The sequence below is a fragment of the Haliotis rufescens genome, unplaced genomic scaffold, assembly GCF_023055435.1.
Source record: "Haliotis rufescens isolate VD_foot unplaced genomic scaffold, xgHalRufe1.0.p SCAF_13, whole genome shotgun sequence".
Lineage (NCBI taxonomy): Eukaryota > Metazoa > Mollusca > Gastropoda > Lepetellida > Haliotidae > Haliotis > Haliotis rufescens.
The window spans coordinates 40,943,646-41,015,734 of NW_025963813.1; the positions used below are offsets into that span (position 1 = coordinate 40,943,646).

The following is a 72,089-nucleotide window of genomic DNA, read 5'->3' on the forward strand; positions in this document are numbered from 1 at the left end:
TATGCCCCTGTAATAGTGTAGTGCCCCTTTAATAGTGTAATTTCCCTCTAATAGTGTAATGATCCTGTAATAGTGTAATTTCCCTCTAATAGTGTAATGCTCCTGTAATAGTATATATAACATATACATCAGTAATGTAAAGCGTGATATTAAAATACATGAAATCAACACAATTCAAACTCGTGTCCCAAGGCACTTCCCAGCCATTAGTAGATTAAAGCATTATGGTTACATTCTCCTTTTAAACAAGAGAACGATATTAATTGTTAATTCGTTCTATGATTTATTCAAGTATATATAGTTCTTATGACAACATTATATTATTGACTTTACATTTCATTGTGCTGTAGCCATAATTGCGGAGGAACTTTTCATTCATGGCCTGGTAATAACTCAACATTTTATTATATGCCTTTGCGTAAAGTACACTTTGAAAAGTAAATATATGAAAGGCCTAAGAGCAGTGTCACATGTCTTGTGTCATTTAAGAGTTGTATCTGTTCTGGGTGTTGTCTCAGCACTATTCCAGCCTATGGCAGTCGCATCTTAATAATCGAGTCTGGAACAGATAATCCAGTGATATTATGATCAATACTCCAATCCGTGGATGGCAAACAATCAACCATGTCAACAAGCTGACCACCAATCCATTACGTTGCCTCTTACAATTAGAAAGCGTTTGCCCTAAAATTCTGATTCTCCACAATATAAATATTTACATCTTCGATGATTCGTATAGGATCAAACAATGTACTTGAATATCGTGTTACCCGTGTTTATTCATCTATGATATTTCTTAAATCCTTACTCCTTACTTGCATTTAAATCTCCAACACTTGTACTGTTGTTTGTTATATCAAGGGAACTGTCAATACTTATATATATATATATATATATATACTTAATATCAATTCTATCAATTTTGAATTCTATCAATTTCATAAATTGAATATCTTCCCTGTACCTGTCGACTGTAGGACGTCACGTGTTTTCTCTCTTTCTTTTTGTCTGTTTGAATGCACAGATATAACACGCATCACATACCGCATGGGATGGGCTCAGCCAGTCTTGTCAGGTGACAACAGCAAATAGGCTGCAACTGGCGCAATGCACTGCATTTAGAGCTTCAACTGGTGTGTTTGGTCACGGCTGGTAAGTAAGGCTCTTCTTTCTGTTATACTGTTACAAGTTTGTAAAAGATGTGTGCGTGTGTGTGTGTGTGTGTGTGTGTGTGTGTGTGTGCGCGTGTGTGTGTGTGCGCGTGTGTGTGTGTGTGTTGGGGGGGGGGGGGGTTTCGAAGATTCATTGTCATTATGCTCTATGATGTAATATGATATAGTCACGTCCTGGAAAATATTCCGGTTGCAAGTTATACCTGAGATTTTCTTCGACATAAACTTTTTCCTTGAATATATTTTCAAGACCTACGTTCGACCCCCACCCTCATTTAGTAGGCGCACATTCGTTTTGTTGGTATGGATATGTAGCATTATATATAATTCTCATTGTGTTATTTTCATGAGAAATGTCTTTATGAATTATTTAGTGTGACGTTAGTTCTACGATAGGTACACGAAGTCAATGAAGTTTGAAAATAAATGTCGGTGATGATATAAACCTGAAAATAATAATAATAAACCTTGATTCGAAATCGGACATGATACACGCCTATGACCTCAAACTTTTTACCGGGAACTTGTTCCATAAAAGGAATAACTCATGAATATTAATGACCCAACGACCTAGTTTTGCGAGATTCGTAGAAGTGAGCTCTGCTGTAGTTCCTTCACATTTGCACATTGTATAAAAAATTAATACTCACAATACTCATTTTGAATACACAAAATGGTAGTTCGTAATACGGGTCTATTTACGTAGAACATAATCTCTGCAACAAGTCCGATTTGTTTCGAATGTTGGCCAAGCTCGAACTTTAGATTAGACAAGCGGAGTTAGCTTCATTCTCGAATCATCAATAATGCGGCTTCCCCTACATTTATGCCATCTTCATCCAAATCTTGCGCTCTTCCATGGATAAGAGCCATGTAATATGAATATGTGCAGCATGTTGTATTCATAGACTTCCATACTTTCTTTTTCTGTCAAATGTGTGTCGTTGACTGCGTAATTATCCACGATCAGTCTTCTCATTTTGATTCTCATGTTCAGGAAACTGATTTACATCACGTGACAGATTGCAAACACGTGTTTTTTTATGTTACCTTTTCCTTTCAAATTCATTCAATTTCATTTACTATTTCTTCTGAAAAGTAACATTAAATGTAAATGTTTATCCTACCTTAACTTCATTTATGTAGCCTTAATTTAATTATAAATATTATTGGGTTCCACCATTTATATATATTTTAGCTGTCCATATTTATCGCTGTTGGAATTATAACATATATTCATTGATAATTCTGTCCGAGTGGATAACTCTGTGTTGAATATCATGCCAGGTGGTGGAATGTTTCATCAGGATTCCATTCCCCCAGAACACTTTCCCAGCTGAAGGTTTCATCGCTTACATACTCGTGTTCAGTTTCCAGTTTTATAAAAAACAGCCGATCAGTAAGGCTAGGTCCCTATTATCATGTTTGTGTTCACGAATCCATTCCTATTTTCGTATTAGAAGTTTACACTGCTTTAGATCGGGCTGAGATTATATTTCCGTGTGCATAACCACCGGTCCTTGACAAGCCTTTCGACCTGGTTACACACCTGTGTGAACAATACAGGCATTCAAAGCAAAACAGGTTTCAAATATCACAACAAAGATTATGTTGTTAGGTGGTAGAATTCCGGGAAAAAGGAGTTACTGTACACAGAAGCCTGTCATATAGGTAGACTGTTGCTGGACAAACAACCTAACATGCTTCTGGCATAATCTGAATCGTACAACGGACTCTGATTCCTGCAGACATTTCTGTAGTTGAAGTTGACACTCCATGATAAGACTTAAATACTGTTAAAGCGGCGTTAAATCCAATTCACTTACTCACTATCAATGCATATAATTTCAAAGATATACTAAACGCCACGTCATTATACTTATCTCCACTATGTATGTTTTCAACAACCATATGAATCCCCGCCATGCGTCAAGTTGCGTATATATAACCGAACCTTGATATCTCGAACCCCGTTACCTTGAAAATATCGATATCTCGAACCTATTGTCCGGTCCCGATCGCCCCACGATAGAAAATCCATGTAGATTTAATAAATATGATTTACCTCCTGTTACTTTGTACTGGCGCGGTATTAACATAAGTCAGGTGACTTATTTACCAATCCAGGTTCATTTATTGAATAATACTATGTTTAAATCACATATGTTAGATGGTAACACCACGCAATAGTTCAGTTTAAAGCAGCGTTAGTCCCAACCCTCTTTATAACTGTAAAGTGTGCACCGGTGTGGTAGTTTAAGACAACCCGGTTTCAAAAAGGAAGGTATCTTATTCATGTGTACCAGCTATGTTTCATCAAAGAACTCTGCGCAACCGACTGTTTGAGCACGGCCTCTCTCTCGCTCGGTCACACACTGCATGTAACTATGTAGGCCAGCATGCACCAGGTGTCACTTCCTTGTCGCTTCACAATACGCAAGATATTTAAACACACAGCGTAATACACCAGTGGTCGTTTATATTGAGGTTTCGGGGTATTCGGGGTATTGATGTCTGTGTTCTCTGTAAATGAGAAGTGTCGGTGTAGCCTTGTGGTTAACAAATTCGCTCGTAACACCGACGAACATGGTTTGATTCACCACATGGTCGTGAACCGCATCTTCAACACATGAAGACCCGGGTTAGAATATATTTGTTTGTTTATTTGTTGTTTAACGCAGCAATATTCCCGCTATATGATGGCGGTCTGTAAACAATCGAGTCTGGACCATACAATTCAGGGATCGACATCATGAGCATCGATCCACGCAATTGGGATACTCTGACATGTATCAACCAAGTCAGCGAGCCTGACCACCCGATCCCGTTAGTCGCCTTTTACCACAAGCATAGTCGCCTTTTACGGCAAGCATGGATTCCTTAAGACCTATTCTAACCCGGATCTTCACGGGTCGGTCTATGTATGAGCGACGACATATGTGAATCTCTTGTCAACTGAAAGTTAACTCATTATCATCTCGTTCAGTTGCTGCTTTCGGTAGACCCTTGCACCCTTTATTGGTCAGGGTAACTGTACCTTTGCCTGAAAAAGTTTTATCTCAGAGTCACTTCCTTTTTAATACTACATCATGAAAATGTAACCAAAGCATAGTAACTCTCAATGGCAGAAAAAAGAAACCTTTTCTTCGAAGAAGCCAAATTCAAAACAAACGTCAAAATATTTTGTTAAGTTACTTTCTTCAGATAATTGATTGTTCTTATAAGTTCATGCTTTTGGAAGGTTTTGTATCATTTAATTGATGAATGATATTTTGTGGACGATTTTTGTCAGTTTCAGTAGTGAAATTGTTCTGTGTTTAGCAACTGCTCTTCTGATTCGTCGTCTCGTTTACAGCTCAAGAGTACTGGAAGAACATTCTTACAATTATGACTTCATTTCTCGGTGACTCTGCTTGATCTACTGTGTCACAGCCACGGGTGTCACTGGTCGTGAGTTACTTGCCGGCCTGTCTTTCTTCTTAAACATCAGGCGTCTTTTTAACTCTGAGCTCCCATTGTGTTAATTTTATTTCTTTTCACCATTTTCTCAAATCAGAACCCGGGACATAAAATGACATTCTCCTCTTTTCTTTTGCAAGATAGGACTCCAATTATCTTTCTTTCTTCCTTTCTGTTTTGTCTTTCCCCTTCTCTACATTGGTTTTACCCATTTCTGAAACGTACAATTTTTGTCCATGTAAATATTGATCTTTGTAACGTAGGATACCCCATAAAGGTAATGTACATAACCACAACAATAGTGATAACTGATTAGGGGGCAGTCGGGTAGCCTAGTGGTTAAAGCTTTCGCTAGTTACGCCGAAGACCCAGGTTAGATTCCCGACATTGGTACAATGTGTGAAGCCAATTTCTGGTGTCTCCCGCCGTGATATTGCTGGAACATTGCTAAAAGCGGCGTAAAACCGAACACGGTCCCTCTCTCACTGATAACTGATTAGCAATTGCAGGGAATGCTTTCATAATGTGCGTTCTACAGACAAAGTATGTCTAACTTTCAACTTATGAATAATACAAATAATAAAATCAATGTACAAATTTTATTAAAGAGTGAGATTTACTTTTAAAAGGTTCCTTTAGAAAGTTATGTTATATTTGCGAGAGAGAACACTAAAGTTTCTTAAACCACCCTTGATCGGAGTAAGACATCATTTTCAGCAAACCAATCGGGATTGGGTGATCAGGCTCGTTTACGTGGTTGATTGTATGTCATAGTTCGATGATCATATTGCCAGACTCAATTATTTAAAGACCCCCGTCATATAGATGCAATATTGCCGAGTGTGGCGTTAAATAACAAAAAGACGTTCCTTAAAGCAGAATTTCATTGATAAAAATGGTGTATTATTAAAAGTATTTGAAGAAGCGCCTGCCAGTAGGCTGGTAGATTTTATTTTGTGCCCGTTGTTACAAACTTGTATGGGTTTTTGTGTCCGGCAGTAAATTTGTGTGTCAATGTATTTATCACAATAAGCTGCTGTTTTTTAATTGGTTCTGAAGAGTTAAGTCAGGGCCCACAGCTTCTGAAATCTTTTTCTTATTTTAAACACTGATAATTTATCAATTAATCGTTACAAGTGACTGTTTACAAGTGACGAAGAATTGACACATTCTACATTCAGGAAAACGTAAAAATCAAGGTCTTCATTTGTGAAAATGTCCGTTACTAATGGTAACCATGTATAAACTCTAATCAAGAAAAGCAAGAGTCATGCTCACCCATTCTTGTCAAATGCAATTATTCAGACGTTTTCTCGACTTTTGGGGAAGTATCATAAAACTAATTAAGAAAGGAGAGAAATAGTCTCAATATCTTTTTTTTGGTGTAATATGTAACTTATGCATGCAACTTCAAATGAAGTCATATACACAGGTGACGTACATCACAGTCTTATCAATTCTTCATTCTCAAATCACCTACTACGGCGGAAGAGCATATATTTATAACAATTACAACACAACTAATAACATGAGCACAATGGCGGTTACGGTCTACATTTAGTTCCAACAGTCATATATTTGCAAATTATTTGGACAGGGTTTTTTTGTAAAAGAGAAACATTTAAGAAAAAGATGTGATATATTTAGATATTTAATTCAGAAATGTTTACATTTGAGTTTATATTGGAATTCGTCAGCAATCACTGAGGATAACGTTGAGAAAAATAATTTCTCTACTTGATGGTTTTCTACGGAATATATATCATATAACTGTTTGTTAAAGATGGAAAATGGAAGGTCCTTGTTAGGTAATACTGTAAAACGGAAAACATCAAGGCACGACAAACGACATATGGACTGTTAACAAATAGTACATACATTTTATATGAATGAATATACGTTCTCTACTTGATGGTTTTCTACGGAATATATATCATATAACTGTTTGTTAAAGATGGAAAATGAAAGGTCCTTGTTACGTAATACTGTAATATGGAAAAACGATGACATGCAAACATCAGGCACGACAAACGATATATGCACCGTGTCAGTTTTTCAGGAAGACAAATCAAATAATAGAATGTATCCAGTGTAACGTTATTTGTGGCAGAACTGTTAGAGTGCGTGCACATCTAGGTGGGAATTTTAAAAAACGACAGCAAGGTACATCAAATCTAGCAATATAATACATCTGTGTTTAAACTACCGGCAAAAAGAAAGCTTTCACTTTAGAAGTAATTGAATAAAAAGCAAAAAGCTGGTACAGGTTTGAACCCCCGCAGAAAACATTCGCCCAAATGCAACATGACCACAACCACAACGCAGATTTTCGAACGCAGCTTTCCAAATCATGCATTGTTGAAAACGTACAAAACCTGATTTTGAGACATTGGTCCAAATGCACGTGCATGATTATGGCATAAATACCGACGTTGGACAGAGCAGGCATTCAGTAAGCAAAAAAACGCCAAGAATATGCCCAGACTTACACAGAGCGATCGGTATGGCCAATATTGGGGCTACTCAACGTCGGATAGCCAGAACCTTTAACTGCTCCAAGACCACCATCAGCAAGTTGATATTCCGCTACCAACAGACAGGACAGACTCAAGACCGGCCATGATCGGGAAGACCAAGAGTGACAACACCAGCCGACGACCGCTACATCCGGCAGATTCACCTCCGAAACATTATGTGTAACGGCGACGTCAACGGCGGCAACAGCACTAGGGCATGCCATCAGTAGACGAACAGTCCTTCGACGACTTCATACGGCTGGTATACGAGCCTACCGACCCTTCCGTGGAATGGCCTTGACCCGTCTACACCGTCAACGCAGACTGCAATGGTCACGAACTGTACGTCGGTGGCAGCGACGTGACTTTGGCGAGAGTGCTCTTTACAGATGATAGTCGGTTCTGTCTGTTCAGGTTCAACGGCAGAGTTTGAGTTTTTCGACGAAGGGGAGAGCGACTGGCGCCAAACTGCATTAGAGAAGTTCACCCGTTTGGAGGTGGAGGCGTCATGGTATGGGGTGGTATTTGTGGCCAGATTACAACACTGCTGGTTATCATCCGAGGAAACCTGAATGCTGAGCGATACAGGGATTAAGTGTTGAGACCTGTTGTGGTGCCCTTTATTCAACATCAGCCAAGAGGATTAATTTTGCAACAAGACAACGCAAGGCCTCACACCGCCCGAATTGTTCAAAACTACCTGAACAACGTTAACGTCAACGTATTGCCTTGGCCACCTTGTTCTCCAGACATGAACCCCATTGAACATCTCTGGGATCATCTTGATCGTCAGCTGAGACAACATGTACCGCCTCCAGCGAACCGACAGGAACTTGAACAGACTCTATTGAACTTATGGAACAGATTTCCTGTTGACGTTATCCGCCGACTGACGACGTAAATGAGGAGGCGTGTGTTGGCGTGCATGGATGCCCAGGGTGGTCACACTCGCTATTGATGACGTGTTACCTGACTACTGTGTCATTAATGGACTCTTCATGCACTTTTTAAATGAACTCTGATTTGTGTAATTTTTAATTTGGACCCCTTGACTCTTTCTTTGTGTATTGCGGAGAATGCAATATCAGCATTACAATGCATTTTCATTCAAATTCATGGAAAAGGATTTCTGTATATAAATTAATCATCATAAATCTCACATATGCCTTTGTTTTAGGTGTTTGGTCAAGTGAAGTCGGTGAAAACTTTCTTTTGCCCGGTAGTTTAGTAAAGAATAAACGTCATATGAGTATGTAATTGATGTGATCCCACATTTAATGCACACTACACCCTGAAATTACCAAGGTCTGCGTACAGCATACAGCAAAAATGCAACGATTCATTGAGAATCATTCGTGACCAAATCGTCACATTTCGGGAATGTAGAATCAAGTCCCTCTCGACAGCTTCGATATTGGCGTACTAAAACGTACACGAACTTCTTCAAACTTGCTTGAAACAATTATAAAAGGAGTTTGTATCATATGACTGAATCTATCCTTTCTAGACAGCGTTGACAAATAGTATATATATTTTATATGAATTAATTACAATACAATTGCCATATCCGCCATGTCTAGAGATGTATAGAAATAATTCTAAATATACTGAGTCAAATTAAAAACTTCACATTTTTAAAAGTAATCCCATATATGATATACAACGGACAAATGTATCAGAAAGGTAATTTGTAATCATTAATGTCCAAAGAAGGATTTTAATTAACGGTGGTAACCATAATTTGTTCCAAGCACCTACGGTATTTGGTAATAACATCAACAAATTAAATCATAAGTCCCAAGCACAAGAATCTGATGGCACACAAGTTCAGTAGCGTGTATGGCCACCATGTGCGTTGACAACTGCCACACAACGCCTCCGCATGGACCTTGTGATGCTTGTGAACACATGATTGGGAAGACGACGCCATTGTTGCTGCAAAATGGTGCCAAGATCTTGCAAATTCTGTGGTTGATTATGGAGAGTGCGCAGACTTCTGCCAAGAGCATCCCAGACGTGTTCGATGGGATTGAGGTCGGTAGACCTTGACGGCCAGTCCATGACGTTGACTCCCGCATCCCGAAATTCCTTGTCAAATTTGCTGTGTGGGGTCCGGCATTGTCGTGTTGGAAGATCAAACCGGGTCCATGTGCTGCCATAAAAGGCAGAAGTTCTGGTGCCAGTACCTAGTCGCGGTAAGCTGCAGCGTTGAGGTTGCCACGGATGACAAGAAGCCAGGAAAGTGCATTATCACAGAAAGCACCCAACACCATGACACTTCCGCCTCGAAATCTGTCAACTTCCTGTACACAACACTGGACGTAACGTTCATGACGGCGCCTCCACACCCTCGCCCTACCATCAGCAAATCGAAGATTAAATCGGGATTCATCACTGAAGACGACTTGATTCCAATTCCTCTGAGTCCATACTAAGTGTTGCTGTGCCCACAATTGACGTTGACGTCTGTGTAATTGAGTCAGAATCGGCCCGCAGTATGGCCGTCGTGCGTGAAGGTGAGCAGTTCTCAGACGGTTTCGAACAGTTTGCGCACTCAGTCTACCCCTAAACAGTTCATTTCTGGTTGATGTAGCCGTCAAAAATCGGTTACGGAGGTGACGTAAGACAATCTGACGATCCTCTGCATGTGTCGTCACACGTGGTCGACATGGCCGAGGGCGACCAGCGGTGGTACCCGTTTGCTGTAGACGCGTCTGTAAATCATAAACAGTCCGTCGACTACAACCAATCGTCCTTGCGACTTCAGCTACGGACGTTCCCGCCTGCAACATGCCGATGGCACGTTCACGTTGCACATTTGAAAGGCGTGGCATGATAAATGGCTGTACAAAAATTGTTTTCTTGTGTTTTTCTTTTTTTGTTAATGACTGCTATTCAAAAAAGATGTTAAGAGACATTTTCGGGCTGTTAGACCGAAAACGTCTTGCCACAGACTGCTGACTTGCCTGGCCAAGTCTCGATTATGTACGAGCAGCCGTCATTTAGATGGAATTATGCTCAGTGTGGTGTTAAATAACAAACAAGCTTTAATGTACCCAGCATGTTCAAATTAATGTGTTAAGAAAAAAGGAACAATTACAGTCTTATTAACTAATGTAAAGACACGTAGCTGAGTACAAAGTAGCATCTTCCCATAAAAGTCCAATTTAAACCTTGCCCAACTAGGCTGGAATTGTGGAGTTATATTTTGCCTGGACTAACAACTCCATGCACAGTTCAGTCAAAATCGCTTCATAAACAACATGGCTAGCTGGTATACATTAACTTTATACCCCAAAGCAATGTCTGAGAAAAAGAAATATTTATAGATTGTATTTCTTAATACAAGTTTTCATTTGATACAGGTGTCTGACACGCAATATTATAGGCTTGTGCCGTTTCGACGTATGGCTGCTTTCGAGGAGGGGACGAGCCTTGATGTAGGTAAGGGAAACATGCGAGTGGTGACAAATGATTGAGAATAAGTAATAAGACTAATGTGAATACAGTCTTCCAGGTGTTAGATATTTAATGAAACAGAAATGTGGGATCCTCAGTTGACTGGTCTCTAAGTGTATCTTTGGAAGAATGATGCTCTCCATATGCTATGTAAAACACCTTTTGAACTTTACTACATACAAAGCAACAGTCAAATCGGATTAGCATTGTCACATTAACCACATAAATGAAGTAGTCATTACCTAAACAGGTCTTCCTCAATGCAGTGGACAAAGATGTTGGCTCTCATTACGGCACGGGTTTATTTCCATGGATTCATATAACTGAAAACGGCTCGTCTCTTTGTAACTGTAACAAACTCTTGGTACGTGTCATTTGTCTTCTCCGAGAGAGATACACATCAATTCTAAATGTTTTCCTATCATAAGTGTATGCCACCATGTCACGCACTCAAGCAAGTTTCCGTGTGCGATATTACAGTTTCTTATATTTGCTATGCCCCCGAAAGAAGAAACCGTTTGGATAACAAAAATAATCTGAATTTACTTGGCATCAACTGAAATAAGATGTGGAAAGATGTATGTTTTCTTCCCGTTGTGTCATCGATTAACGCCATATAGTATTACAGGACAAACAGACAGCATGCTTGGGGTCTTAGGCGTCGCAATTCGCTTTGAAGAGTTGCGCCTCTTAGGCGTTCAAGGATCCTAAGATCATGGGCAAGTGTTTTGTCAGCACCATACCGTACCCATGGTAAACTCACTCTCTCTCACACACTCTCTCTAACACACACTCTCTTTCTCTCACTCTCTCACACACTCTCTCTCACACTCTCTCGCATTCTCTCTCACACTATCTCTCTCACTCTCTCTCTCACTCCCTTTCTCTCACTCTCTCTCACCCTCTCTCAAAGACTCTCTCTCACTCTCTCTAATACTCTCTCTCTCACTCTCTCTATGACACATTCTCTCTCACAATCTCTCGCACTCTCTCTCACGCACGCTCTCTCTCTCTCTCACACTCTCTCACATTCTCTCTCACTTTCTCTCTAACACTCTCTCTCACTCTCTCTCCCACACACACGCACTCTCACTCTCTCTCTCTCTCTCACACACACACACACGCACACACTCTCTCTAACTCACTCTCTCTCCAAGGTGTGTGACACCCTGATATCAGCACACTGCTATGTACAAGTGTTAGATGAACAGCGACACAGGGTATGTTCGTGTGTGCAATGGCCTGTGAAAGAATCTATTTTAATGTGGTTTTAGTCAATGGGAAACACTTTGCGAGAAGTATTTGTATTCAGAGAGTTGGACATGTTTAGGCATTTTGAGCCGCATGAAAGGAACAGGTTTGTGGTACATTACATCTTCAGGAGAAGTGGCTATTCCCGAGGAAAGCATGACTCATTCGTCACGTCGATCCACAGTGATACGCAGGGAATTTAGTGAGTTTTATACCTCCTGTCACCTACACTGAATTGCCATTGTAAAGTTCACAAAATGGCCGCCGTATGAATTGCTATGAATATCAAAGAGAAAACACACGCAACTTACAGGGAGACAAAGTTTGCAACTGAGTAAATCAGACAGATAAACATGAATAATTGGTGTAACACTTTACAGTGTAATGCCACTGTTATCGTCAGTGTTATCTGAGACGCCCTGTTTATGTATCGGAACTATGATACCAACTGACCGGGGAAACTAGCCATGTTCCAATATAAGTGCGAAGTACATATTTTGGTAACAATAAATCTGCAGACTCTTTAAACTATTCAGGTGATATGTTTTCAGTTCAAAGTGATTTATTACATTTAGGGTGTTGAATGCTAACAAGAAATTCGCCTTTTGTGTAAGTGAGCTGAAATGGGTTTGAAGTTTTTACATTTTGTCCGATCAAATAGACTAGCAGACAGGAATCTCTGTGTAACGCCTCTGGGTGGATACATCGGATTTAGATTACTTTCACACCTGAAATGAAAACATCATGTAAAGGATATTATATAAAGTAAAAATGGAAAGTTAGAAGTTTAATTGATGATACTTTGCCATTAAATGTACAAAATATATTAATGCATTTCATTTCTACAAACAAATTTTGATTTTGATAACAATTTTGCTTTTAGGAATAAGCATGAAAATTATGCAATGTGAAACGTTTACCTATCTTTCCAAAGAGACACCGATTCGTTCGTTCATCGGGAAAAGCCAAGTAAACTAATGAGTCAGTTGCCATTCATCTCCTTCAACATTCATCTCCTCGGCAATGTTGTATTCGTAGGTCAACCCCGTCAAGTAGCGCGATCGTGTTCAAAGCATGACAGTATTGAAGTCAGTTGAAATGTTTGCTGGTACGATCCAAACATTCCATCGTGTTGTATAATTCCAAATCACTGTCACTGCCCCATGTACTGATGTGAGAAGTCGACTCTCTATATACATGTGTACATTGTATAATTCCCAATCACTGCCCCCTGTACTGATGTGACAAGTCGTCGACCCTCTACAGGAGTGCATTGTATAATTGCAAGTCACTGCCCCCTCTACTGATGTGACAAGTCGACTCTCTATATACATGTGTACATTGTATTATTCCCAATAACCGGCCCCTGTACTGATGTCACAAGTCGACTCTCTATTTACATGTGTACATTGTATAATTCCCAATCACTGCCACATGTACTGATGTGACAAGTCGACTCTCTACCTACATGTGTACATTGTATAATTCCCAGTCACCGCCCACTGTACTGATGTGACAAGTCGACTCTCTATATACATGTGTACATTGTATAATTCCCAATCACTGCCCCCTGTACTGATGTGACAAGTCGACTCTCTATATACATGTGTACATTGCATAAATCCAATCACCGCCCCCTGTACTGATGTGACAAGTCGACCCTCTACAGGAGTGCATTGTATAATTCCAAGTCACTGCCCCCTGTACTGATGTGACAAGTCGACTCTCTATATACATGTGTACATTGTATAATTCCCAATCACTGCCCCCTGTACTGATGTGACAAGTCGACTCTCTATATACATGTGTACATTGCATTAATCCAATCACCGCCCCCTCTACTGATGTGACAAGTCGACCCTCTACAGGAGTGCATTGTATAATTCCAAGTCACTGCCCCCTGTACTGATGTGTCAAGTCGACTCTCTACAGGAGTGCATTGTATAATTCCCAGTCACTGCCCCCTGTACTGATGTGACAAGTCGACTCTCTATATACATGTGTACATTGTATAATTCCCAATCACTGCCCCCTGTACTGATGTGACAAGTCGACTCTCTATATACATGTGTACATTGTATAATTCCCAATCACTGCCCCCTGTACTGATGTGACAAGTCGACTCTCTATATACATGTGTACATTGTATAATTCCCAGTCACTGCCCCCTGTACTGATGTGACAAGTCGTCGACCCTCTACAGGAGTGCATTGTATAATTGCAAGTCACTGCCCCCTCTACTGATGTGACAAGTCGACTCTCTTTATACATGTGTACATTGTATTATTCCCAATCACCGGCCCCTGTACTGATGTGACAAGTCGACTCTCTATTTACATGTGTACATTGTATCATTCCCAATCACTGCCACCTGTACTGATGTGACAAATCGACTCTCTACATAAATGTGTACATTGTATAATTCCCAGTCACCGCCCACTGTACTGATGTGACAAGTCGACTCTCTATATACATGTGTACATTGTATAATTCCCAATCACTGCCCCCTGTACTGATGTGACAAGTCGAATCTCTATATACATGTGTACATTGTATAAATCCAATCACCGCCCCCTGTACTGATGTGACAAGTCGACCCTCTACAGGAGTGCATTGTATAATTCCAAGTCACTGCCCCCTGTACTGATGTGACAAGTCGACTCTCTATATACATGTGTACATTGTATAATTCCCAATCACTGCCCCCTGTACTGATGTGTCAAGTCGACTCTCTACAGGAGTGCATTGTATAATTCCCAGTCACTGCCCCCTGTACTGATGTGACAAGTCGACTCTCTGTATACATGTGTACATTGTATAATTCCCAATCACTGCCCCCTGTACTGATGTGACAAGTCGACTCTCTATATACACGTGTACATTGTATAATTCCCAATCACTGCCCCCTGTACTGATGTGACAAGTTGACTCTCTATATACATGTGTACATTGTATAATTCCAAGTCACTGCCCCCTGTACTGATGTGACAAGTCGACTCTCCATTTACATGTGTACATTGTATAATTCCGAATTACAGCCTCCTGTACTGATGTGACAAGTCGACTCTCTATATACATGTGTACATTGTATAATTCCCAGTCACTGCCCCCTGTACTGATGTGACAAGTCGACTCTCTATTTACATGTGTACATTGTATAATTCCGAATTACAGCCTCCTGTACTGATGTGACAAGTCGACTCTCTATATACATGTGTACATTGTATTATTCCCAATCACCGCCCCATGTACTGATGTGACAAGTCGACCCTCTACAGGAGGGCATTGTATAATTCCCAGTCACTGCCCCATGTACTGAAATGACAAGTCGACTCTCTATTTACATGTGTACATTGTATAATTCCCAATCACCGCCCCCTGTACTGATGTGACAAGTCGACCCTCTACAGGAGTGCATTGTATAATTCCCAGTCACTGCCCCATGTACTGATGTGACAAGTCGACTCTCTATATACATGTGTACATTGTATAATTTCCAGTCACTGACCCCTGTACTGATGTGACAAGTCGACCCTCTACAGGAGTACATTGTATAATTCCCAGTCACTGCCCCCTGTACTGATGTGACAAGTCGACTCTCTGTATACATGTGTACATTGTATAATTCCCAATCACTGCCCCCTGTACTGATGTGACAAGTCGACTCTCTATATACATGTGTACATTGTATAATTCCCAATCACTGCCCCCTGTACTGATGTGACAAGTCGACTCTCTATATACATGTGTACATTGTATAAATCCAATCACCGCCCCCTGTACTGATGTGACAAGTCGACCCTCTACAGGAGTGCATTGTATAATTCCAAGTCACTGCCCCCTGTACTGATGTGACAAGTCGACTCTCTATATACATGTGTACATTGTATAATTCCCAATCACTGCCCCCTGTACTGATGTGTCAAGTCGACTCTCTACAGGAGTGCATTGTATAATTCCAAGTCACTGCCCCCTGTACTGATGTGACAAGTCGACTCTCTGTATACATGTGTACATTGTATAATTCCCAATCACTGCCCCCTGTACTGATGTGACAAGTCGACTCTCTATATACATGTGTACATTGTATAATTCCCAGTCACTGCCCCCTGTACTGATGTGACAAGTTGACTCTCTATATACATGTGTACATTGTATAATTCCCAGTCACTGCCCCCTGTACTGATGTGACAAGTCGACTCTCTATTTACATGTGTACATTGTATAATTCCGAATTACAGCCTCCTGTACTGATGTGACAAGTCGACTCTCTATATACATGTGTACATTGTATAATTCCCAGTCACTGCCCCCTGTACTGATGTGACAAGTCGACTCTCTATTTACATGTGTACATTGTATAATTCCGAATTACAGCCTCCTGTACTGATGTGACAAGTCGACTCTCTATATACATGTGTACATTGTATTATTCCCAATCACCGCCCCATGTACTGATGTGACAAGTCGACCCTCTACAGGAGGGCATTGTATAATTCCCAGTCACTGCCCCATGTACTGAAATGACAAGTCGACTCTCTATTTACATGTGTACATTGTATAATTCCTAATCACCGCCCCCTGTACTGATGTGACAAGTCGACCCTCTACAGGAAGGCATTGTATAATTCCCAATCACTGCCCCATGTACTGATGTGACAAGTCGACTCTCTATATACATGTGTACATTGTATAATTTCCAGTCACTGACCCCTGTACTGATGTGACAAGACGACCCTCTACAGGAGTACATTGTATAATTCCCAGTCACTGCCCCCTGTACTGATGTGAAAAGTCGACTCTCTATATACATGTGTACATTGTATAATTCCGAATTACAGCCTCCTGTACTGATGTGACAAGTCGACTCTCTATATACATGTGTACATTGTATAATTCCCAATCACTGCCCCCTGTACTGATGTGTCAAGTCGACTCTCTACAGGAGTGCATTGTATAATTCCCAGTCACTGCCCCCTGTACTGATGTGACAAGTCGACTCTCTATATACATGTGTACATTGTATAATTCCCAATCACTGCCCCCTGTACTGATGTGACAAATCGACCCTCTGCAGGAGTGTATTGTATAATTCCCAATCACCGCCCCCTGTACTGATGTGACAAGTCGAATCTCTATATACATGTGTACATTGTATAATTCCCAATCACCGCCCCCTGTACTGATGTGACAAGTCGACTCTCTATATACATGTGTACATTGTATAATTCCCAACCACCGCCCCCTGTACTGATGTGACAAGTCGACTCTCTATATTCATGTGTACATTTGATAATTCCAAATCACTGTCCCCTGTACTGATGTGTCAAGTCGACTCTCTATATACATGTGTACATTGTATAATTCCCAATCACTGCCCCCTGTACTGATGTGTCAAATCGACTCTCTACAGGAGTGCATTGTATAATTCCCAGTCACTGCCCCCTGTACTGATGTGTCAAGTCGACTCTCTATATACATGTGTACATTGTATAATTCCCAGTCACTGCCCCCTGTACTGACGTGACAAGTCGACACCCTCTATATATACATGTGTACATTGTATAATTCCCAATCACTGCCCCCTGTACTGATGTGTCAAGTCGACTCTCTATATACATGTGTACATTGTATAATTCCCAGTCACCGCCCCCTGTACTGATGTGTCAAGTCGACTCTCTATATACATGTGTACATTGTTTAATTCCCAATCACCGCCCCCTGTACTGATGTGACAAGTCGACTCTCTATATACATGTGTACGTTGTATAATTCCCAGTCACTGCCCCCTGTACTGACGTGACAAGTCGACTCTCTATATACGTGTTTACATCGTATATTCCCAATCACCGCCCCCTGGAATGGTGTGTCAAGTCGACTCTCTATATCCATGTGTACATTGTATAATTCCCAGTCACTGCACCCTGTACTGATGTGTCAAGTCGACTCTCTATATACATGTGAACATTGTTTAATTCCCAATCACCGCCCCCTGTACTGATGTGACAAGTCGACTCTCTATATACATGTGTACGTTGTATAATTCCCAGTCACTGCCCCCTGTACTGACGTGACAAGTCGACTCTCTATATACGTGTTTACATCGTATATTCCCAATCACCGCCCCCTGGAATGGTGTGTCAAGTCGACTCTCTATATACATGTGTACATTGTATAATTCCCAGTCACCGCCCAATGTACTGATGTTTCAAGTCGACTCTCTATATACATGTGTACATTGTTTAATTCCCAATCACCGCCCCCTGTACTGATGTGACAAGTCGACTCTCTATATACATGTGTACGTTGTATAATTCCCAATCACCGCCCCCTGTACTGATGTGACAAGTCGACTCTCTATATACATGTTTCCATTGTATAATTCCCAAGCACTGCCACCTATACTGACGTGACAAGTCGACACCCTCTATATACATGTGTACATCGTATATTCCGAATCACCGGCCCCTGTACTGATGTGACAAGTCGACTCTCTATATACATGTGTACATTGTATAATTCCGAATTACAGCCTCCTGTACTGATGTGACAAGTCGACTCTCTATATACATGTGTACATTGTATAATTCCCAATCACTGCCCCCTGTACTGATGTGTCAAGTCGACTCTCTACAGGAGTGCATTGTATAATTCCCAGTCACTGCCCTCTGTACTGATGTGACAAGTCGACTCTCTATATACATGTGTACATTGTATAATTCCCAATCACTGCCCCCTGTACTGATGTGACAAATCGACCCTCTACAGGAGTGTATTGTATAATTCCCAATCACCGCCCCCTGTACTGATGTGACAAGTCGAATCTCTATATACATGTGTACATTGGATAATTCCGAATTACAGCCTCCTGTACTGATGTGACAAGTCGACTCTCTATATACATGTGTACATTGTATAATTCCCAATCAGTGTCCCCTGTACTGATGTGTCAAGTCGACTCTCTATATACATGTGTACATTGTATAATTCCCAATCACCGCCCCCTGTACTGATGTGACAAGTCGACTCTCTATATAAATGTGTACATTGTATAATTCCCAACCACCGCCCCCTGTACTGATGTGACAAGTCGACTCTCTATATTCATGTGTACATTTTATAATTCCAAATCACTGTCCCCTGTAGTGATGTGTCAAGTCGACTCTCTATATACATGTGTACATTGTGTAATTCCCAATCACTGCCCCCTGTACTGATGTGTCAAATCGACTCTCTATATACATGTGCATTGTATAATTCCCAGTCACTGCCCCCTGTACTGATGTGTCAAGTCGACTCTCTATATACATGTGTACATTGTATAATTCCCAGTCACTGCCCCCTGTACTGACGTGACAAGTCGACACCCTCTATATACATGTGTACATTGTATAATTCCCAGTCACTGCCCCCTGTACTGATGTGACAAGTCGACTCTCTATATACATGTGTACGTTGTATAATTCCCAGTCACTGCCCCCTGTACTGATGTGACAAGTCGACTCTCTATATACATGTGTACGTTGTATAATTCCCAGTCACTGCCCCCTGTACTGACGTGACAAGTCGACTCTCTATATACGTGTTTACATCGTATATTCCCAATCACCGCCCCCTGGAATGGTGTGTCAAGTCGACTCTCTATATACATGTGTACATTGTATAATTCCCAGTCACCGCCCAATGTACTGATGTTTCAAGTCGACTCTCTATATACATGTGTACATTGTTTAATTCCCAATCACCGCCCCCTGTACTGATGTGACAAGTCGACTCTCTATATACATGTGTACGTTGTATAATTCCCAATCACCGCCCCCTGTACTGATGTGACAAGTCGACTCTCTATATACATGTTTCCATTGTATAATTCCCAAGCACTGCCACCTATACTGACGTGACAAGTCGACACCCTCTATATACATGTGTACATCGTATATTCCGAATCACCGGCCCCTGTACTGATGTGACAAGTCGACTCTCTATATACATGTGTACATTGTATAATTCCGAATTACAGCCTCCTGTACTGATGTGACAAGTCGACTCTCTATATACATGTGTACATTGTATAATTCCCAATCACTGCCCCCTGTACTGATGTGTCAAGTCGACTCTCTACAGGAGTGCATTGTATAATTCCCAGTCACTGCCCCCTGTACTGATGTGACAAGTCGACTCTCTATATACATGTGTACATTGTATAATTCCCAATCACTGCCCCCTGTACTGATGTGACAAATCGACCCTCTACAGGAGTGTATTGTATAATTCCCAATCACCGCCCCCTGTACTGATGTGACAAGTCGAATCTCTATATACATGTGTACATTGTATAATTCCGAATTACAGCCTCCTGTACTGATGTGACAAGTCGACTCTCTATATACATGTGTACATTGTATAATTCCCAATCAGTGTCCCCTGTACTGATGTGTCAAGTCGACTCTCTATATACATGTGTACATTGTATAATTCCCAATCACCGCCCCCTGTACTGATGTGACAAGTCGACTCTCTATATAAATGTGTACATTGTATAATTCCCAACCACCGCCCCCTGTACTGATGTGACAAGTCGACTCTCTATATTCATGTGTACATTTTATAATTCCAAATCACTGTCCCCTGTAGTGATGTGTCAAGTCGACTCTCTATATACATGTGTACATTGTGTAATTCCCAATCACTGCCCCCTGTACTGATGTGTCAAATCGACTCTCTATATACATGTGCATTGTATAATTCCCAGTCACTGCCCCCTGTACTGATGTGTCAAGTCGACTCTCTATATACATGTGTACATTGTATAATTTCCAGTCACTGCCCCCTGTACTGACGTGACAAGTCGACACCCTCTATATACATGTGTACATTGTATAATTCCCAGTCACTGCCCCCTGTACTGATGTGACAAGTCGACTCTCTATATACATGTGTACGTTGTATAATTCCCAGTCACTGCCCCCTGTACTGACGTGACAAGTCGACTCTCTATATACGTGTTTACATCGTATATTCCCAATCACCGCCCCCTGGAATGGTGTTTCAAGTCGACTCCCTATATCCATGTGTACATTGTTTAATTCCCAGTCACTGCCCCCTGTACTGATGTGTCAAGTCGACTCTCTATATACATTTGTACATTGTTTAATTCCCAATCACCGCCCCCTGTACTGATGTGACAAGTCGACTCTCTATATACATGTGTACGTTGTATAATTCCCAGTCACTGCCCCCTGTACTGACGTGACAAGTCGACTCTCTATATACGTGTTTACATCGTATATTCCCAATCACCGCCCCCTGGAATGGTGTGTCAAGTCGACTCTCTATATACATGTGTACATTGTATAATTCCCAGTCACCGCCCCATGTACTGATGTGTCAAGTCGACTCTCTATATACATGTGTACATTGTTTAATTCCCAATCACCGCCCCCTGTACTGATGTGACAAGTCGACTCTCTATATACATGTGTACGTTGTATAATTCCCAATCACCGCCCCCTGTACTGATGTGACAAGTCGACTCTCTATATACATGTTTCCATTGTATAATTCCCAAGCACTGCCACCTATACTGACGTGACAAGTCGACACCCTCTATATACATGTGTACATCGTATATTCTGAATCACCGGCCCCTGTACTGATGTGACAAGTCGACTCTCTATATACATGTGTACATCGTATATTCCGAATCACCGCCCCCTGTACTGATGTGACAAGTCGACTCTCTATATACATGTGTACATTGTATAATTCCCAATCAGTGTCCCCTGTACTGATGTGTCAAGTCGACTCTCTATATACATGTGTACATTGTATAATTCCCAATCACTGCCCCCTGTGCTGATGTGACAAGTCGACTCTCTATATACATGTGTACATCGTATATTCCGAATCACCGCCCCCTGTACTGATGTGACAAGTCGACTCTCTATATACATGTTTCACATTGTATAATTCCCAAGCACTGCCACCTGGACTGATGTGACAAGTCGACACCCTAATTATAATTATTGTTGTAGTACTAGTTGTGGCTGATATCATTCCATGGTAATTCAACTGGAATCATAGCTGATCTGTAGATAAGAACAGTGTATTAGAATGTCGTTTTGTGTAATCATGATTTAACTAGTACATCTCGAGCATCTCGGTTGCCAGTGGTGGTATTTTTTTGGCCTCAAATATCACTCGGGTTTAACTGGTAAAGAAGGAAGTTATTATTGAATGTACTTCATGATAAAAGATTAAACAACAAGAATAAGCTGGAATCGACTAGTTACACTACATAATACTTTAGAGAGGATGAACAAGTCAGTAACAACTGCTAAAAGATTCAATAAAACCCCAGGAGAGCAGCCATGTATCATCTGATCATCTAACAGTGATAATCATATAATTTTGGTACGATGTATTTACAAATTTATTAAAATATAGTAAAAAACTGTACAGGGCCTTTCATGTGAGTAAAACCCAGTGCTGTTGTTATAGAACATGATTTTATATCTCTACCTGTCACCAGTAGGATATGTTCTAGTTCTCCCTTTGGTTTGGATTGCACAGACGTGGCGCATTTGTATACAGTGGCCAAAACCGGTCTGGTCGTAAAGGATCAAAACCGACTTGGAGGTCTTGACGGGAAATGTAAGCCCTGGGAGAAGGGAAATTAGGGAGGGCGAAGACTCCCAAGGCTTACATTTCCCGTCAAGACCGAGAAGGAGGTTTTGATCTGACATATAAACCGTCAAATTAACTTAGAACCGTGTTAATGAATATCAATGATTCTCATATGACTGGTGTGTCTCGCTTTCATGAACGCTGTTTACGCGGCGGTAATCAATCGCACAAACGCAACGCACGTGCATTTGCTGCACGAGCGGGTTATATCTCGGTCAAGTACACGTGGTTTCATTCACTTGTGTTGGAGAAATGGCCGAGGAAGGGGAAGACCTTTTTATTACACAGTCCACATTTATCAATGAAATATCCGAAAGTAATGTTCGTGATGCTGATAAAGATGATGTAGACGGTTTTGCGTTTCGCTTTGGAGAGCCATTGTGTGAGCGGGAGATAGAACAAAAATGTGCCATACAGGTTCCCCAAACAACTCGGTATAAAAATACCGCGGTGAAGTTGATGAGCAAATGATCTGCGAAGTAACTGGTAGGTATAATTTAAAAAATATAAATATTAAGTAGAAAACACATTTCTCGGAAATTTTTCGGAGAAATCAGTCTACATGGTATTTTATTATTTGGGATGCTTGAAATTGCACGAAATGATCATTGGAACATTGCAGAAAGCCGTAAAATTCATTTGTTTTATCAACTGTTCGTAAGGTATCACAATGGTGATGCATACTTTTCACCTGCTATAAGTCTGGTGACCCTGATGACTGAAAATTTGCTGAAAACCGTTTAAATAAATCTGATTACCGCGATATGGCCACAAAATGTTGTATGTTTTGAAATGTTGATAGTATGTTCGAAAAACCTCATCTATATACTCTAGCAAGCGGGTCTAGCAAGCGGCATTCTGCTGGTAAGACCGGGCATTCTGCCGGTTATACTTGTGGGAAGGATAGCGGAGTTTACCTCCGCAAAGAAGAGACTGTCTGAACAATGGAGTGACGTCATCAAAGGTTTATAAATGTGACTTATTGTAATTGAAGGTAACACTATCAAGTCAGGGAATGGCGTAATGCGGTGCTGCAGTTAGAGCTAGTACTTGACTCACTGGCTGTGCTTGGTCACAGCTGGTAAGTATCGCTGATTCTTTTACTGATATACTGTTACAAGCTCGTAAATGATGTAATCATTATAACAAGTAAGCCCTCCATTCTTTCTTTTATGCAGTATATGTGGTAAGATTAAGAATGATGAACGCCTCATAGCTATTGGCATGCTTCAAACTCAACTAGAGGTGGCCAATATTTTCGACGTGTCTCAGTCCGAGATTGGCAGACTTTTGAACAGATTTCTGCAGACACAAAATGTTAATGATCGGATCCAAAAAAGTAAAATTAAGAGTTGGGAATGATTATTTTTAAAATTTATAAAATGCTGACTAACTATTTCTGATACAACTTAAAACGTTTAGAATGAAAACGAGGAATATCAGTAAAATGTAATTGTTTTGCCTCATATATGGTTACCATCGTACTTACTGAATTCATATCATTGAAACCCGTGAAATAAGTGCAGTAGACTATTCAGGTCACGCGTCTCGCTTTCATTATTGAGATACATTTTCTAACACATGTTATGAATTGCGGTCATTTGTTACAAAGAAAACTGAACAACTGACAATATAACGGAAATCTGTTTGTTGTTTAACGCCGCAATCAGCAATATTCCAGCTTCGACAGTGGTCTGAAAACAATAGTCAGGACCAGACAATCCAGTGATTGACATCATGAGCATCGCTCCACGCAATTGGGATACGATGACTTGCATCAACTAAGTTAGCGAGCCTGATCACCCGATCCTGTTAGTCGCCTTTTACGACCAGCATTGTCGCCTCTTACGGCATGCATGGGTTTCTGAAGATCTATTCTCTACCCGGATCTTCGCGGGTCAACGGGGCGGTTCAAAACACATATTCCATACATGAATTGTCATAGGCAGTTGCAGACAGTTAGAAATGCCTAAATTTCCTATACTATTACCAATAAACCCACATGTCCATACATCATTTTTACAAAATATTACAAAGAGATGGCGTGGAACAAAGTCACATGGTTCCGTCATCAGCCAAATGATAAAACAAACTTAAATCATTCATGAAAGTAATGTGTGCTGCTGCCGCTCCTTGTCCAAAGGTTTTCCGTTCACGCAGATCACTGGGCACAAAAACATTCCCTCTATAAGCAATTACAGCAAAACTAACGAGTCTCGACATCGCGAGATTTCAGGTATATTGTAAACATTTACCACTGCCAAATGGAAAACGGCAACGCACGTGCATATAAACACACGCACAAACAAACAAATATGTATCGAGTGAAATCGAGGAAATATGTATCGAGGAGATGTTATCAATGTTTGGACAGTCAACGTCATCAATATGCACTAAATGAACACATGACAGTTGTTGGTAAGGAGATAGTGAGTTGAGTTTAACGCCGCTTTTTACAGTATTCCAGTTATATCGCGGCGTGTCAGCTTAATGTGGGAGGAAAACCCAAAGTGATGCAGGTCTCAGACGTTTAACACTTCGGTGTAAACCCACGAGCACGGGTATGGTGCTGACAAACCTAGAAACATAATCGGGGTGAACCGGGATTCGAACCCACAATCATAGGTTTCTGGCATGCCCAAGGGACGCAAGTCAGCACAGCAAATCGCGGCCTTTTTTAAACATTTATCATTATCACTGTTCCTATGATTCTGGGTTCGAAGCCGGGTTCTCCCCGATTATAATTGTAGGTTTGTCAACACCATACCTGTACTCGCGGCTTCGGCCCGCGTGGTAAACGTTTGAGATCTGCATCACTTCAGGGTTCTGTAAAGCTCAGGCAGCGCGACATAATTGGAACATTGTTCACAGCGTCGTTAAACGTAACTCACTCACTATTTCCTACAGTTTGTGGCGGTCGGGTAGCCTAGTGGTTAAAGCGTTCGCTCGTCATGCCGAAGACCCGGGTTCGATTCCCGACATGGGTACAATGTGTGAAGAAATATCAACTAAACAAGTGTTAGATATATTACACATATTTCGAGGTAATATTGTTGAGACATTGTTTCCAGTTTATAAGGTCCCCCTGTGTATTGAAGATAGGTTAGGCAGTCAGTTGTGATCTCATGTTATAGGGGCGGTCGGGTGGCCTGGTGGTTAAAGCATTCGCTCGAATCGCCGAAGACCGGGGTTCGATTCCCTACATGGGTACAATGTGTGAAGCCCATTGCTCTTGTCCCCCGCAGTGATATTGCTGGAATATTGCTAAAAGCGGCGTAAAACCATATTCACTCACTCCTACACTTTGTGTAATTCAAGAACGCCCGATATTATCTAGGCCGCCAGCATTATTGGCCATATACGAAACTGACGCATTTTAACAAACAGGGGCCCCACCGCCGCCTACAGAATTACGACTGTCATGTTTTGTTTGATTTCTTAGAAGTTGACGGATGACAAAATGGACAGAATTTACAGATAACAACATCGTTATTTCACTGTAATAGCAACGTTTCGGTATAGGTCCTCATACCGTTGTCAAGCGTCATAATTTAGGTGCTTTACGTCCACTTCAGAAAGTTTCAATTTTATACATGGGGACAGGTGGATTTAAGGAATAATATATAATTATAGTGAATAAAGATATAACACACCTGGTCCAAAAAACTATAACCTAAGGTAGTGCCCATTTAAGTCATATGATAAGTTACAGAGAAGTTGTTAATTATATACAATATATTAAATAAGTACTTGATATGGATGTAGAGGAGTTGTATTCTATTTAGTATGCATGGAAAATAGTAGTAAATAGGTAAATATTCACTTACAGAAATGATGTAGGTAAATAAACAGATAGATTTATCATATAATGGGAGGGTTTCTCGGGAGGATAAAGCGGGGTCATATGCGGATAGAGATGCAAATATCAAAGGTCAAGTAGAACTACTTTCACTGTTTATAAACAAACATGGCGTCGCCCTCGTCATTCGGCGATCGAGGCAGAATTAACCATCGGGAATCTGGATAAAGTACAGGGGTTATTGCTATCATTATCAAAAGAGCAGTCTAATATACTGAAAATCAGTGTCTAACTGTGACGTAGCTAAGGCATTTTATAAGTTTTGGCAACTTTGGAGATATAAATTACGAAACAATTTTGCGAGGGTACGAGGCCTAGCCAAGCGGGATCAGTAGCCATATCTGTGCTTGTAGACCTTTGCGGCTTAAAACCTTCTCTTAAATGTAAATAGTTGGATTTTGCCGAAATATGTTTGAATTGTTACCTTGTTTCGTTTTGTCGCTGTGTGTACATCTGACTACACTTCTTAACATTATGACAGGGTAGACCGACTGTCAACAACGTCTGACCGTAGCCGTGACATCTCATATACTAGGGTTAGAGTAGCTTCCCTTTGACAAAGGGCAGTTACTCTAGCGGAGAGACCGATGGATTGCCGCGAAAGGCAATTAAAAACAACTGTTGTTTTGCGTATATGTTGCTTCGCCACTGTATAAGAAACAGATTTCAGTTGGAACTATATTGGCTACCGTCACTGTCCGACTGACACATCACTTACCCTGTGACGTAATAAATATTAATGCGCGCATTCCAGGAAAACTCCCAATGTTTCAGTAATGTTTGTGAGAGAGGGAAAGCGATTTTAAAGCACAAGAATTAAAGAATGACATTATATGATAAAGAGGTTATCACGCTTGTGTGTTTGGGGATGGTAAATATCCTGTATTAGGAATAAGCACTATGTATTTAGCTCGCCAAGGCTCGCTAAATACAATGTTTATTCCTAATGCAGGATATTTACCATCCCCAAACACACTCGCGTGATAAGCTCTATAGATCCGATTATATTTAGGAAATACTGTTGTTGTTTGACAGTGAAAGTGAATTTGTTTGGGGTGTATTTCGTAGACTGACATTTTTTATGAAATTTGTTATTGATGTGAAGACTGACGGAATAATATTGTATTTAAGAGTAAAGGCAGAACATTTTAAAGTGTAAAGGAAGAGAATGGTAAAATCGGGGATGGTGAGCATGTTATAGGGGACACCAGTATGCATGGTTTAGATCCTTGGGTGAATTGCATTGTGGGCAGTTGCCATCAGTGTGTCTCTTTTGTTTGTATAATGTATAGCTTAAATTTGTTGTGCCACGGAGAATTCTGGAAATTATTGTATCTAAAAGTGTGAAATTTGAACATTTGTGCATTTATACTCGGATTTTGTTAAAAGGGATTTACTTCAGGTGGATCTAGTGTTTTGAAAAATAATTTGAAAAGTTTGAATTTTGATACTATTTTTCATTAGTGTTTTTAGGTCGGGTTTTCCCGTAGTGAAGTTTATACCTGGGGATGGGTTTGTAGAATTACTGCCAGGCCTGCAGAATTCCATTTCAATTCCAATGTTTGTATTTCAAGGAATCCATTGTAAGGTTATTGTGTTACCTATTGGTTTTAGATCTGATGTTATAATGATGATGTTTAATATTATTGGTTAAGTCAGGGGTTTAGAGTGTTTGCTTTCACAGAGCTCAGTGAGTCTGAAATCATAAGAAAGTTTATTGATACTTTTGACCTGATTTAATTAATATAACTGATTAGCCAAACGATCAACGAAATTAGAATGAGTGAAATTTTAAAAATGGCAATTAGAAGTTATTAAAATAGGTTGATTTACATTCAAGACCTCAGTAAAGCTATCAAAGAATTATATGGTAGACATGTAGAGGACATTTCCAAATTTAACGCATCAGTGACAAATATTATGTCCAATTCCAGTCCCTATTTTGACTTGCACCATATGTTCCCATGTTTTTTTAGCAGAATAATTGACTTGCCTTTGCATGTGTTTGTGATGGGTACCATCTGTGGGGCAGGATACGCTCACATTTTCTGGAACACCGGTATAATCACTATTTGATAGTGACTAATATACACATCATCATGTTTCGATTTATGTGATTGAGTACTATTGTAGTTTTTTTGCTGTGATTGTATCGAATGGAAACCGGGGACTTCTTCGTCTTCTTCTTATGGTCCCGCGAGCCGGATTTGTAAGTACTTTGCCTATTTATGACCTTTGACAGCGATGACAATGATATACCCGGAGAAACACGGGGAGTAGTGCACTTTCCTAGGCGCACTTTTTCAGATCCAATTAGTGCAGTGGGGGCTCGAACGCGCTTCGCCGGCTCACCGACTTGGCTAAATAATGCTTTAATTGGTCGACGTGCTACCACTGGAAAACGAGGGCTATCACGTGTAATCAGTGCTCGTTTAACGGGTCATATGCACCCCATTGACGCGCCTGCGTAATTAAGTAAACAATGAATTGTGCATGCGTGTGACGTCACGGTCCGCTCTCCCATTCATCTTTTCTTGAAACCACACCCGCCACACTCCGGCGCAGTGGTGACTTCATAAATAACACCGCTGCCACAGGCTTATTTGCATATCACGTGACGGGACTTTTTCTTGTTTGTAAACAAACTCGCATTAACGGACTAATTTTTGGCATTTGGTATTTAAGTAATCCATATTGTTTTGTATAGTTATATAAATATGCTACTACAACTGCGACAGTGAGTTTCATGACAATACATACTTACACATAAAAGTGACCGTATCGCTGAAAAACAAATGCAATATCTTGAATGGACTGTGGAAGATGTGACGAATGTCACATGGCGCTGGCCTGTGGCAGATGTAGTATGCAGGTCGCCTGGAACTCTGGGTCGGACAGTCCACACCCGCCATTGTTTCTGTCAACATGACCGACCAATCGAATTAACCAGATTAACGCTTGAAAAGGTAAGAATTTATGGCTTACCCTTGCCCAAAGCAAAGCTAACCCAAGGACCGAAAAAGGGGTGTTGGATCGTAAAGACGTGTTGGTTTCCCTAAGACCGAAAAGGGGTGTTCAGGGATAGGCTGGGGTGCTTTTAGCCCCTAAATTTGATAAAAGGCCGACATTTTCAAATACAATGGGGAATTTTAACGTTGTGCTATATGTAAGTGTGGGTGTACCAAGGGAATATACGGTATATTAAATTTCACTTAAAGGGCCCATGTCAGAAAATTCCTGGCGTGAATCCTGGGTGTTGAATCGTAAAGACGTGTAAGTTTTCCAAAGACCGAAAAGGGGTGTTGGATCGTGAGGCCAAAGTCACTGGGGTGTGAGCCACAGTAACGGTATAGCGAGACAGAGGTCGAGCTATAGCTCGGTCATTGAGCGGATTTTAGAGTTCGGGCTGTGCCCTGTAAACAGCATTATTGCCGAAACACGGTCACGCTCGCAAGACAGACACCAAGTCCGGTTTTCGTCAAGGCACAGATGACCACCTGCCTATTTGTCAGACTATGTAGTTGACATGAAACATGAACTTTATGAAATAATGACCACGCGATCGTCATGTTAGGTCCTAGCCCAGTAGTTGAGGCTCATTTGTTGCCTTCTATGTAGTTTTGAGGTGGAGCCTGATAGTAGTAGAAGCAGTGTGTGTTGGTAGGACCAGGTCTCCTTGGCTAGTTAAGTGTTTCATATTGTAAGGAGCTTGGTTTATTATAATTAGTAATTGATATGGTGTTTAATACCGGAGCGCGGCACAGACGCGTTTTTAAGTGTTTGGTATATGTTCAAAAGGGTTTGTTTGCCTGCATCCCAGTCTGTACCATCGATGGCCCTCAAGAGGTTTAGATCTTTTTAACATCAATTGACCAACTGAAAAATATGGGATGTCCGTGTCAGCTGTTGGTCAAATGTAGCTTCAAGGAAGTTTATTCCTTTTTGGAAAGTAATGCCTTCGTTATGTCAGTGCATTTTGAGTGTATAATTTGGCATATATGTGTTTCTTAATAAGAAGCTAATGGTTTTTTTAAAAATAATTTTGAATCCCAATTCAGAAGACCAATTTTGAATTTGTACAGTTTATATTTGTTTTTTTTTAGCCTGACTTGACTAAGATGAAGTCCAAAGTGATAGGTAATCCATAAGTTTAGCTGTGGAGACGGGTTTTTTTATTGACTAGACGTCTCTCCAACGCAGTTGAGGCCATACCCTATGTTGACACCAATGCAGTCGTTGACAATGTTGTCCACTCATATATGATGTGTCGAACAGGACGTCTTGCTCGTAGACCTGCTGCTTGTAAATGGTTTGGTACGGTCTGGTCGGAGATTCTGTGCAGTATTTTGGATGCGGCTGAGGTGGCTATGGTCGTCCTTTCACGTAGGTGGAGCAGTCGGATGTAGCAATCATGGGCGGGGGTGGTTACTCTTGGTCGTCCTGAACTTGGCCGATCACGTGTTGACCCATGCTGTCGAAACCGATCCCATAGCCTTGTGATGGTGCTGGGCGCTACATTGAAAACCCTATCTACATCTGATCAGAATTCCCCTGCCTGCAAGCGGTCTGTGACGTTGTTTCTTTGCACTTCTGTTTATCTTGGCATGTTTTTGAACTGTCACTGTTCGATTGACGCAGATGCCAGGCAATCAAAAACCCTGAACTTTAATACCATTCATAGTGCTGCTGCACATGCAGTGCCAACAACTCCATGGCCATTTTGTTAATGTTGTTGTTGGTGGTGCAACAACACCAACACATCATTAAATGCAGATGTTAGCGCTCTCTACAGCTACACTTTGGTCTAAGGACATTTTATTACAGGTAACGTCGGAACGACCCTGTATCCGACTAAACAGAACGTTGCTTACGAGATCGCGAAAGTGAATGTCTGAAAGTTTTTTTCTGATCATGCAAATTCGAAAAGTTTAACACGAGGCATTACAAACGACAGTTAGGGCCTGTACGACTGATTCCGTCACAATCATTGTCCTTCTCTTGCTTCAGTGGAAGAGACTTTCCATAAGCCACGAGAGGTACTGGCATCTATTACTATAGTATTAGACATTCTACAATTTTCTTTTGTTCAGTTTTCAAATTTTGAATCGAGAAGTGTCACCAACGTCACGTCTGTTCGTATTCGCCTCTCTTCAGGGTTGGGGTGCGCATGTAGAGGAACAGCGACCTCAGGGCTGTGGTGCGACATGAAGCGCACATGGCACATCAACAAGCTGGAGTTGGAGGCGCTCATCTTAGCGATATTACATTCAACCGACAACATCATAATGGTGTGGTATCTTAGAAGCTTTGTTAATACCGCCCCAGATCATTTTGCTGCGGTAGCGATATTGCAACACCACTAACGTGTTAGAAATCTAGGCCGATCTGCTGCTAGTGTTGCATTAATTAATGACGTATGGTTGTAAAACGTATTTGGAACATGTGCACATGTCCACAAGAAGTAAGCATAACAAACTACACATATATTACACATGGATTAGGGATGTAGTATGGTAACTATAGCTTAGAGGTATTGAGAGCGCTGGTGTGTGGACAATTCAAGGTTTTATCGCAAAAAGATGCTATGTTCTTACGAGCACTGTGTGCATGTATACATAATTTAATATTAGGTGGCATTTTTCAAATGTTGCACAGCTGCATGTGTTATATAGCTAAAACGAGCCATGGTAGACTCATGATCTACACTATTCGAGTAATATTTCATATTTTTGAGTAGTTCAATTCAAGGTTAGAAAAGGTTCCCAAAAGTCTTCTGACCAAATGGATCAACAGGACATCCTTGGTGACTTGGTTGATTGATTGTCAGACGGACTAGGGCAAAATATCAACAACTTGGATTGCATTTACACTATTGTGTGTTTACAATATTGCTGTGTTCTGAGTAAGACAACAAATAAACAACCTTAGTTTCAAATAGTTCACTCACTATTTTGTATTTTAGTTGTGACACATTGGTGAAAGAAGGATGACAACAAAACGAAAACATGATGGAACCACAGTAATCTACAACAGAACAGTGACAGGTAACCTTTTTGTTTGCATAAATATAACAGATAACCATACTCTCAGCACTATAAATGTTTTGTACCAGAGAGAACCACCCATTTGGTCGTTACCTCATGTGAATCTGTTTAATGGGTATTGTATAATTGCCTTTACATTTATGATCCTGTATATTTATTCACTTACTGTTTTTTCTTTTCAAATTACATAACCATTATTATGTACATTCCAAGTGTTTATGAAGGCCATCATAATGTGAAGAAACATGTTGTATTTTGGTGATATGAATTGATGTTTTTGTTTGCTTTTAGGGGGGAATGATGGAACCACAGTACCAGACAACATAAATATAAAAGGTAAACATACTCTCAGCACTATAAATGTTTTGTATTCACAGAGAACCACCCATTTGGTCGTTACCTCATGTGAATCTGTTTAATGGGTATTGTATAATTGCCTTTACATTTATGATCCTGTATATTTATTCACTTACTGTTTTTTTTTTATTTTCAAATTACATAACCATTATTATGTACATTCCAAGTGTTTATCATGTAAAGAAACATGTTATATTTTGGTGATATGAATTGATGTTTGCTTTTAGGAGGGGATCATGTGCATCATCAGACTATGGCTGCTTTTGTTGAGGGTGGTATGGGGAATATCACCACACACAGTATGTATTTCAGCACTTCTTTCCCATATGTTAACTAGGGCCAATTTTCACAAACATGTTTTTATATTTTCGGACATAATTGAGAAGTCAAACATAATCGTTTCATTCGTAGATTTAGAACTTAGAATACTGAGCATCGTTAATAACAATATTTGGATATATTCTAAGTTCTAAATGTTCAGTTGTTCTTCATTACAAAGGACACATCAGTTAGTGATGAGATAGTTAAAAATAAAATATAAAATACCTCTCTGCTGGGATATGTCGGAGCTGTGCTCTAATAATCAGGTGTGTCATAGAATAAGAATAAAGTGATAACGACAACGTGGTAACATGTTCACAGGTTTATTAAGTACCAATTATACTAATTATATAATGGTTGACAATTGCAAATAAATCCACTCGGCGCTAATGCAGATCACAAATTGTTTCTATCAGCGCAAATATACAAACAAGTTTTAGCCAAACATATTACAGCTATAAAATGTGAGATAGCGCGCACAACACTTTGACAAGATATGGAACCAGTGTGTAGCCTGCCAATTATGTCGGCTCCGACCAATTAACACCTGAGTCAATTAACCCGAGAGCTTATCCCTAAAATGAGTCACTTAGACTAAAGTTCCTTGTCACTTTGACTGAACCAGTACATACTAAAGTTCCCAAATAGTTAGTTAATCACGGGAAGGTTGGTTATCCACGTATTGCTAGCAAAACTGGGCATTAGAAACACTAGTTAGTAAGAGTTTAGAAATCACTAGAAAGTTGGCTATCCATGGATTAATAGCAAAACAGAGTAATACAAACCCTAGTGACTACGTTTAGTTCAGTACAACCGGACTTAGTCAGAATACACATCGACAAAGCTCCGAACCCACTTACTGACGAAACCCGAGTTTGGACAGTGAACACTCCAGTAGTGAGACGATCATGAACGATTTAACAAAGTCTTGAGGAGGGTGATGATGATGATGTTGATGATGATGTTGATGATGTTGGAGATTTAACGATCGCTTCCGGTATTGCCGATTTCGCACTCGGGGCATACTTTGAAACATATGAAGGAAGTATTTAAAACGATGTAAATTTGCAAATGTATGCCCGAAAACATGCCCATGACGGGTGTGAATGATAGAAAGGGAAATAAGTGAATTCTTAAGAGTAATGGGTTATTCTGGAATAGGGGACTGAAAATTAGCTGAAGGGATTGATGTGGTAGTGTGATTTTTTAATTGCTTTTGCTTGTTTGTTTTTATGGGTAGGGCATTTAGATCATACTATTTAATTTGGTGTTGATTAGATAATTGGCTAGGTGGTAATAGTTGGAGGAATTAGTGGGGAGTTGCTGAATTGTGGTAATGATAGATAGATAGATAGATAGATAGATAGATAGATAGATAGATAGATAGATAGATAGATAGATAGATAGATAGATAGATAGATAGATCACCTTTACTTCCTCCGAGTGATGAAAATACATATAATGTTTCTTAGTAGGTTTTTCCACATTGTAACAGTTTTACATACACGGAGCATTATATTTGTCCATAGATTGTATTCAATTGCCATAGTACTTTCTGTTGGCAAACCGCCAAGTAAAAAGGACAGAAAGGTATCGTCATCATCGTTCCAGACACTAGAAAAAGTTGTCACATCTAGTAAATCAATAATAGTCTAAACAAGAATATTTCTTTGTTCTTGTGTCTGTTTACAATACATAAACACATGTTTCATAATATCAAAAGGAAATGTGCCGCATAAACATTCATTGGATTGTATGCTGTAGGTGCTAAGACATAATAAATATGCTAAATCATAGAAGTGTTCCGGCCTTTCAATTGTTAGTAACCATATAGCCTGTGTACCTTAGCTGATCATATAAGAGAGTATCGTTTTAGGTTTTCTCTTGAGTGAAGCTCTGCATAAATTACGTTACGGTCACATATACTTATATGTTCTTTAACTCGACTCGCCCATGTATGTTTGTTGGGGAAATGAGAAGAGGATGTACAGGTGTTTATATCATTATTCACTTTATACGTGTTTACTTGTGATAGCATGTGATAAATGGACATTTTACATTTATCACCCCTTTCTTTAATTGTATCGAGTTAATACTAAACAAGTCTGTGCTGTAATAGTCTTTTAAATGCAAAGTTAATGTCACTATTACATAGTCTTCCAAGGAATCAGAGTGCTCGAATGATCAATATACGCCTGGATAGAAATTAAACCAAGACAATCTCTGGTGACGACGGAAGGAGTGCGTTTAGACAACCCTTATATCTTTTAACATAAATAACGTTGAATAATTTCAAAGATTTCGTATTCCTTTGGTGACAGTTTACCCCATACACAACAAGCAAATAATCCTCATGGTAATATCACTCTTTCCCATATCCGAACATCCGAACAGGATTTAAACCACCTAAATATAGCCCATGATTATAATTTATAGTGACTGACATTCTGAGTTTTTAACATATTGAATGGGTACGTTCTCAGGTTTTCTGTGATGTTTTTAAAAGCAATCCAGCATAAGTTACATTTTCCTTTTTTATGAAGTATTCGTGAAGCAATGTAGACACGTTGACAGACGCATTTGCAAATATTCCCAAACAGTAGAAATGCACTTTTACTGGCATTATATTTCAAATGCCATCTATTAGCATATGTGTATATATCATTTAGTGGAGATTGCAGTCTGTCAGGGGAGCTGCTCAACAACGTAGTATCATCTGCTAATAGGATGCCGGGTGTGTGGAAGACACAAGCCACGCCCAGAATCATCAAGTGAATACAACAAGTCATTAATATACAGAGTAAAAAGCCATGCTGATAAAACGCGTCCTTGACCAACACCTTGCTTAACATGAAACACATTTAAGGTAAATCCTCCAATGGTTACACATGAGGTATGTATCGGCGTAAAAGTCGCCATAATTTTCCATTTATTCCAAAGTTATACAATTTGAAAAAAAGACCATTAAGTCAGACTTTTTTCATTGTTGAGAAAAGCGCAATAAACTAGAGACTATGTTTCGTTATAATAAGCTATATGCTTTCCATTAATGTTAACAGGGCAGTTTCTGCCCCAGCCCCTCTCCTAAATCCAAATTGAAAGGGTTGGGGGAAGCCTTTAGATTTGTTTGCCCACTCTTCAATTCTATTCAACAGGAATCTTTCGAACAGTTTACTTAATGCAGGAGTGAGGGTAATACCTCTGTAGTTAGTGGGGTCATCTTTACATTTATCATGGCCTTTATGGATAGGTAAAATCTTTCCAACATTAAACATTTTTGGTACATACACATGAGAGACAATTTCATTATAGAATGTAACAAGGTGATGAATAATAGATCTACCAGAGTATTTGATATGTTCATTAACTAAACTAACGTCACTGTTCCCTTGGTCATTACACGAATCATTTTCAATCTGTTCCATGCGAATATTCACATCAGTAAAATCTGAGTAAAATTGATATCATGGCATTGACAAATCCTTGAAATATTTGGAAAACAGATTACAACTTCCTTCCTGTGTATTACAGGACTCTTCATTATACACAAGCGTCTGGGTTTGTTTGGAATGACGATGCTGCTTCCTAAAGATATGTTTTGCTCTTTTATACTCAGTGTAATTTGCATCCTCTTTATCATGGAATTTACCATTATAGGCCAATTCATTAAGACGTTGTCGCATTGTACGATGGAACTGATTTGAATTATCTTTTTTCCAGTATGGTTTTAAACTAGACTGGAATTTTGAAGATGGTATACTTAGTTTATCTGCAGCATGTAACGATTCCAGGATATAGCCGTGATAATGTTTTAATGTATTCATGAGGAAATGCGTACTGAATCTCGTCAAACTGAGCACATCTAAAACGTTTTAAGTTTCATATCCGTATAACATAAAGTCGACATAATTAGGTTTACGCCAGTTAAGATGTTCACCGCCATGGTGGCGTGGCTGGGAATCAATACTCAGACATGGGAATATTGGACAATGGTCAGATATTGAGTATTGAACTCCAGGGTCTAAAGCATAATCAACAGCCTTACCAACATGTTGGAGATTAAAGAGCACATAATCTATCATACTTCTCATAGTTTTACATTTGCTTGTGAAGGTAAAATTAGCATTATCGTCAAGGGGTACGACATAGAATAGATTCCGTTCAGTGAGCACTCTTTGCAGATATTCCGCTCTGCGTTTCAATATAATTCCATGAAGCCGATCTGCATTGAAATCACCTTGTAGAATTGTTTCCCGTTGATGAGAACATCTATGCTAGATCTCCAGTTCATTATTAAATTCTTCTATGGACACACTATCTAAAACGTTAGATAAGGGAAGACGAGCACCAATTATATATACGTAGGGCATTTAGTACTGAGGAGTTTAGCCCCAATGATATGCTTGCTTGAAGGTATACTGATTGCTGACGGACTCGAACACGTACTTTTACAAATGAATATGGCCATACCCCCTGTGCCTCTTTGAGATGAGTGGTCATGATGACATTTAACATAGACGTTAAAGTCATCATCCAAGTCATAGAGTTAATATTCACGTGTGTCGTCTAGCCAGTGTTCGGTAATAACCTAAATGTCACAGCTCATAAGTTTTGAGCGAATTTCATCAAAGCAATTCAATGCCCAACGCACATTCCACGTAGTCATGATTGACATTAAAACAAGTATATATGTCGCAAGTCAAAAAAATATCATCTTCATTATTTATGTTCATCCTTGTCATTGTACCACGCATTATTGGGTAGCTAATCACAACAATTAACATTTTCGGGCCAGAGGCAGTCATCATCAAATATGATATCTACACATTGCTGTGTAGTCCAGGACCTTAGGGGAATATTGTGCAGATGTGTCTACAAGCACCAAATTTGGCACAGGTGTAGACCAGAACATAATTAATCCATTTTTGGAGGGCGCCAAAGCCGACGCTCACTGGGGCGGCCATGTTGGCAAAATCCAAGATGGCCGCCAGTCCCTATTTGATTTTGTCCTAACTTCAAAACCAAGAGTCATAGGATCATGTATTAAGGCTTGTTTACAGGTTTTAGACCTCAAGGCTTCCAAATGTGATCTTTGTTTTGATGTAGAAGTGCGTTTTGGCCAATTTAGTGGTTGAAAACATATTTTATTCAAACGAAATATATTTTTTATGGTCATTTTACCTCACAGAAAAAGTTCACAACTGAGAACAACATGAGAAATTTAAAAATACTAGCAAGCCTAAATATTTCTAGTGTAAGTTAAACATCACTGTGGCAAGGTTTAATTTAATTGATCGAGGTATCGTGATTGTTCACACATCAACCTTCACATTTGCATAACCCCGTGCAGCGGACTCCAGCTCTACTGCATTTACAGTTTATGGTGCAAGATCTTTCACAACCGCAATGCAAAAGGAAGGAACATGCTGTACTGGCATCCTCGAGAGATGTCCAGTATGGCGCCCAGATACCACCGTCTTCCTTTTGCCACCCCCATTCACCAAAGTCCGGGATTTCCTGGTGAACTGAGGCTGCTTGATTCCAGTAAAAGCTTGCCTGAAGAAGTGCCCTTTTTATTTGTTCAAACAAGGCTGCCTGAGTGGGTGGTATATTCTCAAGAGTTCTTTTACCAGTTGTAAAAAGATGTCTGGCTTCATTGACTTTAGCCAAACCACACCCCTTACTATACATGATACTAACAACCACAAGACTGAACAGTTCTGGTTGATTGGTTAGTGTCACCAGTGTTTCAGTGAGTCCTGGTGTGTTTTGCCAAGATGCCCAGGCAGTTTTCTTGCCACACCCAAGGAGCTGTGATGTCGTGTCGCACCCTGTGATGAAATGGAAAAGCGGCAATGCCAGAGACCTTGAAGGCCCAAGATGAGAACAGATATCATGGATGGGAATATCGCGAATTTTGTCCGCTACCAAAACACACCCACAGCTCTGAGAGACCAAGTGTAGAGAAGAAGCGTATGGCAAGAACTACCACATCACTATCAACAGTACGGACACAAGCTGTTTGGTGCCCCTCTGCTACAGGATGTGCCAGATGAAGGAATATCCTTGTATCTGCACAACAACTGTGGCTAATTTGGCTGGTAGTGATCAACCAGTTGGCGCTTTGGTGCATTCCAGAATATCAGACTTTTTGCCGAATCGAAGTGAACCACGATCAGCCAAACTTGGTGGTTCCCTTTGATTTTCAAAACGAAAAAACTCTTCCATATCTACATCTGGTCGTGATTGTAGAGAAAGGAAGAGTGTTGTGATCAGAGTCATATTTTTCTTCTGTAAACCACTGGTTTTGTTTCCTTTTTTGGTCAGATCAGGACGATTGGCGAATGTCAGGATTTTATTACGTCGGATAGTGTTTGACACTGGCACTGTCACCTTATCAAGTGTCTGTGAAACGTATTGTGCATGAAGGTCTTTGCCAACTTCATGAACCCTAGAGAGAGATGTAACGACTTCCTGTTCCATAATTTCTTGTGTGTCGAGTGCTACAAGTTCTTGACCACTAGTAAAGGGATTGCCTAGCTGCTCAACAATCTCAACAAATGACAGGACATCCTTCCTATACTTAACTTGCAAGCCATGTGCTTCTTCGTGATGAGCAGTGCTAGACTTTGGTGTGTCTAGGACAGCTTCAAACTCTGCAACACATCTCGAGCAGTCTGGACCTACCAACATGAAGAGTCTTAGTGCTTCAGGGTTCTCATAGAGTGTGACTAATCCTTTCCAATGAGGCTGAACTTGTGTGGTGACTTTTGAACGACAAAGTTCCCTTTGAGAAATTCAGCATGTATGTTCGGGTGTTTCTCTGACAGCTGGACCATATCCCGCACATGTATTGGTAGCCATCTTGCATAGTTTGTGTGGTCCATCACATGAAACCATGGGCAGAGCTCATCACATACTTGGACATAGAGAAGGAAATCTCCCTCACGTAGAGACCGAATGAAGCGACACATCAATAGCTCAAGCTCCATGATGGTAGACCAGAACTTGAACTGCGGATTTTGTGTTCTGGAGCGTTGATCCCACATCTCCTGTGACTCAGGTGGTCCATGAACAATCGAGCAGCAAGTAAAACATGCCTTGTGCTTATGGAGGTGAAGAGACATTACAGATACTTGGTGGGCATAACGTGTGCGCTTGATATGCTGCTCATTAAGAACTGACTCAGCACGGCCAGATGTTAGAACCTGTGCCTGAGAAAGTACTGTAGTCCAACCTGAATCACGCAACAACTTTCCAATCATATGATGAACTTTGTCTTCAATATGCAATGCTCCCATCATCAGAACCAACTTATCTTCTCCTAAAATGTCTGGAAATGTCCATTGTAGTTGCTTTGCTATAGCATAAATAGGCTGATCTGCACCCAGAACACCCGCCTGACCGGGATTCAGGAACTCTGTACCTTGCATGGTGAGTTCCATTGTATGTTTTATCATGGATGGAGATGCTGCTTTGTCTGGAAAGAGAGGAAAAAACCCTATCACTGCCTGAGGCTTCAGAGAGTCCTCACCCATGAGCCGAGAGTTGTACCCTGACCATGTGATGACTTCTTCTGAACAAGTGCCCTGCTGGAGCACTGTGGTGACATGTGCCATCCAGGATTCGTCCTTCGTCTTGGACCTCTGCACCATATCATGACATGGTCGAATTTGGCTGTTGATGCTTCTAGGTACAAACAAGGGAGTGTTGTGTAGCTCAACTGGATGTATGATAGCATATGATTCTGGAAGTTGGGGCACAGATGTATCAGAGAAGTCCAGTTGAATAGGAGCTCGCTCTACTCCTTGGTTTTCCCAAGATAGATGGTTCGTTGCACTGAAAGCAGTGTCATGAAACTCATCCTGTGAAAGGTTTCCCTTGTTATGACTATCCAAGTTGTCCAACTGTTGGCAGAACAATTCCATCCTCAGAATGGCGCTTGCAGACTGCTCGTGCAATAGCTTGTTTCACCTCCATAACACGGCTATAGGACACCGAATTCGTGGGCATTCTCGATCTGTTTCTTAAGTCGTGCATCTCCGTGCATCTTAAGGCCTTGGTAAAGGGGGAATGGTGTCTCATGTGCTTTGCCATGTTGTATGGTGCTTGAGAACGAGAACTACATGAGAACTACTACAGTAGCTCCTACACGTTTTGTGATGCTTAGCATTATTGGATCGGAGTGTTGCTGCAATACCCGATCCATCATTTAGTTGATCAAAGGCGACTGTAATAGCAGACGGAACGGCATTGATTTTCTTAAAGTCATTCAGGTCTCTGTCAAGAGTCAAAAGTCCTCCCTTCTTTTGGTGTTTCCACTTTTATCTGACTGGCAAAGACAGCAAAGTTCCCAATTGAAACTTTCCATTGTTGGCGCAATATCACAGGTACAATTTACTATTATTTCACAAGCACCACTGTTCTCGCCAATTCAGCTAAACACACCTTCAAAGACGGAAAAATATTAACACATTCACTGGACAAGTAACCATATAGGCCACCTATGCGTGAGTAATGCCCAGTTAGTCATGACAACCTTTCTCAGCGTTTCTGGAAGAAGAACAAAATACATGCAAGGAACAATTTATGTGACCTTTTTGTGTTTAATAATATAAACCATCAACCACCAAGCAGTGCATCATCTCATTTGCAGACCAGAAAATAACATTACTGTGTCGCATCAAAATTAAGCCTGAACCAGGAAGTTTTTGCCCTCAATACTCTGACAATTAAATTGTCCAAAGCATATTTTGTATGTCAAAACAAAGCACAGTTTGTTATGTTTGTTTTTATATTTCTTATGTTGTTCTCCTTTGTGAACTTTTTCTGTGAGGTAAAATGACCATAAAAAAGATATTTGATTTGAATAAAATATGTTTTCAACCACTAAATTGGCCAAAAAGCACTTCTACATCAAAACAAAGATCACATTTGGAAGCCATGAGGTAAAAAACCTACAAAGAGAGCCTCAATTCAGGATCCTATGACTTTTGGGTATGAAGTTAGGAAAAATCAAATAGGGATTGGCGGCCATCTTGGATTTTGCCAATATGGCCGCCCCAATGAGCGCCGACTTTGGCGCCCTCCAAAAATGGATTAATTATGTTCTGGTCTACACCTGTGCCAAATTTGGTGCTTGTAGACACATCTGCACAATACCTCATAATGGCTCCCTAAGGGCCTGGACTAGTGGGACAGTTATTTGAATTGTGAAGGTAGGATTGCGTCACAGTGTTTCATGAGTCTCACATTTGTGATAGTTACATCACGATTCTTGGCATAGTCACATATAGCATCTTCAACAATGTCAAATGGTTCGTTAGCTCTGACATAGCTTTTGTTTCTATGTATATAGACACCAGCAAACACTGTCCCCACTAATTGTGGAAGCTAACATTTCTTGATTTCTTTACATTGTTTAAAGGTTCACTTTGTTTTTGTCTGTCGACGTCATCATGCGTGACAATAAGCAGCTTGGGGGAAGTGTCCTCAGAGCTTTGGTCTTTACTGCCTGCATTGATTCAGACCTCGGACTCATGACAATCTCGTTAAAATCAGATCTTAGTTCTCGCTACGGCTAAAAAAAGATCTGAGGACATCCCATGACGAGTCACGTCAGAATGACCTTTAGCGAACTTTGACAGACCACTGAAATGACTAACAAGAAGTCGATATTAGCCAATTAGAAAGCAGCTTTACGGCACTCGTTTCAAACTGGCGACTTCCATTTCAGACTACGCTTGAAACATATGTTGACACAGTCCTCGATTAAATTTTTGAAAACTGAACAAATGGAATGTATAATATAAGGTTGAGATCGTATGGCAGTCCTTCCCACGTACTGTGCAACGCCTCCTCCGTTCAAATGTTTATCCAAGGAAAGCAAGAGATGGACGATAATTTTGACGAAATCAGTCGTACAGGCCGTAACTGTCGTTCGGAATACCCTGTTTTAACGTTTTCGAGGTGGCATGATTAGAAAACACATTCCGACTGTCACTTTCATGATCTGGGGGCACAGGTGGCCAAGTCGTCTAAGGCAGCGCGATTCGCTGTGCAGAGTTGCTTCCTTTGGCCACGCCAGAAACCTATGATTGTGGGTTCGATTCCCAGTTCACCCCGATTATGATTGTAGGTTTGTCAGCACCATACCCGTGCTCGTGGGGCTCACCGAAGTGGTAAACGTCTGAGACCTGCATCACTTCGGGCTTTCCTCCCACATTAAGCTGACACACCGTGATATAACTGGAATAATGTTAAAAGCAGTGTTAAACCCAACTCACTCACTCACTTTCATGATCTGGTAAGCGACGCTTTGGTTGGTCGGATGAAAGGTCGTTCTGACGTGACCCGTAATGGGATGTCCTCAGATCTTTGTTTAGCCATAGCGAGAACTAAGATCTGAATTTAACTAGATTGAGGTCTGAATGGTAGGCTTGGGAATTGACGAGTCTCTATTCGTGTAATCTGTCCTCTGAATGGGATGGGAGATAGGTCTGTTGGAATTTGGGATTCCCTTGTAACAGTCTCCGAGTATAAAGTTTGTTTCTCGTGTTCATGCAATCTATTTTACCAGTGAGGAGTTGCTTAATTGTGGTTATGTGTGTGCCTATTTCATTTAAGAGTTTGTTGCGTTGTATGTTGTAGTGTTTACATTAGAAAATGACCTGGTTAATGTCCTCCACTATAGGCCAGTGAAGGCAGCGGCCAGTACGATTCTTTTGTATTTGTTCTCATGGCTGTTTAGGTTTGTGTGACCAGTGTGGAGTCAATGTTTCAGATGACGATATGGCTGCAGATATATCACTCATCTCATCTGCAGTGACAGATCATATGTCTTCTCCAGAAAGTGTCCTTGTCTCATGCCTGGACTGCCATGTACTGAACAATACACCTGCTCTGGTTGCCAAAACTTTGCATTTGATGATAAATCTGAAGGCTTGAGTGACAGTGGCAGTGGTGGCAGTGACTCAATATATCTTACTGTATTGTAGAAAAATAATACATTTGAAATGAGTTACTGACAATATTGAAGCACTTGCATATAAGTGCGTATCATTGACACTTCAAAGAAGGTCACTATGATCAGCAATTATAGTACATAACATAGGCAAAAATTATCTTTTATATGGCAATAACACGATGGATGGAGTTCCTGGTCGAAACCAAAAGTTTGACATTTACATTTCTCATACATTCCTTAGTGAAGACGAAATATTGTCATTTTCCTGTATTGGGGGTCATGTGGGAGGCCATGTTGTTGGATAAATCACATTTCTGAAGCTCATATTTACACAAAGAAAAAAGTTAACAACGCCTATTTCTGAACCATGACAAATGGCAAAAATCATGGCATGGGATGACTGAGCAAAGGGGCTGGGCGATACCAATGTCATCGGATAGAACAAACATTTGACAACAAATAAAGAAGATATTGGTGAGTTACACAGGTAACACAGGTACTGCTTTTGACCTTAGACAATACCTAAAAAAAGGTATGGAGCTGCAGGATTGAGTAAACGAGTTACGTTTGATGTTTCATGTGAAATGTTCCTTAAAGTCTCTACTTGACATGACACGTGAAACAGATCAGTAGCGGGTATAACCGCCACGTGCCTCGATGACACATTCCACCCTACGTCTCATGCCTCCATTAAGACGTTGGATCTGTTGATGGGTCAACAATAACCACTCCCGATGCAATGCTGCTTCCAATTAGCAGAAATCTTGTACAGGAGGATCTCGTGCCTGTATGCGCCACCCAAGAATATCCAAAACATGTTCAAGGGGGTTCACAGAAAGCGACTTTCGTCTGACCAATGGATCCGTCGCCAATTTCGCAGATTCAAGTTCTGTCGCGCAATACACCATGCTAAACGAGCAGCTTTGTGGTGATCTCTCAATAAGGGACGCTTTATGACTCGTCTAGCCCTCAGTCCTGCTTTCAGCCGGTTCCTGACGGTTCTGGTGCTGAAACGACGATTGGGCAACCACAGCCGTTTCGGATGGGTACTTGTTAAAAAGGGTTCTCGGCTTATGAGACGAAGAAGGACCCTGTCTTTGCGATGTGTCGTCAAAGGAAGTCTTCCGGATCTGGGATGGTCCTGTACATCACCAGTCTGAGCCTTTTTTTCGACTTAACAGCTTACGACATTGTGATAATACCTCAAATTCCCACCAATGGCATTACAAGACATTCCTGCGTTATGCATGATTATTTGCCATCATGTGGCGTTTGATAATCCCCTTCGTGCCATGGTCACACAATGTAATGGAATAACTGTTTAAAACCGAGCTTAAGAAAGCAATTTTAACGTTTGGATATACTGCTTTTAGAGATACTCGAGGGTAGCATGCTGCACGGGCATACCATGCATGGCACGTGAGCTTTCGACACACATGACTGATTACATCATCTCGAGAAAACATAATTCTTCCCGTAATTATATCTTTCATAACTGTTACAAATATTGTGACCAAACAATAATGACATATATTCGGGTGTGATTAACTTTTTTCTTTGTGTGTAGGTTAGATACGATCTATGTGTTCAAATAAAACAATTTGGTGCACAAGAATGTAAGTGTTATCATAGTAATGTTTTAAATATGCAGTTATATATTTATTTATTTTTTGACAGGATGAGGGGTCGGATAACATTTGCTAAATTTTCATTCATTATTATACCTACATTACTTGTAGATTTTTGTATAAGCTTCGAAAGCATTCAGGCTGATTTTGAGATATCAAACGACATGATTATCAATATGGATGTTACGTTATCTAAATTTTTGTAATAATTTGAAAATTGAGTTTTTTTATCCTGTTTTTGATACATTTTGGGCCATTACTCGATTTAAACAATTTTGCTAATTATTTATTGGTTCTATTGCAGGTTTCCTGATTTCTGTTTGTAAAATGAGCATCGCAATATGCAAACTGCCTTGTTAAGAGCCTGTTATTTTACACACAAATGTGCATTTTACCACCAAAAACATGGCTACAACCCAAGGAAATCATCACAACCAGCTTTTCCTGATGCATAAATGACATCTTATAAAGAAAAATGTGGTTGTGCTTTGTTCTACTGTGGGGAGGGGTTATTCCTTAAATAAGCCTCTTTTGGAGGGTTGGCCGCTGCTCTATTATAGAGGTAGGTAATGATACCCTCCCAAGAATTATATATATTTTGTAAACATTATTTGGAACCAATCAAGAATACAAGTGTTTGTGTGTGTGTGTTGTTTAAGGCTGCAATATTCCAGCTATATGACGAGGGTCCAGGCCAGACAATCCATCGATTACCACCATGAGCATCAATTCGGATAAGATGACATACCATCAACTATGTAATTAATCTTGAATTTGAGTAATATTTATGACACCTTTCTGGAATATTCTAAGGTAGGAGACCTATTTACCCATGGGTAACTACGAGGGCTGGCTGAAAAGTTCTAAGCCTAACTGTGACCTGTAAGACCCATTCCAAGTCGATTGGTATCATTTATTTCTCCACATAGTACCCTTCCAGGTTTACACACTTTTGCCAGCGATGCTGCAAGGCCTGGATGACGGTCAAGAAGAAATTTTCTTCAGCCACCCTAAAAAAGTCATTCAGAACGGAAATGACGTCATCATTACCAGGAAAATGGCGACCGGCTAGTTCCGTTTTCATTTGGGGAAACACGTGGAACTCTGACGTGGCCAAATCGAATGAATAAGGGGGATGGTCAATGAGTTCGAAGCCTCAATCATGGATCGCTGACATGGCAACCACCGATTTGTGAACAGGAACATTGTCTTTGTTTGACATGACTCCTTTAGTGAGCATTCCCCATAGCTTAGTTTTGATAGCTTCACGCAACTGTCTCAGTAGGTCAGCATAATATCTTCCATTGATAGTCTGGCCATTTTCAAGATAGTCAATCAGCAGAAAACCCTTGGAATCCCAAAAGACTGAAGCCATTTCCTTTCCAGCAGAAGGAACCGACTTGGCTTTTTTTGGGGGGGGTTGGTGATTCCGGATGCTTCCATTGTTTAGACTGAATTTTGCTTTCAGGTTGAAAGTGACGAATCCAGGTCTCATCCAAGGTTACAAATCGGGCCAAAAAATCATCGGCATCTGTTTCAAAACGGCATAAATTGACACGGGACGTCAGGAATCTGACACGTTTCTGATACGCTGTCAAGAGCTTTGGCACCCATCTTGCAGAAACTTTTGTCATTCCAAACTCGTTGGTGATAATGTGCTCAACCCCGTCATGAGAGATGCCCACAATACTGGCAATATGTCGAGTGGTCACTCGTCGATCAGCCATCACCATGTCATGCACCCGGGTAATGTTTTCCGGAATGGTTGCTTTTGAAGGCCTTCCTGGACGTGGGTCATCGTCATGACTTTTTCAGTAAAATAAAATGAGTTCATTACTACATGTACACGTACCAGTTGCTTGGCCGTTACTGCCACCAGAGACCATATAATAGATATATTAAATGGTCCCTGCTGCCATTTTCAAGTGTTTCAACGTAACATGTTTTTCTGTACATAATATTACTGATAATAGAACAAACAATAACTCTCAAATCTAAGTTTGTGTTTGTTTGATTTTTATAAATTGCTCAAATGACCACATAGTTACACACGTAATGTGCGTGTACATAAGGTGCATACAGAGAGCGGGCTGTGTCCGGGTTTTTCATAACTTTGACACTTTCATCATATATATATTAACCAATCACAGCCTTGGTCTCACATTAGTTTGGTTAAAAGCCTTGATCAGCTTTGTAATGCACTGACATCAATCGATTATGTGAGTAGGTCGGCGATCAGACCACGTTTCTTCTGAGAAACTAGATTAAAACAAAAGTTTGTGTCCTTATTTATATTCTACATGTATAACATCCAGTCGTAAAATTATACACTGTACTGTGATTAATTAACACTAAAAAGTATTTTCATTTTTTTATGTATGCATTTTGAATTATCGTCCACAATCAGTGTTCAGTAGATATAGAATCTACATATCCCATGCTACTGTGAAATAATTGCACCACTACCATCATTACGTAATGTCAACAACAGCAATGAATATCTGTACAACACTCTTTCCTAGAACGCAGGGTCGGGATCGTGGACTCCGATGACAGCGGTATATCGAGGAATCACTGTATAAAATTTATTTCATCTACAGTTAAGACTATCACAAAACACAGTAGGTTTATCTCCCATAATAATTCCAGCATACTTATTTAAAGAACACCAATCAACCTGGATGAAACTTTAAATTTGGCATATGTTTTCATAAACAGTAACATTATATTGTATACATGTGCTTCTAGATGACACATTTTTTTTATAATGTTCCGAGAGTTGGAGATTAATACAGTATTCCGTCAAAAACATATTCCGAATAGCATAGAATGGCACAATACACTCATTAAAAAATTAAAGGGTTGGAAACAAACATTGTCCTATTTCAAACCCAAAACTGTTGCAACACACAATCAGACTCAAACATGGCATGTATCAACAGAGATCTAAGAATCAAATGCTGAGAATAAAGGTGACCTTTTTTGTTAAAGTTATTTTTGTCATCCTTTTTATAGCAATAAATTTCTCGATTGAATATATATTATATATATAAATAGTTTTAAAAGTTTATCTTATTTCGGTTGGGTTCCTTTAATTCCACTTACATGAATATGCCTTCCCAATAAAACTATTTGATTGATTAAAGTTTTAGAGTAGTTAGAACCAAACCAAATAAGATATTTTGTCAATTTATTTTATTGTGAAAGATAATTATTAAGGTAAAGTTCAAGATCATTCCAAAATTGTTTAGTTTCATTACATTCCCAAAAAGACATGGCTGATGTCCTCATTGACAGCATTACAAAAGCTACAAACACTGTTGTGTAGATAATTCCATTTTGAAATCTGTACTGAATCTAATCTAAAAGTTTTATAACCTTCAGTTTACATCGATAAACAGTAAATATCGTTTTATAATTAAAATCTCAGTGAAAAATTTATTGCCATTTATCACAAACTTTAAGAATATTTTCATTTGATATTAATTTATCATAAACGTTTCTAGCGCCTCTAACATGCTTCATCAGATCACTTTAGCAACTGTTTATATACAAATTCTGTCAAAAGAATTTTTTAAGTTTTCTGGATTGTTTTTTTCCATGATTCTGACATATTGAAGATTACATAACTATAATCTAATATTGTACCTTTTATCGGATATTTTAGTTTCAGTTCTTCAAATGACATCAATCCTTTTTCTTTGCATATATTTTTAATTGAGTAAATTCCAATATTAGCTCATTGCTTTTTGTAGTATGTTGCTTGTCTGTTCTAGATGACAGTTGATGAGGATCTTTTTAAAAGTATGACACAGAGACTGATTTTATCCATTTGAAACTGGTTATGTTGAATGAACCAGTAAAAGTTACATGAAATGGATGTCAAATCTGTAGATCATATCTGTTTAATTATTAGAATATAATTGTACAACTTTTTTTTGTTTCAGACTACTTCAGTAATCCCAAACTGGACAATTTAGTCAGTAAGTACTGAAATATTTCATCTGTGAAAGCAATATCAAACTCAAGGTATTTCAGTTGATTAGAAGATATACAGGTACAATTTCAGGAATGAATTAGCTAATCCTGAATCATGGACGCCTGCTGGTAACATATTGATTGATACAGAGGCGCATGAAATAGACTGCTTCTTAAGTTTAAATGGACAAATTACCCACACTCGGTAAGGATGTGATGCCTCGAGCATAACCAGATCAGAAACTTCAAAGGGTGTCAAATCTTGATTCACTATATCCAGTCACCAACACCGTACCGATGTCTCTCTGAACATACTTCCCTCCCAACCAAGTAAAACTGCTTATGTCGATGTGAAATTTGCTTAAGCTTGTGATTTCTTCACTTTTACGAGCACCTGACTGAATATCAAGTGACTTTATCTTGCACTGCTTGTCTGGCATTGGTTGTCTCAGAAACCAATGGACCAACGAAATTCAAGTTCACATGCTCGTTCCAACCAATAATCTAAGCTGCATGCGTTCTCAAGGATAAAATGGCCTTAAGTTGAACAGACTTTTTCAAGATGTATTTAACATTTGACATAACATTGTGTTCAAATCAGTGTGACTTTGCATTAAATAATGATCAAAATAAGTAGTTTGTTTGAATATTTGGGATGTAATCTTCGGTGCATGGACGATACCAAAAACAAATAGTGATTGCACAAAATATTGTGAAACTCGGCAGTAATTATTGCATCATCATAATGCTGGTATGTTAAAAAGTCCAAAAATAATATAATTTGCTATTTTGACAAAAACCCTAGGTTTTCAAATATACTAAACAACATCTTTACTGAAAGCATTCAACCAAGAGAATGGAAACAATAAGAATCACGAGACAATTAGCAATCACTTGAAGGTGAAAAGTCAAGTTCACCAGATATAATTGGAGAAAACTTTCAGTGGATCAGTGTATTACATCTTGCAAAAGCTTAAGAAAAAAAGCTTATACATGTATGTTTTTTTATGTGAAATTTACACGATGTGCGGCTTTTCAATTGGACGAGAGGTCGGTCACATGACCCCGAAACTGAAGTTCATAAGTCCATGAACGACACATTTTGACGTTCACGTTTTTCACGAGACTGCATTCTTGAAATGACGTCAACACTCCACATTCCCGTGGAAAACCCCATCGAATTCCATTGCACGAATAAATACAGAAGCGTTGTTCTCATCATTTGGACCCTTTTATATTGAACTAAGCATGATTCTTACGAAAGTCTACCTCTATTACATTTTAGCATATATTGGAAGAATACGTAAGAGAGTTTGATTGCATGCCCGTTCAAGGATATCCTTGCTACAACCCATTCTTGAGAACAAAACGAAGAAAAGCACATCCCAACTATTGTTGTATCTACTTGATCCATGTCTTTACAACAGTGACAGTCTTCAACGATCTATGAATTAACTTTTGTATCTATTCGATACCTTTGAATGATCCGCCCAATTGATCAGTGATACCTAACACTTGAAATAGCCAAAGGTTTATTTATAACTTCGAAAATATCGTGTTGGCCATTTTGACGTCTTGTACTTGATGTAAATATAATACGAGGAGCTGTCATTGTGACGTAGCTCTTAACATACCTATCTCATCTAATGAGAATATTATTTGAATACATTTGTTGTGAAGAAACTTCAAAAGTAGAGCATGTTAGGCATACAAACGCTCATTTCACCTGTTGTCTTAAGGAACTGTTTATTCTGCGTTACAGCAGGTTGTTGTATGGCTGTCAGTGTATACATGAACTCACACCTACTACATATAAGTGTGTGTAGATCTAGGTCTACCCCCTTTGGGGTAATAAATAGTGATATGAATAATTATAAGAATTGAACCTTCATAGAGTGAGGGCCAAACTGAACGTCGAAGCTTGTGAAAGTCAATTCTTAAAGCAAACAATACTTTTTCAAAACTGAGGGAAGTGACATGCTTTGCATGCAATGTACCCCCTTTCTCAGATAGATAAAAATATATTACAAAAAAACATACTTTATATTTGTTTCTCGCCATTATCAAATAAGGTACTTTATTGCTTTTCAAATATATGATATTACACAGAGATAGGCTTGGAAGTTTTTCTTGCTGAGTTAGAAATTTTATGTCTTTCAACTTTGTTGTACTAGACCGGTATTCAATATCATATTCATCGTTGCAGATTTAGAAACTGGGGAGAAATGTGAGAGTTGTTACATGTATGTTTCAATACTTTCATTCTCAATATTAGACACGAACTACTTCAATACTGACACTGACTTGCAGGTGATGCAAGGAACCTTATCAAGCAGGCCGATTCAAACAAACATGTATCTACACGTGCTGAAAGGTCTGCATACAATGAACTAAAACAGCATGGATCGGTCTTCATAAAAGGAAAGTCAGGCTCAGGGAAATCAACACTCGGTCGAAAGATTTTAGCAAGAATATCAAGAGAAACGAGCCGGTTGCCAATCGTGCTTTCATCAAGGGATGAATGGAATATGATTACTAAAGGAAATCACAAGAACCTCGAAGGGAACAAAAGTGTTGAACAGACTAGGTATGTGGTGTTAATCGATGATATATTTGGATCAAGTAATCTAGTTGCATCACAGGTGGATGAGTGGGTAAAGTTGTTTGACCAAATTTGTTCAAACGTCGAATCAGGTCATATATGGCTTGTCATTACCTCCAGACCTGAAATATGCTCACAGTGTAAAGAAAAAATAGGGAAGACCCAGCTCATGAAAACTATTCAGTGCATGGTTCTAGGTGAAGGAAAATATGATCTCACGCGGGAAGAAAAACTTCAAATGGTAGAAAAGATATGTGGAGATAAATTCTCTTCATATAATGAACGTGTTGAAATTGTTGGACTGCCGGCTGTCCTGGGGTTTCCCCAGTGTTGTACGTTCTTTGCCAGAAGCAAGGAAGCACAAGCAAAGGGTGTGGAGTTCTTTGAAAAGCCCCGGGAATTCGTCCTGGGGGAAATTAAAAGAATGCATGAAAATGATGGCATGGGTTACCTTGTGCTCCTTCTAATTTTGATGAAAGATGGCCGCCTCAGCTCAGATCTTCTGAAACGCAATACATATAAAACAGAACTGAAGCCCTTGGCTGAAGACCTTAAAGAATGTTGTGTAGCGCCTCTCAAAATTACACCTGCACGCATTGAGTCAAAGATAAAGGCTTTCCTTGGAGTGTACTTAATTCAAACAGGAAAGGATTACCAGTTCCAACATCAGTCTATATATGACTTTGTATTTATCAATATTTCAAATTCGCAACCTAAAATTGCAATAAGAAACTGTCCACCAAAGATGCTGGTGGAATTGATAGACACACAGCCAAAGAACAAGAATGAGGCAGTAGTTATCCTACCCCCAGAAAGTTTCCATGTGTTAGCTGACCGCATCACGTATCATCTTCTGTCAGAAAGTTACAGTGTCATACTTGATCATCCTTCTTTACGTCATGAGGAATTTGTGAAGGTTCTGACTAAAAAATGTTGGAAAGAAAACACGTCAAATGAAGTTATACAGAAAAAACATGATACGAAAGATGTCACTGTTTCCCTTCCCTTTTTTGGAAGATATGGATTTTGTTATATTAAGTCACTTACCCTTTTGCAATATACTTCCCTTATCTCTGATGTCATTTTACAGAAGTTGACATTAATCCTGAATGACATACTGTCTGATGTGTTCAACCTTGTTGATGCAAGCGAACTGCTGGCACCTGCTTTGTATATCCAGGATAACCAGCTAGTGCGAAAGCTGCTAGATAAGTGTAAGACACTTCCATCTGATTGCTTCCTAGCACTGTGTGTTTCACCGGCAATTGATCGAGATATCCAGGAACGTCTGACACAGAATATAACAGAGATACCTCAGCCGCACGATGTACTCCTTCTCACTGTGTTAGTTGGAAATAAGTACTTAGTGGAATATATACTACACCATATAAAAGGAGATAAGAATATTGTGTCATTGTGTCAGGACATATTAAAGTTTTCAGGAAGGAAGTGGTCAAGCAGTTTACCAAACACTTGTCAAGATCCCACCACCATGTGTGAAATATTACACATGTTGATTGCTTTCATACCTGCCAACCGCCCTCTTCAAGGTATCAGAGATGAAGATGGTAATACACTCCTACATCTGGCAGTTCAGACAGAAAACATTCACTACACAAAAATGTTCTTAGATGAACAAAATGTCCCACATCTTCCATTAGATCCAACTTGCACACAATGGGTGAATAAATTAGGATGTAGTCCCTTACACCTGGCAGCAATGGGTGGAAGTAGCGAGACAGTGAAACTACTCCTAGACAAGGGGGCTGATGTATCTACACAAGATAAAGATGGTAAGACTCCTCTACACCTGGCACTAGAGAGTGGAAGTAGCGACACAGTGCAACTACTCCTAGACAAGGGGGCTGATGTATCTACACAAGATGAATATGGTAACACTCCTCTACAACTGGCAGCAGAGAGTGGAAGTAGTGAGACAGTGAAACTACTCCTAGACAAGGGGGCTGATGTATCTACACAAGCTAAAGATGGTAACACTCCTCTACACCCGGCAGCAAGGAGTGGAAGTAGTGAGACAGTGAAACTACTCCTAGACAAGGGGGCTGATGTATCTACACAAGCTAAAGATGGTAACACTCCTCTACACCTGGCAGCAGAGAGTGGAAGCAGTGAGACAGTGAAACTACTCCTAGACAAGGGGGCTGATGTATCTACACAAGATAAAGATGGTAAGACTCCTCTACACCTGGCAGCAAGGAGTGGAAGTAGTGAGACAGTGCAACTACTCCTAGACAAGGGGGCTGATGTATCTACACAAGCTAAAGATGGTAACACTCCTCTACACCTGGCAGCACAGAGTGGAAGTAGTGAGACAGTGCAACTACTCCTAGACAAGGGGGCTGATGTATCTACACAGGATATAGATGGTGTTACTCCTCTACACCTTGCAGCAGATAGTGGAAGTAGTGAGACGGTGAAACTACTCCTAGACAAGGGGGCTGATGTATCTACACAAGCTAAAGATGGTAACACTCCTCTACACCTGGCAGCACAGAGTGGAAGTAGTGAGACAGTGCAACTACTCCTAGACAAGGGAGCTGATGTATTTACACAAGATCAAGATGGTACCACTCCTCTGCACCTGGCAGCACCAAGAGGAAGTAGTGAGACAGTGAAACTACTCCTAGACAAGGGGGTTGATGTATCTACACAAAATCAAGATGGTAACACTCCTCTACACCTGGCAGCATGGAGTGGAAGTAGTGAGACAGTGAAACTACTCCTAGACAAGGGGGTTGATGTATCTACACAAAATCAAGATGGTAACACTCCTCTACACCTGGCAGCAAGGAGTGGAAGTAGTGAGACAGTGCAACTACTCCTAGACAAGGGGACTGATGTATCTACACAAGATAAAGATGGTGAGACTCCTCTACACCTGGCAGCATGGAGTGGAAGTAGTGAGACAGTGAAACTACTCCTAGACAAGGGAGCTGATGTATCTACACAAGATAAAGATGGTAACACTCCTCTACACCTGGCAGCAAGGAGTGGAAGTAGTGGGACAGTGCAACTACTCCTAGACAAGGGGGCTGATGTATCTACACAAGATAAAGCTGTTCAGATTCCTCTACACCTGGCAGCAAGGAGTGCAAGTAGTGAGACAGTGAAACTACTCGTAGACAAGGGGGCTGATGTATCTACACAAGATAAAGATGGTAACACTCCTCTACACCTGGCAACAAGGAGTGGAAGTAGTGAGACAGTGAAACTACTCCTAGACAAGGGGGCTGATGTATCTACACAAGATAAAGATGGTGAGACTCCTCTACACCTGGCAGCATGGAGTGGAAGTAGTGAGACAGTGAAACTACTCCTAGACAAGGGAGCTGATGTATCTACACAAGCTAAAGATGGTAACACTCCTCTACACCTGGCAGCAGAGCGTGGAAGCAGTGAGACAGTGAAACTACTCCTAGACAAGGGGGTTGATGTATCTACACAAGCTAAAGATGGTAACACTCCTCTGCACCTGGCAGCAAGGAGTGGAAGTAGCGAGACAGTGAAACTACTCCTAGACAAGGGGGCTGATGTATCTACACACGATAAATATGGTGCTTTTCCTCTACACCTGGCAGCATGGAGTGGAAGTAGTGAGACAGTGAAACTACTTCTAGACAAGGGGGCTGATGTATTTACACAGGATAAAGATGGTAAGACTCCACTACACCTGGCAGCAAGGAGTGGAAGTAGTGAGACAGTGAAACTACTTCTAGACAAGGGGGCTGATGTATTTACACAGGATAAAGATGGTAAGACTCCTCTCCACCTGGCAATAAAGAGTGGAAGTAGCGAGACAGTGAAACTACTCCTAGACAAGGGGGCTGATGTATCTACACAGGATAAAGATGGTAACACTCCTCTACACCTGGCAATAAAGAGTGGAAGTAGTGAGACAGTGAAACTACTCCTAGACAAGGGGGCTGATGTATCTACACAGGATAAAGATGGTAAGACTCCTCTCCACCTGGCAATAAAGAGTGGAAGTAGCGAGACAGTGAAACTACTCCGAGACAAGGGGGCTGATGTATCTACACAAGATCAAGATGGTAAGACTCCTCTACACTGGGCAGCACCAAGAGGAAGTAGTGAGACAGTGAAACTACTCCTAGACAAGGGAGCTGATGTATCTACACAAGATCACGATGGTAAGACTCCTCTACAGCTTGCAATAAAGAGTGGAAGTAGTGAGACAGTGAAACTACTCCTAGACAAGGGGGCTGATGTATCTACACAAGATCAAGATGGTAAGACTCCTCTACACTGGGCAGCACCAAGAGGAAGTAGTGAGACAGTGAAACTACTCCTAGACAAGGGAGCTGATGTATCTACACAAGATCACGATGGTAAGACTCCTCTACAGCTTGCAATAAAGAGTGGAAGTAGTGAGACAGTGAAACTACTCCTAGACAAGGGAGCTGATGTATCTACACAAGATCACGATGGTAAGACTCCTCTACAGCTTGCAATAAAGAGTGGAAGTAGTGAGACAGTGAAACTACTTCTAGACAAGGGGGCTGATGTATCTACACAAGATCAAGATGGTAAGACTCCTCTACACTGGGCAGCACCAAGAGGAAGTAGTGAGACAGTGAAACTACTCCTAGACAAGGGGGCTGATGTATCTACACAAGATAAAGATGGTAAGACCCCTCTACACCTGGCAGCACCAAGAGGAAGTAGTGAGAGAGTGAAACTACTCCTAGACAAGAAGGCTGATGCATCTAAACAAGACAAATATGGTGCTACACCTCTCCACCTGGCAGCAGAGAGTGGAAATAGTGAGACAGTGCAACTACTCCTAGACAAGGGGGCTGATGTATCTACACAAGATGAATATGGGAAGACTCCTCTACACCTGGCAGCATGGAGTGGAAGTAGTGAGACAATGAAACTACTTCTAGACAAGGGGGCTGATGTATCTACACAAGATAAATATGGTGCTACTCCTCTACACCTGGCAGTAGAGAGTGAAAGAAGTGAGACAGTGAAACTACTCCTAGACAAGATGGCTGATGTATCTATACAAGATAAATATGGTGATACTCCTCTACACCTGGCAGCAGAGAGTGGAAGTAGTGAGACAGTGAAACTTCTCCTAGACAAGATGGCTGATGTACATACACAAGATAAATAAGATGATACCCCTCTACACCTGGCAGCAAAGAGTAGAAGTTGTGAGCCAGTGACACTACTCCTTGACCATGGTGCCGATGTGTCAACACAAGAAGTTAGGGCTGCTACTCCTGTACACCTGGCAGAAGAAATTGGACGTAACGGGACGAAAAGCGATTCCTAGATAGGAAATGAAATTGTGCAACCAAAGACGAGAACAAAAGCAGAATTAAATGTTAATTGCTTGCAACTCAAATTTCAGGGCTTACCCACGATGAGAGCGGGATCGTACAGTTGTCAGTGACTATCACAACAAGGAAATTACTAACAATCCACACTGTGCAGTGAAAGTTTCAGGAGGATGGAAACGCAAATCGGTTTGTCCTGTCATATGTCAAATCTGACATAATGTCATTTATCAGAAGATGTGATTTTCAACTATAAAAGGGAGAAAGGTAAACCGCTTAGTAAGATCTCCTTACAAAAACAATGGTAGAGGTACACTACATTTCATAAGTAACTTCCCCTATTTTTGCGAAATTTTCTCGCCACTTTTGCAGCACTAACGCCGAGTTATCGTGCCACTTTTGAGACATAAACGCAAAACTATTGGGCCCCTTTCGAGACACTTTCGCGACACTTTCACGGCACTATCGCAGCACTATGCCGCAGCTTTCACGCCAATTTATAGCTTATGGTGTTCTTATGATATAACAAGACAATTGGATTTATCTGATAACACACTCACAAGTATGCAGACCCTTTCTTACTTTCCTGAACTCAAAACATTCGAGCTCAAATTAATCAATTGAATCGTTTAAAAATATCAAACGATGCATGGGACCAGTATCGCCAATATCTTCTCTGTCGAGGGAATATTTACCAGAAACAATGTCAAAAGAAAACCAAATCCCTCCATTGCGAAAAGCGTTTTTGTAAAAAGATAACCAATTAAGCGTGTTGATTGGTAAAACAATAGAGGATTATAAGTCTCACAGGTAAGTGAGTGACGCGATGGGGAGCTCAGGACCCCACAGGATCCCAAACAACCAACCACGTCGAAGGCTGGCATTCTAATAATAGTAAGCGGAGCCCAAGCCAGACAAATATTTATAGACAGATCAAAATGCAACAGAAACCCTGGTCATGCAGCTGTATGCAGGAGGTCGCCTGACACCTAAAAAGGAAATGGGGTGCCGGATAACTCCCTGCAGACCACCCAACGCCTGCTAAGGGTGGCCAGACAACCATTCAGCAATATCATGACACTGTGTCAAATTATGTTTGCTTGTAAATGTGCTTATTTAGAAACAACAACATATGTACATTTGTAGTGTCATATTCTATATAATCACAAATAATATTGTTTGTCATTCCCTTGGGTGCTATTATGAATTATTATTTTTCTTGATTGAGAAATTTTGAATAAATGTAACTGCCTTATAGAGCATAAAACCCTATGTTACATGTATTTTGAACAGGTCCCAAATGGTAGGTTCTTTAAACACGAAAGTGCTATAAGCGTACGCATTGACAACAAATGAACACATGTGAACCGACTGTCGCCGCTCATTCATCGTCATGTATTTCATGAAGTAATTAGGGTATTGTCATCAAAGCTTCTAGCCCGTCTGTAAGGGAGGCTACATCGTTGCCGATTACACAAGCTTTGCTTTGATTTGTTTATCGAGACGAAGCAAAGTACGTTAGGGGTGTATTTATGCCTCACTGTTAAACGAAATGAAAACCGAAGTCACTCGATTGGTTTAAGTAAGACAATGACAACATTCTCAAAGACGAACAAATGTAATATCAGAAATATTATTTATGCTGTTTTACATGTTTATCTTAAAACCTACCTTGATTTTTCAATTACATAAGGGCGACATGAGGGTCACACTTTACAGACAGGCGATAGTCAATTTACGTCAGACCTCTATACAACGTTAACATAAGCTCCTATTAAATCCGGGGTGCATTCAAATGTTATTGTCTTATCAGCAGCATATTGGGTGAATTATAACTATCTGATCTGAACATGTCGGATGCTAAACGTAAGTTAGGGACATATTCTAGAATATTTAAGACTTTAAAAATGATGATTTAGTTGATTCATTTTGATAATAAATTTTAATAATATGAATACAATTAATTAGAGAACCTCCTGACTAGTGAATGTATTACCGACCCAGTATAAAGACGATGATCCACATACGATACTGGATTATACAACATACTCCAGAATCCTCTTTGCGGCACTGAAAAATAAAAAAAGCCCTTCCGATAAAAGCGATTTAAACGAACATATGTCTTACAGATTTATTCATGATGATCCAGTGGCTATCTTAACGAAGACAGTTTTCAATGTTAAAGTTTGAGTTATTGTGATATTAGATAAACATCCCAGTGGTCATTTTCATCAAGACGCTATCAAGACCGTGTTGTTTGGAAATACTTATCTACAAGGTGATATCAATGTTATTTAATATTACCCTCACGGAACATTCTGTAAAATGTTACATTTCTTATTGTTATTTCGTACGGGAGAGATCTTTTACAAGTGTATGTCTGTTGACCGATCCCATTTCCTTTTTAAATAAATTTGGTTTAAACCATACAAATATGATTTCTTTTTGTAAATATTGCTTAACCCATGAGTCTGCCAGCATATTGCGGGTATAACGGGTTGGTATGTACGAAGCCCGGCCATTATGAAGTTTAAAACACTAAAGTATAAAACACCATTATTTAAAATGAAAACAAACCCACATCAATACATGCACATCCAATCACTCAACCTCAAGTCCGGATGTCCTCTTATGTTTCCATAATCATACCCGCATAACTATATCGCAATCCACCTCGCATACTTACACAACCATCTCACGATATATACGCCAACCCTATCTCCATTTGCGCGCGCACATCATACCCCCATATTCATCACACTATATCAACGTCAGCCCTATCCTGTATCAGTGCATACATACATACACCCCCCTCCCACCATGTATCAGTGCTTACATACATACACGCTCCTCCCACCATGTATCAGTGCATACATACATACACGCTCCTCCCACCATGTATCAGTGCTTACATACATACATTCTCCTCCTGCCATGTATCAGTGCTTACATACATACACCCTCCTCCTGCCATGTATCAGTGCTTAGATACATACATTCTCCTCCTGCCATGTATCAGTGCTTACATACATACATTCTCCTCCTGCCATGTATCAGTGCTTACATACATACATTCTCCTCCTGCCATGTATCAGTGCATACATACATACACCCTCCTCCTGCCATGTATCAGTGCTTACATACATACATTCTCCTCCTGCCATGTATCAGTGCTTACATACATACATTCTCCTCCTGCCATGTATCAGTGCATACATACATACACGCTCCTCCCACCATGTATCAGTGCTTACATACATACATTCTCCTCCTGCCATGTATCAGTGCTTACATACATACACCCTCCTCCTGCCATGTATCAGTGCTTACATACATACACCCTCCTCCCACCATGTATCAGCGCTTACATACATACATTCTCCTCCTGCCATGTATCAGTGCTTACATACATACACCCTCCTCCCACCATGTATCAGCGCTTACATACATACATTCTCCTCCTGCCATGTATCAGTGCTTACATACATACACCCTCCTCCCACCATGTATCAGTGCTTACATACATACACCTTCCTCCCACCATGTATCAGTGCTTGCATACATACACCCTCCTCCCACCATGTATCAGTGCTTGCATACATACATTCTCCTCCTGCCATGTATCAGTGCTTACATACATACACCCTCCTCCCACCATGTATCAGCGCTTACATACATACACCCTCCTCCCACCATGTATCAGCGCTTACATACATACATTCTCCTCCTGCCATGTATCAGTGCTTGCATACATACACCCTCCTCCCACCATGTATCAGTGCTTACATACATACATTCTCCTCCTGCCATGTATCAGTGCTTACATACATACACCCTCCTCCCACCATGTATCAGCGCTTACATACATACATTCTCCTCCTGCCATGTATCAGTGCTTGCATACATACGTTCTCCTCCTGCCAAGTATCAGTGCTTGCATACATACATTCTCCTCCTGCCATGTATCAGCGCGTAAATACATACATTCTCCTCCCACCATGTATCAGCGCTTACATACATACACCCTCCTCCCACCATGTATCAGTGCTTACATACATACATTCTCCTCCTGCCATGTATCAGTGCTTGCATACATACACCTTCCTCCCACCATGTATCAGTGCTTACATACATACATTCTCCTCCTGCCATGTATCAGTGCTTGCATACATACACCCTCCTCCCACCATGTATCAGTGCTTACATACATACATCCTCCTCCCACCATGTATCAGTGCTTGCATACATACACCCTCCTCCCACCATGTATCAGTTCATACATACATACACCCTCCTCCCACCATGTATCAGTGCTTACATACGTACACCCTCCCCCACCATGTATCAGTGCATACATACATACACCCTCCTCCCACCATGTATCAGTGCATTCATACATACACCCTCCTCCCACCATGTATTAGTGCATACATACATACACCCACCTCCCACCGTGTATCAGTGCTTGCATACATACATACATACATACATACATACATACATCCTCCTCCCACCATGTATCAGTGCATACATACATACACCCTCCTCCCACCATGTATCATTGCATACATACATACACCCTCCTCCCACTATGTATCAGTGCTTGCATACATACATTCTCCTCCCATCATGTATCAGTGCATACATACATACACCCTCCTCCCACCATGTATCAGTGCTTGCATACATACATACATACACCCTCCTCCCACCATGTATCAGTGCATACATACACCCTCCTCCCACCATGTATCAGTGCTTGCATACATACATACATACACCCTCCTCCCACCATGTATCAGTGCATACATACATACACCCTCCTCCCACCATGTATCAGTGCTTGCATACATACATACATACATACACCCTCCTCCCACCATGTATCAGTGCATACATACATTCTCCTCCCACCATGTATCATTGCATACATACATACACCCTCCTCCCACTATGTATCAGTGCATACATACATACACCCTCCTCCCACCATGTATCAGTGCTTGCATACATACATACATACATACATACATACATACATACATACATACATACATACATACATACATACATACATACATACATACATACATACATACATACATACATACATACATACATACATACATACATACATACATACATACATACATACACCCTCCTCCCACCATGTATCAGTGCTTACATACATACACGCTCCTTCCACCATGTATCAGTGCTTGCATACATACATTCTCCTCCCACCATGTATCAGTTCATACATACATACACCCTCCTCCCACCATGTAGCAGTGCTTACATACATACACCCTCCTCTCACCATGTATCAGTGCTTACATACATACACCCTCCTCCCAATATGTATCAGTGCTTGCATACATACATACATACACCCTCCTTCCACCATGTATCAGTGCATACATACGTACACCCTCCTCCCACTATGTATCAGTGCTTGCATACATACATTCTCATCCCACCATGTATCAGCGCTTAAACACATAAACCCTCCTCCCACCATGTAGCAGTGCATACAATAACCAGGGTATTTTGGAAAAAGTTTTTTTTAATATTTACTTAAAATATAGTTTACTAAATTAAGCTTTTGGGTAAAAATATGGATGCATATGAGAGAAGTGACCGTATAGGGTGAGGGCATAACCCCCAGGGCAAATGATTATGGATTTTTCTTTTATTAGTCATTAGTGTGAGATTAGTAGAATACGGTCTTGCAATAAAAATGTCAGAAGAGAGATAGATGGATGGAACAAAATTGTTAGATTAGTGGTGATCAAATATTTATGAATACTACTGCTTGACTGGAATGTCTAAATAACAGGATTAAGTATCTTTTCGGCGCCTTCCAGTCTGGCAGAAGTAGTTGAGGGAATTTGATAAGATGAGTATGTCCAAGTTGACCAATGACTTAAAGAGGTAATCAAATTGGTTAGTCCGAAAAGCTTGATGGTAAAACTAATTACTATGGAAATTGGGGAATGACCATTATGACTCATTTCTCATGATGTCAAATGTGATTTTGGATGGAGGAGCTAAAATTATCATCGATAGTATTTTGTTAGTTGTCCGAGAGTGGTGCGGGGAGTCGGGAGCATACAGCTGAACAGAAAGGTTCACTGTGGTTTTGGGATCCCGAGTCAGAAATGAAATAGAGTTAAACGTTCATCAGAAAAACCACCAGGCCTTTCAAAGCATCATCTAGGTATGTGTTGTATTTATATCAGGCAACAACAAGAACATATCTGAGGACCATGTGTGTATATTTATGATTAATTCTATCATAAATAAAAAGGACTTGAGCAAACCATCGGACTTGTGATTTTGAGAGAGAGCTACATCATCCCTATAACCAAGGAGTGGTTATTAAGAACAAGTGACCAAAGGTAGAAGGGTAAAGTACCCGGAACCTAAGGTTACATATGGTGGAAATGCTCTAAGATCACCGTACCATGCTCATCGCAAGTTTGAACGGTTTGCACCTGCAGCTGAGTTGATGTACATTTGATGGTTGTTTGCCTGACACGAGCCGATGCTATTTTCCACTCACGGTAGGTGATGTCCTGTAAAGCGTGAATTGATTGTGAGGGATGTGTTTTGCCCTTGTATTGGTGAACTATGCTCACCAGCGGGACTATGGTTCACTGTCTGAAAGCCGTGGGGTGGTCAGTTTCCCATGAAGAGACTGTGTTATTGATTTCTTTGGTAGTACGGCTACTACCATAACAGTGATATTGATTTTCTAGTGTGGGACAGTCACACTGATGGAGGACCCTAGCTGCACGCTTGTGTGCATAGGAACTTTCTGCAGTATTATAAGACTGTTATTATCTCTCATCACCAACAATGAGCACGAGAAGTCTTGAAATTATGATGTTGAATTTGGACATATTGTCAGAGAAGAACCAAAGTGACTCAAAATGTTTCATGACAATGAAACTTGTTCTGCCTCTGATATTACAGAGACAAATGACAGTTTATTTTCAAGAGGACTTGGAAATAAGGACAAATTAGACAACAGTTTTGCAGCTTTAGCAAGGGCTTTTTCCCTAAGTCAGTTTTCTCTTGAGAAATTCAATGGAAGTGATCCAGAAATTGCAAGTTCATGGTTAAGCAGATATTAGAAATTTAATTCTTTACATAATTATTCAGAAGAATGGACAAAGACAGCATTTAGTTTATGGTTAGACAAAAATGCTTTGAAGTGGCATGAAGCTCAAGACTTCAGTGAAAAGTCCTGGAATGAGGTGAAGACAGCTTTCCTTGCAAGGAACTAAGTTCAGCAAAAAGATATGAAAGACTAGACAAGCTTTATAATAGGAAACAGAAACAGTCTGAGGATTTTGAGGATTTTCTTCAAGAATTGCAATATGAGGCAAAACGTCATCATATACTGGACGACAACTTTCTCATGGATGCCGTCATTAGGAATTCTCAACCTCACATTAAACAGTTCATTTTGACAAGATTGCATGAGACCAAGGATCAAGTCCTGGAAAGTGCAAGAAATAACAGATGCTGCATTTGGACTGGCCACATCAGAGAATGACAGACTTGTGTCTGTTATAGAGGAGCTCGTTGGACAAGTATCCTTATTGACCAGTGCAGAAAATACTCGAACAGGAGGGAACTTTTCATTCGAGCATCAGGATGACTCTATGTACAGAAAGCAGTACATTAAATCTGCAACTGAGTGTACTGATGACCAACAACCAGTGAAGAACGGGACACAAACATTCCGTCAATATCACAGAAGTGGTTGTGCATCAACACATGTTGATATCAGGGACATGAGTGACAGTCATGTGCCCTGTGGATAAAACTGTAGCCCGGCTCCAAGGAATATGAACATGGAGGAGCATAGGGTGTCACAACCACAATTATGGAACATTTGTGGACAATGAGGTAGGACACATTTTAGTATGTCTGAGAGTCTTGTGAGATCTATGCAATGTTTTCAATGCTGTAGGATAGGGCACCTAAGCAGATTCTACTTTTCTAATTAAACCAAACATTGCAAGGGTTAACAGGGGCAGTGCTACATGTGGATTTGAGCCTGCCGCCAATATAGCAAATATTGATTTTGATAATGTTGGTAACATCATATGCCACTCTTTTACAATGAGAAATAATACAGATCCAGATCATAGAAATGATAAGTGATTTGAGCGAGATTGTTGTTTTGACTTGTAGTGTGGGCTTATCTCACAGCAGTATTAGGGTTAAGATATCTGGAAAGACTTACAGTGCCCTATGTGACTCAGGTGAAACTTTGAGCTGTATGAATTCAAATGTATTCTCATCTATTGGAGGTGAGAGTAGTTTTCCTATAACGAAATGAGGTGCAAGGTCATTGGTCGGTGCAGAAGGAAAAATGTGTTTGGCATATCTAAAATTCCTCTTACAGTTGGTCAGCTATGTGTTGTACAGGACTTTCAGGTCTTTTTGCCTTATCAATTGATGTGTTGTAAGGCTTACATTTCTTGAGAAGCCAGAAGGCTAAAGTTGATATTAGCCATAATAGGTTGACTTTGTAGGATGGACTTACAGAGACAAATTTCATTGCCTATTCAGATTAATACCAACCTTGTTACATGTATATGTGATGTGGTACCACCACCACACGATGAAACTTTGTTGCCGGTGTACATTAAGTTAGGCGTTGTTGAGCTGATTGTGTCTATTGCAGAATGGTTACATGTGTGAGGTGCTAGATATCTCACTTCATCTGTCAATCAAGTACCATTGTTTAGGTTGATGAACCCTGCTAGTTCAGAGATTAAGTTAGCAATAGGTGTCATTGAAGAAGTCGATATTGCCAATGTGTATGGAGAGTTAGGAGACAGTGACAACACACATACCATGCCTATCACCACAGGTGACAAAGCATTCAACCTTGTTGATATTGACAGGACTCATTGATTGACGGGAATATGGATATCCAAATATTAAATGGGAGTTGGGATAAGTCGTAGAGGAATGCGATACCAAGTCTGATTAGCAGGTGTCTCGAAAAGAGAAGGGGTCCTAAGTGAGTTTCTCAATTCAGAAATTGTGGAGGATTTCCATGTCAGAAGAACAATGACAGGGAAAGTGAAGAAAGAAAACAACAAAAAGTAAACAATAGAACTGCAAGTAAGGAAGTGTGACAATCATATAGGTATATGATATGCGGAGGATATGTAGATCCAAGGTTTGTTTACTTCCGGCATAATGATCGGACGCCATTTTGTTGAACCCTAAACATCAACGCCTTCCAACCCAATATCGGGATTTCAAACAATCTACAAACAAGGGATTCCGAACTTAAATCCCCCAAGGCTCCCTAGCGAACGCCACGCTCGCCCCCCGGCCAAGCCGGCCATCGGGCTAGGACTTTCACTCGGCTCTCAGCCCACAAAATATACCAGCTCAACAGCAAAGTGCCATCTTTTTCACCGATAAGTATTCATATCTTTTCCCCTCCTCCCTTTATTGAATGTTTATTTTCACCCTATTATCTGTATTTTTGTGCTATTACTGTACTACACTACCCCAGACCACATACTGCCATCACCCCCACCCCCTCCCCGACCCCCCATACCGTTCCATCTGCAACATGGACTCCCCCCCCCCCCCCCCCCCCCCCCCCCTCGTTCATCTCCCAAATCCACCTCCCTTTTCACCACACCCATCAATAGTAAACAACACTTTCCAGGTCTCACCCCAACACACAACACAAACCCAATCCCCTTTGATTTCGGCCTCGACCTGGAAGAACTAAACCTTATCCTCCCCCCACCCCCGTCAGGTACATCCCCCCCCCTCCCCCCACCCCAAACCCAACCACCTCAAAACACCACCCCCCTTCCCACCAACACATTGAACCCCATATTATAATTCAACAACCCCAAACCCCAAGCCAGGCCTTACAACCCCCAACAGAAAACAAACAACCATCACCTAAACAAACAAAACGCCCTTCTCACTCACCCCCTGAAATAGAACAAACTACCAAAAAAACTTGCTCTCAACAAACCCCCCCACAAACAACTACACTAACCAAACACATTCTACTCGCATTCTCTACAACATCCACCCCGTTAAACGACACCTTTTCCACCAACAAATTCGCCCTCTGCCTGCACAAAGCAAACATTACATACAAACACATAAACAAATGCGGCAGGGGATACAAACTTACATTTCCAAACCATGAAACACTCACATATACCAGCAGACAACCCATCATAGACGGACTAAACATCACATGGCAGGTGCCTTAATGGTTTACACAGATACAAGGGGTTATTTACATAGACTACAGGGATACACAAGAAGACATCCAAGATTACATCAACATGGCTAACAAACTTCACACCCAACCCAAGATCATACACTTCAAAAGCATCAACAATCGTACACCCATCCCGGGCAGGACAACAACCCAAACAATATTTCTCACATTTAAAACAACTGAACTCCCTACACACATCATTTTCGGCACACTTACATTCAAAGTCAACCCAGTTAGAAAAAAACAACCTCAATGCTCCATATGCCATTCATTCACCCACCCAACATCCACATGTAGACAGCCACCCATGTGCCAAAAGTGCGGCTCATACAGACACAAAGCCGCAGAATGCACATGGGCCGCATATTGCATAAATCAGAAGGACATACAGCTACCCAAAACACCTGCCCGATCAAACAATCACACATCCTTAAGCTCAACAAACACATTACCAAAGCCCAATTACCCAAACCAGCTACAATTCCCATATACAACTCCATCCCTGATTTCATTCACCTTGACTCTACATCTGACTCCCTGTCCAGCTCCCTCCCAGAACACACACACCCCCCCCCCCCCCCCCCCCAAGGGAGAAAACGTAAACAACTCTTCGGGAAAGATACCCCCCCCCAAGCTCCACCCCCCCCCCCCCCCCTCTACTACCTACCCCCGCTCCCACATCCTCCTTCTCCCTACCCTCCTCCTCCACCCCCCTCCCCCCCACCCCCCAACCACCACCCCCCCCCCCCCCCCCCACAGGCCCAAACCCCAAACAGCTCCCAAATCGGCTCTGTTACCCAACCCCCAACCCCACCTGCCCCCAGCCCCTCACCAATCCCCCTTCCTAACCCCTCCTGTCCAGCCTCAAACACACACAAACTCATCGAATTTATCTCAGCAGCCATTCTCCTTAGAAACCCCACCACCAAGAAACTCCACTCCCTAGCCCACCAAGCAAACATATACCAAAAAACCCTACAACATTTCCAGGCAGCCATAAGGACCCTCAAATGAAACCCTGTCTACACTATTCCAAATTAGCCCCGGAACACCAACCATTCAACTTCCCCTTCATTCTAAAACCAGCTAATGGTGTTCATCCAGTGGAACTGCAACGGGATCGCCACCAATGGGCATGAGCTTAAGGCCCTCATCGCCCTTCAAAAAATCTCTCCATTATTAATCGCAGCCCAAGAAACTAAATTATCTCCCAAAAAGACCTGCAAAATCCCAGGCTATGTTCTCATTCGGAAAGATAGACCCCGACCCACTAACTGCCCCGGACCACCACACGGTGGCCTGGGCATCTTTATCAAAAACCATCTTGATTATGACATAATAGATATTCCTACCCCAAATCTTGAATGCCTGGCTATCAAAACAACTATAAACCAAACTAAAATCAGTATTATTAATGTCTATCATAGCAAAACAAAACCCTTCTCAGTTGAAGACCTTAATGTCTTAACCAAATTTATTGAACCTAACACCATCTTTCTAGGCGATTTCAATGCTCATCATCCACTGTGGGGCACAAACAACTATACAGATAGATTCGGAAAACTAATTCAAGAATGGTCAGAATCAAACAACCTTATTTGCTTAAATGATAACCATCCCACTAGGTACCCCACAAGCCATCTCCAATCCCCCACAGCAATCGACCTTACCTTCACCACCCCCCATCTCCATCCTAAACTCTGCTGGGAGGCCCATTCGGACACTTGGGGCAGTGACCACACGCCCATCAAAATTTCTCTATCCCTACCCACCCTAATCCCACCCCTATCCCAATCCCAATCCGCCACCCCTTCAGACAACACCCCCCAGCAATCCAAATTCAATCTCAAAAAGGCTGACTGGAAAACATTCCACACACTCTGCAATCAAATAAACACACACCATATACACAACGTTGACAACGACATTTTCAACACAAACTTTACAAATACAATTCACAAACTCCTTCTTCAATTATTTAACCAAATTTGGACTTCTGGCTCCCTCCCCAAATCTTGGAAAACAGCCCTAGTGGTACCGGTTCTCAAACAAGGCAAGCCCCCCAAAGAACCGGATTCCTACCGCCCTATCTCATTAACTTCCCATATTTGCAAAATAATGGAATCCGTCATAAACAATAGACTAAAATTCCAAATTTCATCCCAAAAATTACTTAATGAGGACCAGAGTGGTTTTATGTCTAATCGACAAACTTTAGACCACGTTTTACATTTAGAACATGACGTTAAAACAGCACTCGCCCAAAAACAATATACTGTGGCCATTTTCATCGATTTTAGTAAAGCATTCGACATGGTTTGGCATCACGGCCTAATCCAAAAACTTAAAGCAAAAGCCATAGATGGTAGAATTCTAAATTTCATACACTCTTTTCTAACAGACAGAAACATCACAGTTAAAACCAATAACACTCTATCTGACCCACATCCTTTAGACAACGGCACCCCACAGGGTAATATAATCTCTCCAACACTCTTCAATTTTATGATTGACGACATTTTCCCATCTAAAATTAAAAGTACAACTACTGAAAAATTCGCAGATGACATTTCCTTCTGGACGTCGTCAACATCTCTAAAACAGATCCAAAAAAGAATTCAACCCCTCCTGAAACACATAGAACTTTGGGCAACCCAGTGGGGATACCAAATTAACACTAATAAAACCATCGGCTTACTCTTCAAAAATAGACATATGCCAAATTGTACACCCAAACTCAACCTCAATGATCAAACCATTTCATTCAAAAAGGAAGCTAAATTTCTGGGAATTACTATTGACCAGCACCTAACATGGGCTCCCCATATTCATAATTTGGTCACATCATGTCAAAAAGACTTAAATCTAATGAGAGCCATCAGCGGCACTGATTGGGGCGCTGACAAACAAACATTACTGAATATATATAAGTCATTAATTCAATCTAAGATTGACTATGCTGCTCCAGTCCTCAACTCCATATCAGAAACACTCAATAACAAACTAAACTCCATTCAATATAAAGCCCTAAAGATAGCCCTGGGTACCAGAACCGGTACAGCCCTAAATACCCTCCAGCTATTATCAGGAACCACCTCCATCCAACTCCGCCGCAACCAAACCACTCTCAACTACTGGGCTGGGGCCCAACAAAACCCTATCCTAAAACAAATCATCTCTAAATACAACACTCTTAGACCTGCAACCTTAAAGAAATTCAAAAACAATCACACACTAGCCCCCTATCTCACACATCTCTACAAAATCTTAAAAACATATAAGTTAGAAAACATCAAACACATGGACCCCCCAAACATATTCATAAATGACAAACCCCCCCTGAAACAGACCTCTCACTCCACAAAACATTCATCTCACATCCTGACCCCAAAAACCTAGAAAAAAAGAAATATCAAATAACTACATACACCAAAACTGGCCCAACCACACCCATATCTATACCGATGCATCACAGACAAATAACGACATAACAGGACTAGGCATACAGATCACACAACCTATACCAATCACCACAAACTTCCACTATACCAACTACACACATATCATCACAGCTGAACTACTGGTTATACAATGTGCATATCACTACATAAAAATATCTACTGACACTAACTTCCTTATAATTTCAGACTCATTAGGTGCACTAACCCAAATTCATAATAAACAATCTAAATCAAGGCAAGACATAATAAACAATATCATAGACATTCACACAAAACTCATAGAATCCAACAAAACAATAACTCTCCTATGGGCACCTGCACACACTGGCATAACAGGCAACCAACTAGCAGACACAGCAGCAAAACTAGCCACCACCCAACCATCACCAAGTATTGACTTCACCACCAGTAAAGCCGAGATAAAATCACTAATCAAAAGAAACACATTATCTCAAAATTTCAAAACAAATATTCAAAATTGTAAGTCAATCTTGACAAAATCCCTTTTCAATAAGCCAGTCACAAAGTGTCGGAACTTCACAAAGTCCATTTTAGCAGATAAAATCATTAATAGAATGTTAAGCGGCCAAACTAATTTAAACGAAACACTCCACAAACAAAACAGACACCCACATCCAAACTGCATTCACTGCAACACACCTGAAACACTAGACCATATATTCAACCACTGCTCAAAACAAACACAACTATACAA

At 40.5% G+C, this 72,089-nt stretch overlaps 1 protein-coding gene across 5 annotated transcripts; it reads left to right on the top strand.

Annotated features, from left to right (window-relative positions):
* The first annotated feature begins 1,072 nt into the window (after window positions 1-1,072).
* On the top strand, window positions 1,073-60,030 carry LOC124122486 (serine/threonine-protein phosphatase 6 regulatory ankyrin repeat subunit B-like). 5 transcript variants are annotated; one of them, XM_048394640.1, is made up of 8 exons: window positions 1,073-1,152; window positions 10,513-10,591; window positions 32,365-32,446; window positions 32,738-32,782; window positions 33,031-33,102; window positions 49,666-49,701; window positions 52,007-54,576; window positions 54,676-60,030. In XM_048394640.1, the coding sequence occupies exons 3-8, from the start codon at window positions 32,389-32,391 to the stop codon at window positions 57,454-57,456; spliced, it is 5,562 nt and encodes a 1,853-aa protein (XP_048250597.1). In that variant the 5' UTR covers window positions 1,073-1,152; window positions 10,513-10,591; window positions 32,365-32,388; the 3' UTR covers window positions 57,457-60,030. The 5 variants fall into 5 exon arrangements, with proteins under 5 accessions (XP_048250597.1, XP_048250593.1, XP_048250594.1 ...); XM_048394636.1 differs by having other exon boundaries at window positions 52,007-60,030; XM_048394637.1 differs by lacking the exon at window positions 10,513-10,591 and having other exon boundaries at window positions 1,077-1,152; window positions 52,007-60,030.
* The last annotated feature ends 12,059 nt before the right edge of the window (window positions 60,031-72,089 follow it).

What these genes read in the sequence shown, in the direction of transcription:
- LOC124122486 (XM_048394636.1), top strand. Translation starts at nt 32,389, where the DNA reads ATGACAACAAAACGAAAACATGATGGAACCACAGTAATCTACAACAGA. An exon ending in GGGGAATATCACCACACACA is followed by an intron (nt 33,103 to 49,665) that starts GTATGTATTTCA and finishes TTTTTGTTTCAG; the next exon opens with ACTACTTCAGTAATCCCAAA. An exon ending in CAAACTGGACAATTTAGTCA is followed by an intron (nt 49,702 to 52,006) that starts GTAAGTACTGAA and finishes ACTGACTTGCAG; the next exon opens with GTGATGCAAGGAACCTTATC.